This window comes from Ranitomeya variabilis, chromosome 1 (assembly GCF_051348905.1).
Source record: "Ranitomeya variabilis isolate aRanVar5 chromosome 1, aRanVar5.hap1, whole genome shotgun sequence".
Classification (NCBI taxonomy): Eukaryota; Metazoa; Chordata; class Amphibia; order Anura; family Dendrobatidae; genus Ranitomeya; species Ranitomeya variabilis.
The window spans coordinates 642,539,599-642,611,687 of record NC_135232.1 but is presented as its reverse complement, the minus strand read 5'-3'; the positions used below and the strand labels follow the sequence as shown (position 1 = coordinate 642,611,687).

Genomic DNA, 72,089 nt, shown 5'->3' with positions numbered 1-72,089 from the left:
GGCATAACAGGAGCTGGTGCTGGCGGTGGCCGATAATAGGTGCCGTCAGCGTTTAGCAAGGGAAAGGTGGGGGCTACAACTCCGGGTCTTCTTGCTTCACAATTGTAACAGACCTCTCTACACTGAAAATTAGTAACCCCGCATACATCACAAATCCACCCGGCAGGATCATAGGGTGGGGGCGCACTAAGTTTTGGCAACCCAGTATATATTGGTGCTTTGGGGTTAAGGGGCACAGAGCTTACAGTCGGGAGGAGAGGCTTAATTTCCTGGTGAGGGACCATATTATCTAACAGAGAGCCCCCCTCTGTGCCAAATTTTTATTTTTAATTATTTGTCTTTCTAACACATTACCCTCAATCACTTTCTCAATTCCTTCTGGTACCACAAAACATCCAGTTTTTTTTTGTCATAGTAATAGGCAACTTTCCTTTTTCAACGTAGCAAAAACAATCAGAATTCACTTCCTCTGTTGATCCTCAATTTGCTATATATCAACCACTCAACTTGAAGCAGGTACATCTTTTACCAATCTTTCAATTACACTGATAATCAATCACTTACAAATTTCATTCTAAAACTAGACACTAGATTTCAACTATCAACTATTCTGTACTATTGTTTAAACACAAATCTCCCAGCGCGTACTACACCAAGAAAATACAAAGAGAACGCAGCTACATGCAGCCCCCTCCATTTCAGGGACTCAGAGATAAGAAAAATCACAGCATTCCTCAACACAAAGAAAAGAGGAAACAATAGCGCAGCTGTATAACTCCCCCCTCCCTTCGGATATTTTAGAAATAAACACAGAAACGGAATACAGCAGTTCTCAGACTTAATTAATTTCTACAAAATCTTCATCGCACAATTCACATACCAGAACACCTTAGGAAAAAAACAATAATTGAGAATATTTTCCCTGCATTCCTGATAGATTTCTTTCCCCATCTGTGGGCTAACAATATCAAATTCATCACACAATTCAAAATCTTCCACAGAAACTGATCTCCTTTAGAGCTAAATACCCTTATTTAGCCGTGCATAATACCGACGGCCTTACGGTTTTATTCCACTGGGTCTCTCTGTCCCCCGCTGGGACAACCCAAAAACGCGGTACTCAGTGAAAGGAGGGGGGCGTCTTAGACTTCCCTCCGGACACTTCTGGATATATTTAAATCAATATATACCTGAGTTATGTATCCTACCCAATCTTCGATCACCTCACCGCGCCTGATTCTAACAGTGATCAGGAATTCAGGATATTTTGACTGTAAAGAGAATTACATCACTGGTCAATCCGGGGTGTCCGTCCCTTATGAGGTACGGTTCGAGCACTGGGCTCCCAACGGAACTACACCTCTCTATGATTCCACCCAAGAATCACCCCACCATCGGGGACAAACCTCAGATCCTCTTTGCAGCAACAAACACAGGAAAACCACACCAAACGGTCAGTCTGGACAGTATAACTGCCAACTTACCGTGGTTGTTGTGGGGGATGATCAGTCCCAATTTTCCAGTGTCTGTGTCCAGTCCGAGGGTCCTTTGTCTTGTTGTCCTCCGGGGGGCAGAGGCGTTCCTGCTTGGGGCCCCACGTTTTCGGGTGCCAACTGTTGAGGGAGGATCTAAATTGATCCTTCACGGTTAACTCAGTGATTTCCAAATTAATATACAAGGTGTTGCCGGCAACTGAAAAAGACCAGACGGAGACGTGTGCCTCTGTATGGGGGATCGAGCAGATCTCTGGCCCCCGTTTATTGTGTATGAGTTTTCATAGTCATAGAAATTATACTTCAACCAATCAGCATAAGAACACGCTCACAGTTCTTAACCTATAAGAATGCAGGAAAAACTTAACCCATGAGGATACAGGAAAAATGGAAACTACATATATGGTCATATCTTCTTGGCATAGTATGTGTTTTTCTAACAGGTGCCTCAGTCTTGTATAGCGATACACCCCCGAATCTATTATCTGGCTGGAGTCAGAAGACTCAAAGTCTTTATACCAATTATGAACCATAGCCTAGTTGCATACCAGGCTTGTGAACAACAAGATAAAGTTACTTCATGGCAGCTGTAACCTTTTACCTAATTAAATAACAGAATTTATCTTTAACCCCTCTGTGACCTTAGACGTACTATCCCGTCGAGGTGACCTGGGCCTATCTGACCCTCGACGGGATAGTACGTCATAGCCGATCGGCCGCGCTCACGGGGGGAGCGCGGCCGATCGCGGCCGGGTGTCAGCTGCATATCGCAGCTGACATCCGGCACTATGTGCCAGGAGCGGTCACGGACCGCCCCCGGCACATTAACCCCCGGCACACCGCGATCAAACATGATCGCGGTGTACCGGCGGTATAGGGAAGCATCGCGCAGGGAGGGGGCTCCCTGCGGGCTTCCCTGAGACCCCCGGAGCAACGCGATGTGATCGCGTTGCTGCGAGGGTCTCCTACCTTCTTCCTCCCTGCAGGTCCCGGATCCAAGATGGCCGCGGCATCCGGGTCCTGCAGGGAGAAAGGTGGCTTACCGAGTGCCTGCTCAGTGCAGACGCTGGTAAGCCTGCACCGATGTAAGTGAGATCGGTGATCTGATAAAGTGCAGTGCACACTATCAGATCATCGACAAAGTAAAAAAGTAAAAAAAAAAATTTTCCACATGTGTAAAAAAAAAAAAAAAAAAAATCCTAAATAAATAATTTTAAAAAATATATATATTATTCCCATAAATACATTTCTTTATCTAAATAAAAAAAACAAAACAATAAAAGTACACATATTTAGTATCGCCGCGTCCGTAACGACCCAACCTATAAAACTGCCCCACTAGTTAACCCCTTCAGTAAACACCGTAAGAGAAAAAAAAAAAAAACGAGGCAAAAAACAACGCTTTATTACCATACCGCCGAACAAAAAGAGGAATAACACGCGATCAAAAAGACTGATATAAATAATCATGGTACCGCTGAAAACGTAATCTTGTCCCGCAAAAAACGAGCCGCCATATAGCATCATCAGCAAAAAAATAAAAAAGTTATAGTCCTGAGAATAAAGCGATGCCAAAATAATTATTTTTTCTATAAAATAGTTTTTATCGTATAAAAGCGCCAAAACATAAAAAAATGATATAAATGAGATATCGCTGTAATCGTACTGACCCGACGAATAAAACTGCTTTATCCATTTTACCAAACGCGGAACGGTATAAACGCCTCTCCCAAAAGAAATTCATGAATAGCAGGTTTTTGGTCATTCTGCCTCACAAAAATCGGAATAAAAAGTGATCAAAAACGGTCACGTGTCCGAAAATGTTACCAATAAAAACATCAACTCGTCCCGCAAAAAACAAGACCTCACATGACTGTGGAGCAAAATGTGGAAAAATTATAGGTCTCAAAATGTGGAGACGCAAAAACTTTTTTGCTATAAAAAGCGTCGCTGGTTTCACACTTGCGTTTTTGTCTGCAGCGTTTTTTGCACAAAAAAAGCATGCGTTTTTTCCCTATATTTAACATTGAAAACGCATGCGTTTTTTTGTACGCGTTTGGTCGCGTTTTCAAACGCATGCGTTTTTTTTCTGCATGTGTTCATTTTCAGAAATACAGCCTGCAGTATTTTCTTGCGTTTTTAAGCACATGCGTTTGCGTTAAAAACGCATGCGTTTTTATCGAAAAAAAAAAAACAGAAAACACACTGAAAAGCCACCCACCACCATCAAGGTGATAAAGGGATCCAAACCCTAACCCTAACTCTACCCCTAACCTCACCCCTAACCGTTTAATGAACATTTTCTGACAGTCATAGTGCCACGTATTTCAGTGCCACGTATTTCAGTGCCACGTATTTCAGTGCCACGTATTTCAGTGCCACGTATTTCAGTGCCACGTATCACGTATTTCAGTTCCACGTGTTTCAGTGCCACGTATTTAAGTGTCACGTATTTCAGTGCCACGTATCACATATTTCAGTACCACATATTTTAGTGCCACGTATTTAAGTACCACGTATTTCAGTGCCACGTATTTCAGTGCCACTTATTTCAGTGCCACGTATTTCAGTGCCACGTATCACGTATTTCAGTGCCACGTGTTTCAGTGCCACGTATTTCAGTGCCACGTATTTCAGTGCCACGTATCACGTATTTCAGTGCCACGTATTTCAGTGCCACGTATTTCAGTGCCACGTATTTCAGTGCCACGTATTTCAGTGCCACGTATTTCAGTGCCACGTATCACGTATTTCAGTGCCACGTATTTCAGTGCCACGTATTTCAGTGCCACGTATCACGTATTTCGGTGCCACGTATTTCAGTGCCACGTATTTCAGTGCCACGTATTTCAGTGCCTCGTATTTCAGTGCCACGTATTTCAGTGCCACGTATTTCAGTGCCACGTATCACGTATTTCAGTGCCACGTATTTCAGTGCCACGTATTTCAGTGCCACGTATTTCAGTGCCACGTATTTCAGTCACGTTTAGGGTTAGGGGTAGGGTTAGGGTTAGGGCTAGGGTTGGAGGTAAAGTTAGGGTTAGGGTTGGGGCTAAAGTTAGGGTTGGGGCTAAAGTTAGGGTTAGGGTTTGGATTACATTTACGGTTTGGATTAGGGTTGGGATTAGAATTATGGGTGTGTCAGGGTTAGGGGTGTGGTTAGGGTTACCGTTGGGATTAGGGCTAGGGGTCTGTTTGGATTAGGGTTTCAGGTAGAATTGGGAAGTTTCCACTGTCCAGGCACATCAGGGGCTCTCCAAACGGGACATGGCGTCCAATCTCAATTCCAGCCAATTCTGCGTTGAAAAAGTAAAACAGTGCTCCTTCCCTTCCGAGCTCTCCCGTGCGCCCAAAAAGGGGTTTACCCCAACATATGGGTTATCAGCGTACTCGGGACAAATTAAACAACAACTTCTGGGGTCCAAGTTCTCTTGTTATCCTTGGGAAAATAAAAATTTGGGGGGCTAAAAATCATTTTTGTGGGAAAAAAAAGATGTTTTATTTTCACGGCTCTGCGTTATAAACTGTAGTGAAACACTTGGGGGTTCAAAGTTCTCACAACACATCTAGATAAGTTCCTTGGGAGGTCTAGTTTCCAATATGGGGTCACTTGTGGTGGGTTTGTACTGTTTGGGTACATCAGGGGCTCTGCAAATGCAACGTGACGCCTGCAGACCAATCCATTTAAGGCTGCATTCCAAATGGCGCTCCTTCCCTTCCGAGCTCTGTCATGCGCCCAAACAGTGGTTCCCCCCCACATATGGGGTATCAGCGTACTCAGGACAAATTGGACAACAACTTTTGGGGTCTAATTTATCCTGATACCCTTGTGAAAATACAAAACTGGGGGCTAAAAAATCATTTTTGTGAAAAAAAAAAAAGAATTTTTATTTTGACGGCTCTGCGTTGTAAACTGTAGTGAAACACTTGGGGGTTCAAAGTTCTCAAAACACATCTAGATAAGTTCCTTGGGAAGTCTAGTTTCCAATATGGGGTCACTTGTGGGGGGTTTGTACTGTTTGAGTACATCAGGGGCTCTGCAAATGCAACGTGACGGCTGCTGACCAATCCATTTAAGGCTGCATTCCAAATGGCGCTCCTTCCCTTTCGAGCTCTGTCATGCGCCCAAACAGTGGTTCCCCCCACATATGGGGTATCAGCGTACTCAGGACAAATTGGAAAACAAATTTTGGGGTCCAATTTATTCTGTTACCCTTGTAAAAATACAAAGCTGGGGGCTAAAAAATCATTTTTGAGAAAAAAAAAATATATATTTTCACGGCTCTGCGTTATAATCTGTAGTGAAACACTTGGGTGTTCAAAGCTCTCAAAACACATCTAGATAAGTTCCTTATGGGGTCTACTTTCCAAAATGGTGTCACTTGTAGGGAGTTTCAATGTTTAGGCACATCAGGGGCTCTCCAAACGCAACATGGCGTCCCATCTCAATTCCAGTCAATTTTGCATTGAAAAGTCAAATGGCGCTCCTTCCCTTCCAAGCTCTGCCATGCGCCCAAACAATGGTTTACACCCACATATGGGGTATCAGCGTACTCAGGACAAATTGCACAACATTTTTTTGGGTCCAATTTCTTCTCTTACCCTTGGGAAAATAAAAAATTGGGGGCAAAAAGATCATTTTTGTGAAAAAATATGATTTTTTATTTTTACGGCTCTGCATTATAAACTTCTGTGAAGCACTTGGTGGGTCAAAGTGCTCACCACACATCTAGATAAGTTCCTTAGGGGGTCTACTTTCCAAAATGGTGTCACTTGTAGGGAGTTTCAATGTTTAGGCACATCAGGGGCTCTCCAAACGCAACATGGCGTCCCATCTCAATTCCAGTCAATTTTGCATTGAAAAGTCAAATGGTGCTCCTTCCCTTCCGAGCTCTGCCATGCGCCCAAACAATGGTTTACACCCACATATTGGGTATCAGCGTACTCAGGACAAATTGCACAACATTTTTTGTGATCCAATTTCTTCTCTTACCCTTGGGAAAATAAAAAATTGGGGGCGAAAAGATCATTTTTGTGAAAAAATATGATTTTTTATTTTTACGGCTCTGCATTATAAACTTCTGTGAAGCACTTGGTGGGTCAAAGTGCTCACCACACATCTAGATAAGTTCCTTAGGGGGTCTACTTTCCAAAATGGTGTCAATTGTAGGGGATTTCAGTGTTTAGGCACATCAGGGGCTCTCCAAACGCAACATGGCGTCTCATCTCAATTCCAGTCAATTTTGCATTGAAAAGTCAAATGGCGCTCCTTCCCTTCCAAGCTCTGCTATGCGCCCAAACAATGGTTTACACCCACATATGGGGTATCAGCGTACTCAGGACAAATTGCACAACATTTTTTGGGGTCCAATTTCTTCTCTTACCCTTGGGAAAATAAAAAATTGGGGGCGAAAAGATCATTTTTGTGAAAAAATATGATTTTTTTATTTTTACGGCTCTGCATTATAAACTTCTGTGAAGCACTTGGTGGGTCAAAGTGCTCACCACACATCTAGATAAGTTCCTTAGGGGGTCTACTTTCCAAAATGGTGTCACTTGTAGGGGGTTTCAATGTTTAGGCACATCAGGGGCTCTCCAAACGCAACATGGCGTCCCATCTCAATTCCAGTCAATTTTGCATTGAAAAGTAAAATGGCGCTCCTTTCCTTCCGAGCTCTGCCATGCGCCCAAACAGTGGTTTACTCCCACATATGGGGTATCAGCGTACTCAGGACAAATTGTACAACAACTTTGGGGGTCCATTTTCTCCTGTTACCCTTGGTAAAATAAAACAAATTGGAGCTGAAATAAATTTTGTGTGAAAAAAAGTGAAATGTTCATTTTTATTTAAACATTCCAAAAATTCCTGTGAAACACCTGAAGGGTTAATAAACTTCTTGAATGTGGTTTTGAGCACCTTGAGGGGTGCAGTTTTTAGAATGGTGTCACACTTGGGTATTTTCTATCATATAGACCCCTCAAAATGACTTCAAATGAGATGTGGTCCCTAAAAAAAAATGGTGTTGTAAAAATGAGAAATTGCTGGTCAACTTTTAACCCTTATAACTCCGTCACAAAAAAAAATTTTGGTTCCAAAATTGTACTGATGTAAAGTAGACATGTGGGAAATGTTACTTATTAAGTATTTTGTGTGACATATGTCTGTGATTTAAGGGCATAAAAATTCAAAGTTGGAAAATTGCGAAATTTTCAAAATTTTCGCCAAATTTCCATTTTTTTCACAAATAAACGCAAGTTATATCGAATAAATTTTACCACTAACATGAAGTACAATATGTCACGAGAAAACAGTGTCAGAATCGCCAAGATCCGTCAAAGCGTTCCAGAGTTATAGCCTCATAAAGGGACAGTGGTCAGAATTGTAAAAATTGGCCCGGTCATTAACGTGCAAACCACCCTTGGGGGTGAAGGGGTTAAGCAACAAGAAAATGGAGTCAAAAACACAAAATGGAGAACCTTTCATAATTTGTTCCTTCACACCATGTCGCGTTTGGAGAGCCCCTGTGTGCCTAAACATTGGAGCTCCCCATTTTGGAAACTAGACCTCCAAAGGAACTTATCTAGATGCATAGTGAGCACTTTGAACCCCCAGGTGCTTCACAAATTGATCTGTAAAAATGAAAAACTACTTTTTTTTTCACAAAAAATTTCTTTTAGCCTCAATTTTTTCATTCTCTCATGGGCAACAGGACAAAATGGATCCTAAAATTTGTTGGGCAATTTCTCCTCAGTACGCCGATACCCCATATGTGGAGGTAAACCACTGTTTGGTCGCACGGCAGGGCTTGGAAGAGAAGGAGTGCCGTTTGACATTTTCAATGCAGAATTGGCTGGAATTGAGACCGAACGCCATGTCGAATTTGGAGAGCCCCTGATGTGCCTAAACAGCAGAAACCCCCACAAGTGACACCATTTTGGAAACTAGACCCTTTAAGGAACCTTTCTAGTATGTGAAGAGCACTTTAAACCCCCATGTGCTTCACACAAGTTTATAACGTAGAGCCGTGAAAATAAAAAATCAAATTTTTTCTGCAAAAATGATTTTTTCACCCCCAAATTTTTATTTTCACAAGGGTAACAGGAGAAATTAGACCACAAAAGTTGTTGTCCAATTTGTCCTGAGTACGCCGATACCCCATATGTGAGGGTAAACCACAGTTTGGGCGCATGGCAGAGCTTGGAAGAGATGGCGTGCCGTTTGACTTTTTCAATGCAGAATTGGCTGGAATTGAGATCGAACGCCATGTCGTGTTTGGAGAGCCCCTGATGTGCCTAAACAGTGGAAACCCCCCACAAGTGACCCCATTTTGGAAACTAGACCTATGAAGGAACTTATCTAAATGTGTGGTGAGCACTTTGAACCCCCTTGTGCTTCACAGAAATTTATAAAGTAGAGCCGTGAAAATAAAATATCTTTTTTTTCCTCAAAAATGATTTTTTAGTTCGCAATTTTTTATTTTCTCAAGGGTAACATGAGAAATTGGACCCCAAAATTTGTTGTCCAGTTTTTTCTGAGTGCGCTGATACCCGATATGTGGGGGGGGACCACTGTTTGGGCACACATTGGGGCTCGGAAGGGAAGTAGTGACGTTTTAAAATGCAGACTTTGATGGAATCGTCTGCAGGCATCATGTTGCATTTGCAGAGCTCCTGCTGTACCTAAACAGTAGAAACCCCCCAAAAGTAACCCCATTTTGGAAACTAGACCCCCCCAAAAGAGCTTATCTAGATGTGTGGTGAGCGCTATGAACCCCCAACTGCTTCACAGAAGTTGATAATGTAGAGCCATTAAAATAAAAAATAATATTTTTTCTACAAAAATTATCTTTTCACCCCCAAATTTTTACTTTCACAAGGGTAACAGGAGAAATTGGACCCCAAAATTTATTGGGCAATTTATCTTGAGTACGTTGATATCCCATATGTGGGGGGGACCACAGTTTGGCAGCATCGCAGAGCTCGGAAGGGAAGGAGCGTCGTTTTGGAATGCAGACTTTCATAGAATGGTCTGCGGGCGTTATGTTGAATTTGCAGAGCCCCTGAGGTACCTAAACAGTAGAAACCCCCCACAAGTGACCCCATTTTGGAAACTAGACTCCTCAAGGAACTTATCTAGATGTGTGGTGAGCACGTTGAACGCCCAAGTGCTGCACAGAAGTTTATAATGCAGAGTTAATGCTTGCGTTGAGAAACACGTGATGGTGTCTCCGCAGCTATCCTACATATAATGCAGAGTCGTGAAAATAAAAAATATTTTTGTTCCACAAAAATGATTTTTTTAGCCCCCAATTTTTTATTTTCACAATGGTAACAGGAGAAATTGGACACCAAAAGTTGTTCAATTTGTTCTGAGTACGCTGATACCCCATGTGTGGGGGGACCACTGTTTGGGCACACATCGGGGCTCGGAAGGAAGTAGTGACGTTTTAAACTGCAGACTTTGATGGAATTGTCTGCGGGCGTCATGTTGCATTTGCAGAGCTCCTGATGTACCTAAACAGTAGAAACCCCCCACAAGTGACCCATTTTGGAAACTAGACCCCCCAAGGAACTTATCTAGATATGTGGTGAGCATTTTGAATGCCCAAGTGCTTCACAGATGTTTGAAGCAGAGCTGTGAAAATGAAAAATCATTTTTTTCCACAAAAATGATTTTTTAGCCCCCATTTTTTTTATTGTTGCAAGGGTAACAGGAGAAACTGTACCCCAAAATTTGTTGTCCAACTAGTACTTAGTATGCTGATGCCCCATATGTGGGGGTAAACCACTGTTTGGGTGCATGGCAGAGCTCAGAAGGGAGGGAGCACCATTTGACTTTTTGAGCGCAAAATTGGCTGTCTCATTTGGAGACCCCCTGATGTACCTAAACAGTTCAAACCCCCTAATTCTAACTCCAACCCTAACCCCAACACACCCCTAACTCTAATCCCAATCCGATCCATAATCCTAAGCAAAACCCTAAGCCCAACACATCCCTAATCCTAATCTCAACCCTAATCTCAAACCTAACCCTAATCCCAATACACCCCTAATCCCAAACCAAACCAAACCCTAGTCCCAAATGTAACCCTAATGCCAACCCTAACCCTAATTCAAACCCTAATCCCAACCCTAATCCTAATCCCAACTTTAACCCTAGCTTTAGCCCCAACCCTAACCCTAACTTTAGCCCCAACCCTAACCCTAACTTTAGCCCCAACTCTAACCCTAGCCCTAACCCTAATTGAAAAATTGAAATACATACATTTTTTTTCTCTTATTATTTTTTCTTAACTAAGAGGGTGATAAAGGGGGGAGTTATTTACAATTGTTTTTATTTTGCTCACTGTGATAGGATCTCACAGTGATCAAAATAAAACAAGAGGAAGAATCTTCCTCTGCCAGCCAGCAGATCACGGTGGGTGCACTGCGCATGCGCCCGCCATTGTAATAATTTTAGGGGAAAACTCAGGAGACTCTTTGCGTGGAACAAGACAACTACAGGACACAGTTTTATAAGTGGTAAAGTCTATATTATCACACGGTGATTCAAACAGGTGCAGAGAGAAACTCAAGTCCACAACGCTTGGAGTAAATATTAAATGCAGCTTAGCAGTCTATAGGAAACTTCAGAGGAAAATGCAATCACGCAGAAAGTCTATGAAGCACAATTATTCTTGAGGCTACTTGACACGAATAAGTCCTTGCTTAGTCCAAAACACAGATAGATATGCTTATAAGGCAGTTCAAATAATATCTTAGCTCAACCAGGGAGGCCTGGGTAATAGTCTCAGGTTCTTGCAGAGCAGAAACAGCTTACATGTCCAGCAAATGCAGATGGAAGTAAACACGAGTAGCAGATGAAGGAGGATTACTGGAACTGGTGTATGCAGCAGGAACTCAGAGCAGAGTAGCAGGATAACCCCACAGGTTCACAGGAGCAGGTATATAGCCAGGGAGTCACCAGAGGTCAGGAGCAGGATGCAAGGCAGAATACTCTAGCACAGACTGAAGGCTGGGGTGGAGTTTTATAGCAGGAAGACAGTGCACATGAGACCAAAGACGCCATCTTGGAAAAGGGCAGTAATGCACAAAAGGTAATAAAAAATGTTCAGAGTCCTGACATTACTTCCTCCTTAGAAGCGGCCTCAGGACGATCCTGGACCTGGTTTCTCAGGGAATTTCTGATGAAAACGAGAAATCTTCTGTTGGGCATTGATGTTTTCCACAGGTTCCCAAGAGTCTTCCTCAGGGGGATATCCCTGCCATCTTATCAGATATTGGAGCCGATTCCTGCGAATCCTGGAACCAACAATTTCCTCAACCACAAATTGTTCTTGCCCATCAATCACCACAGGCTGCGGAGGTGGCACAACACATCCCTGGAAGGTATTAGGAGATACAAGCTTTAGTAAAGATACATGAAAAACTGGGTGTATTTTCATAGTCCTAGGCAGCTTCAGCCGGCAGGCCACAGAGCTCACAATACCATTGATCTTGAAAGGGCCAATGAATTTCTGTCCAAGTTTTTGTGAAGGAACATTTACCTTCAGATTCTTAGTTGCTAACCACATGGAATCTCCTACCTTGAACATGGGTGCAGGTTTACGGAATCTATCAGGCAATCTCTTATAACGTTCTTGAGCTGTGGTCAGGAATTCCTTCAGAACCTCCAGATTTTGCCCCATCGCAGTCAGCCTTTCCTCCACTGCCGGAACCGGAGAATTAATTGGAGACCTAGGTAAGATACATGGATGATAACCCAGATTGGCAAAGAAAGGTGTAAATTTAGTGGAGGCGCTCTGAGAATTGTTATATGAAAATTCGGCTAACGGCAGCAACTCCAACCAATCATTCTGGAGATGGCTGACATAGCATCTTAGATATTGTTCCAGTGTCTGGTTGGTACGCTCAGTCTTACCATTTGTCTGGGGATGGTAAGCAAAAGAGAGACAGACATTAATATTGAGTGCAGAGAAAAATCCCTTCCAGAATCTTGAAGTGAACTGCACTCCACGGTCAGAGATGATCTCATCCGGAACCCCATGCAACCGAAAGACATTCTGTATAACCAAGTTCACTGTATCTTTAGCTGAGGGGAGGCCGGTGCACGGAACAAAATGAGCAGCTTTAGTCAGGCGATCAACTACCACCATGATTGTATTCATGCCCCACGAGGTAGGTAGCTCCACAATAAAGTCCATTGATATAGACCCCCAAGGGCGGGACGGAACATGTAATGGTTGTAGAAGACCCGTAGGTACCACATGAGGAGTCTTGTAACGAGCACATACCTCGCAAGAGAGAACATAGTCCTTGGTATCCTTCAGGCAAGTTGGCCACCAGAAGAATCGGCTCAGGAACTCTTGTGTCTTCTGTACCCCCCGTGACCAGCCAACTTGGAGTCATGTACCATCTTGACGATCTGCAGACGGATGACCTCAGGGACGTAGATACATCGATCTCTGAACCACATGCCACCCTTAAAGACAAGATTAATATCCACAGGTGGGTTGGCCAGAAATACATCACCATCATAGGCCTCCCTGCACTCCTTCCACAAGTCCTGATCGTAGATAACTCCGATTAAATTGGCATCAGATAGAATGGTCTTGGACGGGGCTCCAGGTACGGAATCCGCAGCATGGATTCGGGATAAAGCATCAGCCTTCCCATTACGAGAACCTGGACGGTACAAGATAACAAAGTTGAATTGATTTAAAAATAAGTTCCAACGAGCCAGATGAGGAGAAAGACATCTAGCGGATCTAAGGAACTCTAAATTGCAATGGTCAGTTAGCACTATGATTTGCTGTGCAGCTCCTTGCAGATGATGCCTCCATTCTTTGAAAGCCGCAATAATAGCCAGCAATTCCTTGTCTCCCATGTCGTAATTCTTCTCTGCTGAGGTTAGTCTACGGGAAAAGAAAGCACAAGGATGTAGCAGACCCTTCTCTCCAGTTCTTTGGGAGAGAATAGCCCCCAAAGCATTATCAGAAGCGTCCACCTCCACAATGAAAGAAAGTGTTGGATCTGGGTGTATCAACAGCGGTGCTGATGTGAAACAGATCTTAAGCCGATCAAAAGCTTCTTGAGCCTGTGATGACCACTTAAAGGGCTTTTCCTTCTTTGTCAAGGAAGTAATGGGACGGACAATATCAGAAAAATTTCGAATGATGCATCTGTAGAAATTTGCAAAATCAATAAAACGTTGGACCTCCTTAACATTTTTGGGTACTGGCCAGTCAAGGATAGCCTGAATCTTACCAGATTCCATGTTCAGCCCCTGGGGAGAGATGGTATAACCTAAGAACTGTATCTCAGAACGATGGAACTCGCATTTCTCCGGCTTAATATACAGATGGTTCTCTTTCAGATGTCTTAAAACAGTTTTGACATGTTCTTCATGTTCCTGTAGAGAGTCAGAAAAGATTAGTATATCGTCCAAATAGATCACCACAAACTGGTCCAACAAATCTCTGAAAATTTCATTAGCAAGGTGTTGAAATGTTGCAGGGGTGTTACAAAGCCCGAAGGGCATCACAAGATATTCAAAGTGTCCATACCGGCATCTGAATGCTGTCTTCCACTCATCCCCTGGATGAATACGCACCAAATTATAAGCCCCACGAAGATCCAGTTTAGAGAACACCTTAGCATGGCGGACACTTTCCAGTAATTCGGGAATCAGAGACAAAGGGTAACGGTTTCGTACGGTTACCTTATTGCGTTCCCGATAGCCAACACAGGGTCTCAGGGTCCCATCCTTCTTTTTTACAAAAAATATAGGTCCCCCTGCTGATGAGGAAGAAGCACGTATGAAGCCTTTGGCCAGATTTTCATCAATATACTCCTTTAAGGCTTGAAGCTCAGGTGCCGCCAAAGGGTATACGTTACCAAAAGCAATAGCTGCAACAGGAAGCAGCTCAATGGGACAGTCATAATGCCTGTGTGGAGGAAGCTGATCTGCATTCTTCTTGTCACAGATGTCAGAGAACTTTTTATATGCTGGAGGTGAAGAAAATACCTGTACATGTGGTTCCGTAGCCGTGGACTCAGGGACAGCTTCTGTTAATGCTGAGTTGCTCCTTGTTGGAAAGATAATCTCCTTGGTCTCCCAGTTGATAATTGGGTTCTGAGAACGCAACAAAGGAATGCCTAAAATCACAGGAAAATGTGGAGAAGAAATTAGCAAGAAAGAAAGTTGCTCCTGATGATTAGGCTGCAACAACATTTCAAGGGGTACGGTCTCCTGATCCACAGGATCAGAGATTAAAGGTGACCCATCCACTGTTTCCATGGTAATTGGAGAGGCTCTTTGCTGAATTTCAATACCATGTTCCTTGGCAAATGCGATATCCATGAAATTGCCACCTGCACCAGAGTCAATCATAGCTGCACTGGAAATCCACTGTCCTGAACACAGGATCTTAATAGGGAGAGAACAGTGAGAGTTCTTTTTCTTAAGCTCCTTGGGGGGTGAAGTCATAGAAAGTGAATGGAATACAGCATTTAAAGGCAGGCTACATTCAGAGATGTCAGATTCATCATCACAGTTGTCATACACCCCTACTGCTGCTAGCACCTTGTTAGGCCATCTAGGACACTTAGGACAATTGATCAAGAAGTGGTCAGACTGGCCGCAGTAGAAACATAGACTTTCACGAAGGCGATGCTCCCGGCGCTCATTGATCTCGCGCCTCTGAACGGAATCAATTTGCATGGGCATCGCCGCCTCCCGAGATGATTTACCTGCAGGCTCTTTGGAAGGAAGGCAAAAGTTAGAAATACTGTTATATGCAGTAAACTTCTCCTGCCTACGCTCATTAAGGCGAATGTCTATGCGCACACAATCTTGTATAAATGTCTCTAGCTCTTGTGGTGACTCAGAGCGAGCTAGTTCATCTTTTACAATACTAGACAGACCCCTTTTAAAAATAGGCAATTGTGCATAACTGTCCCAATTGGTATCTACCACTAATTTCCTGAATTCAGTAGCATACTCATTAACAGAACGTTTAGCCTGGCGTAAAGACAATAAAGCAGATTCAGCGGTTGCACGGCGATTAGGGTCATCAAACATTAATGCCATAGCGGCCAAGAAATCATCCAAGTTATTTAACCGTGGGTCACGAGACTCAATCGTCGGATTCGCCCAGGCGAGCGCTCGTGCGGTCAGCAGAATTATTACACACAATACTTTGGATCTATCATTAGGAAAACAGTCAGCATGCACATCAAAATATAGCATACATTGATTCACAAAGCCACGAAATTTGTCGCGATCACCATTAAATCTGAATGGGGGCAACTTAGGTGGGCTAGCTGGTGGCGGTTGCCCAGAGGGTAAAGTCGCTTGTGCAGCTATTTGCGTGCTTATGTCCTGAAAAGCCCGTCCATCCTGGGACTATGCCAGCACGTTTGTTTTCCTGGGCTGCAATGCGGGTGCTTAAGTCCTGCAAAGTCTGTCCAAACACTTGTTGATTGTGTTCAAAGCTTCCAAACTTCTTTTGCAGACCTTCCTCATCTTTCTGCAGTGATCTAATTATGGAAAACACCTGCTCTAATCTGCTCTCTGCAGTCATTGTTCCAGCAGTCTCCTATTTTGGGGCTACAGTATCCTGTAATAATTATAAGGGATAACTCAAGAGACTCTTTGCGTGCAACAAGACAACTACAGGACACAGTTTTATAAGTGGTAAAGTCTATATTATCACACGGAGATTCAAACAGGTGCAGAGAGAAACTCAAGTTTACACTTAACACTTGGTGTAAATATTAAACGCAGCTTAGCAGTCTATAGGGAACTTCAGAGGAAAATGCAAACACACAGAAAGTCTATGAAGCACAGTTATTCTTGTGGATACTTGACACGAATAAGTCCTTGTCTTAGTCCAAACACAGATAGATATGCTTATAAGGCAGTTCAAATAATATCTTAGCACAACCAGGGAGGCTTGGGTAATAGTCTCAGGTTTTTGCAGAGCAACAAAAGCTTACATGTCCAGCAAATGCAGATGGAAGTAAACACGAGCAGCAGATGAAGGAGGATTACTGGAAACTGGTGTATGCAGCAGGAACTCAGAGCATAGTAGCAGGATCACCACACAGGTTCACAGGAGCAGGTATATAGCCAGGGAGTCACCAGAGGTCAGGAGCTGGATGCAAGGCAGAATACTCTAGCACAGACTGAAGGCTGGGGTGGAGTTTTGTAGCAGGAAGACACTGCACATGAGACCAAAGACGCCATCTTGGAAAAGGGCAGTAATGCACAAAAGGTAATAAAAAATGTTCAGAGTCCTGACAAGATGAGATGTTACAGCTAGGGGTGATTCAATGGTCCAAAAGCGCGTGGGCCTCACCTGTAGTCCTTGTGCCAAAGAAGGATCGGACCACCCGGTTCTGCGTGAACTACAGGGGCCTCAACGCCATCACAGCTTCAGACGCACATCCAATGCCGCGCATCAAGGAGCTGCTTGAGCGGTTAGCTGGCGCAGAATATTTGTCCATAATGGATTTGAGTCAGGGATATTGGTAGATTCCCCTGAGCCCCGAGGTGCAGGAGAAGTCCGCCTTTATCACACACTTCGGACTGTACAAGTCCACAGTCATGCCATTCGGCATAAAGAAAGCCCCTGCTACATTCCAGTGGATGGTCAACCACCTGCTTCAGTGACTGGAGAAGTACACAGTGGCGTACCTGGATGACATTGCCATCTTCAGTTTCTCCTGGGAGGAACACCTGCAGCATCTCCAGGAGGTGCTCAGCCGAATTTACTAAGCAGGCCTGACCATGAAGCCGGGAAAGTGCCACACGGGCATGAGTGAGGTCCACTACCTGGGGCACCAGGTAGGCAGGGGCTCCATGAGGCCAGAGCCTGGGAAAGTGGAAGCAATCGGGTCCTGGCCCATCCCCTGGACCAAGAAGCAGGTGATGTCCTTCCTGGGTACTGCAGGGTACTATAGGTGTTTCATACAGAACTATAGTAGCCTTACAAAACCCTTGACGGACCTCACCAGGAAGAAGCTACCCCAAATAGTCGACTGGACAGATGGTTGTGAGGTGGCTTACCGGGCTTTGAAAACAGCCCGAAACAGTTCTCCAGTGTTACAAGCTGTCAACAGCAGTCAGCCATTCTCAGTACAGACCAACGCCAGTGAGTTTGACCTCTGCTGTGCTCAGCCAGGTGGACTCAGGGAAAAAAAAGCACCCCGTGTTGTACCTGAGCTGGAAGCTTCTGTTGAGGGAAGTGGCCTATTCCACCATCGAGAAGGAGTGCATGGCCATGGTCTGGGTACTGCAAAGTTTGCAGCTTTACCTTCACTGTGGTGACTGACCACAACCCCCTGAGCTGGCTGCAATCCGTGTCTGGTACCAATGGAAGGTTACTATGCTGGAGCCTTTCCCTCCAACAGTATGACTTTACCGTGAAACACAAAAAGGCAGTGAGCATGGCAACGCAGATGGGTTGTCCCGCCGGGACGAGCCTGCCGAGGTGCGCATGGAGGAGTACCGAGAGGTCCTGCCTTCGCAGCGCAGTCCGAAAGTGGGAGGTGTCATGAAATATGACGTAAGCCTCATTGTGCCATGATTCATACAGAGCTCTGCTACATCTTTTAGGTTTGCTGGTCCAAACGCACAGATGCATAGCCCCCTCAATCTGCCTCTGTAATTCTAAACCACTCATTTCCCCTCCCTCCTGTGCAGCTGTGAAACTGACTGAAAGCAGTTCAACTAGCCATGTGCTTTCTTTGTTGTAGGATATAGTTATTCAAGATGAAATAATTCGACCCCAAGTAGTGACATAGGTGAGAAAGTTACATATTTGGATTGTGCATTAATAGTGCCATCACACAGTGGCTTTTCTAAGCTTAATACATGGCAGGATCTGAGAAATGCATTACTGCCTACCCGAGTCACATAGTCAAGCCATGTTTAGACTTATAAGTAAGCTAATTTTGTGAGAAGTCATATAATACATTTGTCATCCTTCTATGAGGTTCATACCCCGATTTATGTTTAATAGATGATTTTCCATACTTTTAAAAAGGGGATGTATCCAGCCCCTCAGTGTTGTTACTAGCAGAGGGTATAAGAGGCTCAACCTCATTTTAGGAATTGTCTCTTGCCAGGAGATTCAACTACGACAAGCTGTGCAATCTGACCGGATAATTTGGAAAGGTCCCCTCCCCCACACAACCACATAGCGTACCACTATCTGAAATGACTGTAAGTTTTTTCCCACTTTTAATCCCTTTTATTTTGTAATTGTCTGTACATACTATAATTGTCTCATCTTGTAATATCATTTGTATACCTTTTGTAAACACTGCCTAATGTTTTTTGAGTAAAAGCTATAATATTTACTAGTCTCGTCCTCCTTGCTCAAAACATACCTCCAACGTCCGCTGAAGTAAATTACGCTACTCATTGGGTTGGCCTGACCCGCTATTAGTCATAGGAATAGGAGCTGGTGGCAGCAGATCGTACTGAGCTTGTTGGGTAATGCTGGCAGTGACTGAACGGGGTTTATAAGTGTATTGCTCGGCTGCAGCTGGGAATAATTATATTGCCCTCTCTGTAGTGTGTGCCCAATAGCCAGTACATAGCTGGTAGCCTTTCTGACGACTGATTATCCGAGGTGCAGTTCCCTGACTGACCTGACGGTAAGGAGGGCACCAGAGAGTTGCAAGTTCCAAACTGGAACTGGGAAGTGGGATATAAATAAATCCCTGAACAAAGACCTGAGGCAACCAAACACCCCGCGGTTCGTGACACATTGATGGCAGTGGTGGGACGATAAAAATATCCCCCTGTGATTCATGACAATTTCATTCATCGAGATCGCATGTGTCCCAGCCTGGAACACAATGCCGGCCCCATGACATCAAGGGTCAGAGATGCTGCGCATGTCCGGATGGTGCCTTCTGATTTACGGCGCTCACCCAGCATGTATGGGTGTTGAGCGCAGGAAGTGCATCATCAGCTGCATCCCATGCGTTTCAGTGTTGCTGACGATCTGGACGGTGGGCAGCACTAGTGCGGGCGGCAATAGATAGTATGGTATCATACTAATAAGAAGATTTCAATATCGCTGAATGTGACCCATACAAACATCAAGAAGTAGCTCCAACTTCACAGTTTTATTGAATTCATCATTAAGGTCACCACCTTGGAACCTTTTATTCTTAAGTGATGGAAGAGTTTGAGGATATAAATAAAAATTGTGGTAGTATTAGTAATTTGACGACAAAGGAAAGAGAGGCACTCAAACGGTTACAAACTAATAACAAAATTGTTATAAGACAAGTGGATAAAGGAGGGGGAGTAGTACTGCAAAATGTGGATTATTATATTTAAGAGGCAAAAAATATCCTCTTGATACAAAGGGATCTCCAATGATCCCTCTAAAGAATTTGAAAAAGATTTCTCTCTGCTCTTCAATGAGGCATATAGTGCCAAAATAATAAATGAAAAAAGAGAAGCGTTTTCTCACCAATACTTGCCCTAATCAAGCCATATTCTATCATCTGCCTAAAATCCACAAAAACAGAAAAAATCCTCCAGGATGTCCTATCATCTCAGAGATAGGGTCACTTACGAATACATTGTCTCACTTTATAGATCTGTACTTACAATGCCATGTCATCGCATTACCTTTGTATTTGAGAGATTCAACATAATTGATCCTGGAAATCAGAGATCTTATCTGGGATAATGACTATCTCTTTTTAACCCTTGATGTATCAGCCCTGTTCCCTAATATTGAGCACAAGCTGGGTCTGGATGCAGTCAATTTTTATCTTTCCAGGGACGTACTGTACGTCCAATACAGACTACTGTAGACTGTATGTATTCTTATATAATAATAATAATATACACATTCTAACTGCTAAACAAATTGATAGACAGATTGGTTTGTTAGTTAGGCCTCTTTCACACTTCCGTTTTTTACAATCAGTCACAATCCGTCAAAATGTTGAAAAGACGGATCCTGTGCAGATTGTAAAAAACGGATGCATTGGGTCCTTTTTTTGATGGATTCGCCGAGGCTATGTGCACACGTTGTGTATGCGTCTTCGCCGCATTTTTCCGCTGCAAAAACGCATACACAACCCAGGTTAAAAATTAAAAAAAAAAAATAAAAAATCGTGATATTCTTACCTTCCGGCGTCCCCCGCAGCCTTCCCTCGGCCTTCCTGATGCTCGCAATGCTGCCGGCAGCTCCTGTTCCCAGTAATGCCTTGCGAGACAATGACCTGTGATGACGTAACGGTCTCGCGAGACCGCTACGTCATCGGGTCATTTCGCAAGGCATCACTGGGAACGGGAGCTGCTGGCAGCATTGCGAGCATCGGGAAGGCCGCGGGAAGGCTGCATGGGCCACCGGAAGGTGAGAATATGACGATTTTTATTTTTTAAAATTATTATTAACATTATATCTTTTTACTATTGATGCTGCATGGGCAGCATCAATAGCAAAAAGAGATAGAGCGAGAGACAATTTCCCTGACGGGAAATTCTTCTGCGCATGCTCGGTTTCACAAGACGGCATCTGTCACTGGATTCCTGCTTTTAACAGTCGCTGACCGATTTTCCGAGGTACAGAAAAAACGTTCATCTGTGCGTTGTCTCCGCCCGACCGACATCAATTTCACGACGGATCCAGCGCACGATGGATAAAACGTCACAATCCGTCGCTATTAGAAGTCTATGAGAAAAAAAAAAACGATCCAGCAGAAACATTTGCTGGATCCATTTTTTTTTTCACAAAACGACGCATTGTGACGGAAAAAGAAAGACGGAAGTGTGAAAGAGGCCTTAGTACAACCACACCCATTAGTAATGAAAATTGTCATGAATCCCAATGGCTAGGGATAGCACAGGACAAGCAAAGTACAAATATATTACGGACGAGCTCTAGGGTGATGGAACCTGGGCTGACCGCTGCCCTACGCCTGACAAACGCAACTAGAGATATCCAGGGAGCGTGCCTACGTTGGTTCTAGACGCCACGCACCAGCCTAAGAGCTAACTAGCACTGCAGAGAAAATAAAGACCTCACTTGCCTCCAGCGGAATGAACCCCAAAAGATATAGTTGCCCCCCACATGTATTGACGGTGAAATGAGAGGAAGGCACACACATAGAGATGATATATATAGTTTTAGCAAATTGAGGCCCGCTGTAAACTAGAAAGCAGAACGATACAAAAGGGGACTGAGCGGTCAGCAAAAAACCCTAATCAAAAAAACCATCCTGAGATTACAAGAACCCATGTGCCAACTCATGGCACATGGGGAGAACCTCAGTCCACTAGAGCTACCAGCTAGCATAGAGACATAATAAGCAAGCTGGACAAAAAACCAAACAACTGAAAATCAGCACTTAGCTTATCCTGAAAGATCTGGGAGCAGGTAGGCAGGAACCAAACAGAGCACATCTGAATACATTGATAGCCGGCAAGGGAAATGACAGAAAGGCCAGGAAAAATAGGAAACACCCAGCCACTGATGGACAGGTGGAAACCAAAGGCCGCAACCCACCAAAGTCACCCAGTACCAGCAGTAACCACCAGAGGGAGCCCACAAACAGAATCCACAACAGTACCCCCCCTTGAGGAGGGGTCACCGAACCCTCACGAGAACCCCCAGGGCGATCAGGGTGAGCTCTATGGAAGGCGCGGACCAAATCAGTCGCATGAACATCGCAGGCGACCACCCAGGAATTATCCTCCTGACCATAACCCTTCCACTTAACCAAATACTGGAGTTTGCGTCTGGAAACACGAGAATCCAAGATCTTCTCAACAACATACTCCAATTCTCCCTCCACCAGCACCGGAGCAGGAGGCTCAACCGAAGGAACAACGGGCACCTCATACCTCCGCAACAACGACCGATGGAACACATTATGAATAGCAAACGATGCTGGGAGATCCAAACGAAAAGATACAGGGTTAAGAATCTCCGAGATCCTATAAGGACCGATGAACCGAGGCTTGAACTTAGGAGAAGAGACCTTCATAGGGACAAAACGAGAAGACAACCACACCAAATCCCCAACAAGAAGTCGGGGACCCACGCGGCGACGGCGATTAGCAAACTGCTGAGTCTTCTCCTGAGATAACTTCAAATTGTCCACCACCTGATTCCAAATCTGATGTAGCCTGTCCACCACCACGTCCACTCCAGGACAATCCGAAGGCTCCACCTGACCAGAGGAAAAACGAGGATGAAACCCCGAATTACAAAAAAAAGGAGAGACCAACGTGGCCGAACTAGCCCGATTATTAAGAGCAAATTCGGCCAGTGGCAAAAAAGCAACCCAGTCATCTTGATCAGCAGAAACAAAACACCTCAAATAAGTTTCCAAGGTCTGATTAGTTCGCTCCGTCTGGCCATTCGTCTGAGGATGGAATGCAGACGAGAAAGACAAATCAATGCCCATCTTGGCACAAAACGTCCGCCAAAATCTAGACACAAACTGGGATCCCCTGTCAGAAACGATATTCTCCGGAATCCCATGCAAACGAACCACGTTCTGAAAAAATAAAGGGACCAACTCAGAGGAGGAAGGCAACTTAGGCAAGGGCACCAAATGAACCATCTTAGAAAAGCGGTCACACACAACCCAGATAACGGACATTTTCTGTGAAACCGGGAGATCAGAAATAAAATCCATGGAAATGTGCGTCCAAGGCCTCTTCGGGATGGGCAAGGATAACAACAACCCACTGGCCCGAGAACAGCAAGGCTTAGCTCGAGCACACACTTCACAAGACTGCACAAAGGTACGCACATCCCTAGACAAGGAAGGCCACCAAAAAGACCTGGCCACCAAGTCTCTAGTACCAAATATTCCAGGATGACCAGCCAACACAGAAGAATGGACCTCGGAGATGACTCTACTGGTCCAATCATCCGGAACAAACAGTCTTTCTGGTGGACAACGATCCGGTTTATCCACCTGAAACTCCTGCAATGCACGTCGCAAGTCTGGGGATACAGCGGACAATATTACCCCATCCCTAAGGATACCAGTAGGCCCAGAGTCTCCAGGAGAGTCAGGCACAAAACTCCTGGAAAGAGCATCTGCCTTCACATTCTTTGAACCTGGCAGGTATGAAACCACGAAATTGAAACGAGAAAAACACAACGACCAACGAGCCTGTCTAGGATTCAAACGCCTGGCAGACTCAAGGTAAATGAGATTCTTGTGATCAGTCAAGACCACCACACGATGTTTAGCACCCTCAAGCCAATGACGCCACTCCTCAAATGCCCACTTCATGGCCAAAAGCTCCCGATTACCCACATCATAATTGCGCTCGGCGGGCGAGAATTTTCTAGAGAAGAATGCACATGGCTTCATCACCGAGCCATTAGAACTTCTCTGTGACAAAACCGCCCCCGCTCCAATCTCGGAAGCATCAACCTCAACCTGAAAAGGAAGTGAAACATCTGGTTGACACAACACAGGAGCAGAAGAAAACCGGCGCTTAAGTTCCTGAAAGGCCTCCACGGCCGCAGGAGACCAATCAGCAACATCAGCACCCTTTTTAGTCAAATCAGTCAAAGGTTTAACAATACTGGAAAAATTAGCAATGAACCGACGATAAAAATTAGCAAACCCCAAGAACTTCTGAAGGCTCTTAACAGATGTAGGTTGTGTCCAGTCACAAATCGCCTGAACCTTGACGGGATCCATCTCAATAGTAGAAGGAGAAAAAATGTACCCCAAAAAAGAAATCTTCTGGACTCCGAAGAGACACTTTGAGCCCTTCACAAACAGAGAATTGGCCCGCAGAACCTGAAACACCTTCCTGACCTGTAGAACATGAGACTCCCAGTCATCAGAAAACACCAAAATATCATCCAAATACACAATCATAAACTTATCCAGATATTCACGGAAAATATTGTGCATAAAGGACTGAAAGACTGACGGAGCATTGGAGAGTCCAAAAGGCATTACCAAATACTCAAAATGGCCCTCAGGCGTATTAAATGCGGTTTTCCACTCATCACCCTGTTTTATCCGCACCAGATTATACGCACCGCGAAGATCTATCTTAGTGAACCACCTAGCCCCCTTAATGCGAGCAAACAAATCAGTCAATAATGGCAATGGATACTGATACTTGACTGTAATCTTATTCAGAAAGCGATAATCTATACAAGGCCTCAGGGAACCATCTTTTTTTGCCACAAAAAAAAACCTGCTCCCAGAGGGGACGAAGATGGACGAATATGTCCCTTTTCCAAGGACTCCTTAATATAATTCCGCATAGCAGTATGCTCTGGCAGTGACAGATTAAATAAACGACCCATAGGGAACTTACTGCCAGGAATCAATTCTATAGCACAGTCACAATCTCTATGCGGAGGGAGCGAATTGAGCTTAGGCTCCTCAAAAACATCCCTATAGTCAGACAAAAACGCAGGGATCTCAGAAGGAGTAGATGAAGCGATTGAAATCGGAGGTGCATCATCATGAACCCCCTGACATCCCCAGCTTAACACAGACATTGTTTTCCAGTCCAGGACAGGATTATGAGTTTGTAACCATGGCAGACCAAGCACTAGTACATCATGTAAATTATAAAGTACAAGGAAGCGAATCACCTCCTGATGAACGGGAGTCATGTGCATGGTCACTTGTGTCCAATACTGCGGTTTATTCATAGCCAATGGTGTAGAGTCAATTCCCTTCAGAGGAATAGGAACTTCCAGAGGTTCCAGACTAAAACCGCAGCGTTTAGCAAATGACCAATCCATAAGACTCAGGGCAGCGCCCGAATCCACATAGGCATCGACGGAAATGGAAGACAGTGAAAAAATCAGAGTCACAGACAAAATGAACTTAGGCTGCAGAGTACCAATGGCAAAAGATTTATCAACCCTTTTTGTGCGTTTAAAGCATGCTGATATAACATGAGCTGAATCACCACAATAGAAACACAATCCATTTTTCCGCCTATAATTTTGCCGTTCACTTCTGGACTGAATTCTATCACATTGCATAGTCTCAGGTGCCTGTTCAGAAGACACCGCCAACTGGTGCACGGGTTTGCGCTCCCGTAAACGCCGATCAATCTGAATGGCCATAGCCATAGACTCATTCAGACCTGTAGGCGTAGGGAACCCCACCATAATATCCTTAATGGCCTCAGAAAGACCATTTCTGAAGTTTGCAGCCAGGGCGCACTCATTCCACTGAGTAAGCACCGACCATTTCCGAAACTTCTGACAATATATCTCCGCTTCATCATGCCCCTGAGAGAGGGCTAATAAAGCCTTTTCAGCCTGAATCTCCAGGTTAGGTTCCTCATAGAGCAATCCCAATGCCAGAAAAAACGCATCCACACTGAGCAATGCAGGATCCCCTGGTGCCAATGCAAATGCCCAATTCTGAGGGTCGCCCCGCAGGAAAGATATTACAATCTTGACCTGTTGAGCAGGGTCTCCAGAGGAACGAGATTTTAAAGAAAGAAACAATTTACAATTGTTCCTGAAATTCAGGAAGGTAGATCTATCTCCAGAAAAGAACTCTGGAATAGGAATTCTAGGTTCAGACATGGGAGTGTGAACAACAAAATCCTGTATGTTTTGAACTTTTGCCGCGAGATTACTCAGGCTGGAAGCCAAACTCTGGACATCCATGTTAAACAGCTAAGATCAGAGCCATTCAAGGGTTAAGAGGAGGTAAGAAGCAGCTAGACAGCAATTAAGGGCTAGGCAGCAAAACTCTGAAGGGAAAAAAAAAAAAAAAAACATTCCCTTAAACACTTCTCTTTCTCCTGCTTCAGCCCAAACAATTAACACTTTGTGGGCCGGCTATACTGTCATGAATCCCAATGGCTAGGGATAGCACAGGACAAGCAAAGTACAAATATATTACGGACGAGCTCTAGGGTGATGGAACCTGGGCTGACCGCTGCCCTACGCCTGACAAACGCAACTAGAGATAGCCAGGGAGCGTGCCTACGTTGGTTCTAGATGCCACGCACCAGCCTAAGAGCTAACTAGCACTGCAGAGAAAATAAAGACCTCACTTGCCTCCAGCGGAATGAACCCCAAAAGATATAGTTGCCCCCCACATGTATTGACGGTGAAATGAGAGGAAGGCACACACATAGAGATGATATATATAGTTTTAGCAAATTGAGGCCCGCTGTAAACTAGAAAGCAGAACGATACAAAAGGGGACTGAGCGGTCAGCAAAAAACCCTAATCAAAAAAACCATCCTGAGATTACAAGAACCCATGTGCCAACTCATGGCACATGGGGAGAACCTCAGTCCACTAGAGCTACCAGCTAGCATAGAGACATAATAAGCAAGCTGGACAAAAAAACAAACAACTGAAAATCAGCACTTAGCTTATCCTGAAAGATCTGGGAGCAGGTAGGCAGGAACCAAACAGAGCACATCTGAATACATTGATAGCCGGCAAGGGAAATGACAGAAAGGCCAGGTAAAATAGGAAACACCCAGCCACTGATGGACAGGTGGAAACCAAAGGCCGCAACCCACCAAAGTCACCCAGTACCAGCAGTAACCACCAGAGGGAGCCCACAAACAGAACCCACAACAGAAAATGGGGTATAAATAGCCTCTAAGAAAATAATTTTATTATACACCTGATGAAGGCCTACATGGCCGAAACGTGTTGTGTTTTTTTAATAAGTTTTTTTTAATAAGTACTGTACTTACTGTCTTTTATAAAGTTTTGTACTTGCTGTACATTGCCAATAAAATATAATCTAATTCAACATCAGAGATACTTGGCCCTTTGGCTATATATCTCTCTTATTCTAAATTGGGTTCAGGATCCCCTGAAGGAAGTACCCTGAAACATTCTTATTCACATAATCCACATGGAGGAATTTGTTTCCGGGAGAGGAAAATCACCTCCATGTTATTACAGAAGCACACCAGTGATTTCGTCCTTGTTTGCAAACTTTTCCCAGTGTTGTGCCTCCTTTCACAACCATACCTGGTGAGCAAGATTCAAGTTGAACTTTTCTCAACAAGTAAGATTCACTCATTTACTATGCTTAGATAGTGCTCTCTTTCTCTTTCTCCTCATCCTCTCGTTCCCAGGACCTCATTCATGTAAATCGATCCATATAAGTGGTACCTTTAATGCATAATGTAAGGTGTGCAAAATATACAATTAGATACGATCAGCTGCTGAGAATATGTACCTATCATGAGTCACACACAGTGATGGTTCACTGGTCTAGGTCTAGTAAGCAGTATTCACACTGGTAGTGTAAAAGTAACCAAATATAAAATATATTATGACCATATGGAAGATTGCTTATGTGGCACCCCAGGAGTTCGGGTACCACAGTGGTATTGCCTTCCTCTCAGGGAGGGTGATGCCATGCCTGGAAACGAGGAGAATCCCTTTGGCAGGTAGGCTGTACATTCAACACATTCTGACTCCAGGCCAGAAGGGGGAGATCTGAACTCGGTTTTCAGGGGAGCTTCCCTAGATAATATACATTCTGTTCTGGAGTAGGAGTTATTTAGTCTGGTGCAGACAAGGAACAGATAAGGAGCAGAGGAGAAGTCAGGAGCTAGAGGAGAGCTGCGAATGGGCTCCCTCTAAGCTAGAGCACACAAACCGGGCATCGGGAGCCCGAGGCTGTGTGGAACTATAAGTCCCACGGTAGAACCGGAGGGCAAGGAACGGAAAGGGACTTGCCAACATTACACCTGAGGTACCACCAGAGCCCAGAGTCACTGTGAATAGATACCCCAAGGAAAGGGTTTGAGTTGCTTACAGTGCAGGTACTGTCCCAGGACAGGAGAGAAAGAGTAGCTTGCCAGAAAGCCGCAGGCAGCACGGGACTAATATTCAGTGCATAGTGGAAGGCTCCCAATCTGACCTGACCAAGGGTGTTCAACCCGTTTCCAGGCTGCCTGGACTCCACCGTCACCTGTTGCCAGTACCCCGGACTGAAACTGACTGCCAACGGTAAACCAGGTAAAGACATTGCAACCCCATGTCCTTCGTTTATTCTGGCATAACACCACTCTGCCCAAACACACCGGGAGCCCTGGGGACCCCACTTCACCTGTGGGAAGCGACACCATCTTTGCTGCAGCACCATCGCCCTCAGAAGACCCCTTTAAGGAGCGTAGGTCACCTCTGACCGAGATCCACAGGTGGCGTCACAAATTTTATTATTTTCACATCCCCTTTAAAGACTGTTCCCCTTTTACTAGGGTACCCAGGGCCACGGACCGGGTCACCGACGCCGTGACTCATCCTCTTTAAATACCAGACCCGGTACCGAGTACCCCTAGGCCCTGGTGGGCGACTCACTTACATGGGTGCAAGAAGCCTGCACCTGCTCGACGCTCGTTTCGCCTAATCTTTGAAGAGGGGATGTATTCCAAGAGATATAGATGCGGCATGTTTGGTCCATCCCTATGTAAATTGAGTCAAACCTTTATAATCTGATTCTTCACTTAACATATTTATCACAGTATATACAGCTCTGGCAAAAATTAACCCCTTCCCGACCCATGACGCCACGTAGGCGTCATGAAAACCCGTGCCAATCCGACCCATGACGCCTATGTGGCGTCATGGAATGATCGCGTCCCTGCAGATCGGGTGAAGGGGTTAACTCCTATTTTACCCGATCTGCAGGGAGAGGGGGAGTGGTACTTCAGCCCAGGGGGGGGTGGCTTCACCCCCCCCCCCCCCCGTGGCTACGATCGCTCTGATTGGCTGTTAAAAGTGAAACTGTCAATCAGAGCGATTTGTAATATTTCACCTAAAAAACTGGTGAAATATTACAATCCAGCCATGGCCGATGCTGCAATACCATCGGCCATGGCTGGAAAACCTGAAGTGACCCCCTCCCACCCCACCGATCGCCCCCCCAGTGCTTCGTTATGGGGTCCGGTCCCCTCCGTCCTGTGCTCTGCTCCCCCGTCCTCCTGCCCGCTCCCCCCCTGCTCCTATGTCACCCCCAGGTGCTCCGACGCCCCCCCCCGTGCCCCGATCTCCCCCCCCCTTATACTTACCGAGGCTCCCGGTGTCGGTCCGTCTCCTCGCTGGGCGCCGCCATCTTCCAAAATGGCGGGCGCATGCTCAGTGCGCCCGCCGAATCTGCCGGCCGGCAGATTCATTACAAGTACATTTTGATCGCTGTGGTAGGTTCTATCACAGCGATCAAAATAAAAAAATAATAAATAACCCCCCCCCCTTTATCACCCCCATAGGTAGGGGCAATAATAAAATAAAGACAATATTTTTTTTTCTTTTTCCACTAGGGTTAGGGTTAGAACTAGGCTTAGAACTAGGGGTAGGGTTAGGGGTAGGGTTAGGGTTACGGGTAGGGTTAGGGGTAGGGTTATGGCATGTGCACACAGAGCAGATCGGCCGCGGATCCGCAGCGGATCGGCCGCGGATCCGCAGCGGATCGGCAGCGGATCGGCAGCGGATCGGCCGCGGATCCGCAGCGGATCGGCAGCGGATCGGCAGCGGATCCGCAGCGGATCGGCCGCGGATCCGCAGCGGATCGGCAGCGGATCGGCCGCGGATCCGCAGCGGATTGGCCGCGGATTGGCCGCGGATCCGCAGCGGATCCGCAGCGGATTGGCCGCTGCAAATTCGAAGCAGTTTTCCATCAGGTTTACAGTACCATGTACACCTAAGAAAAACCAAATCCGCTGTGCCCATGGTGCGGAAAATTCCGTGCAGAAACGCTGCGTTGTATTTTCCGCAGCATGTCAATTTTTTGTGCGGATTCCGCAGCGTTTTACACCTGTTCCTCAATAGGAATCCGCAGGTGAAATCCGCACAAAAAAACACTGGAAATCTGCTGTAAATCCGCAGGTAAAACGCAGTGCCTTTTACCTGCAGATTTTTCAAAAATCGTGCGGAAAAATCTCACACTAATCCGCAACGTGGGCACATAGCCTTAGGGTTAGGGTTGGAATTAGAGTTAGGGTTGGAATTAGGGCTAGGGTTTGAAATAGGGTTAAGATTAGGCTTGTGGTTAGGGTTACGGATAGGGTTAGGGGTGTGTTGGGGTTACAGTTGTGGTTGGGGTTGGGATTAGGGTTACGGTTGGGATTAGGGTTAGGATTAGGGTTGGAATTAGGGTTACGGGTGTGTTGCGGTTAGGGTTGTGGTTAGGGGTGTGTTGGGGTTAGGGTCGTGATTAGGGTTATGGCTACAGTTGGGATTAGGATTAGGGGTGTGTTGGGGTTAGTGTTGAAGTTAGAATTGAGGGGTTTCCACTGTTTAGGCACATCAGGGGTCTCCAAACGCAACATGGCGCCACCATTGATTCCAGCCAATCTTGCGTTCAAAAAGTCAAATGGTGCTCCCGCCCTTCCAAGCCCCGACGTGCGCCCAAACAGTGGTTTACCCCCACATTTGGGGTACCAGCGTACTCAGGACAAACTGGGCAACAAATATTGGGGTCCAAATTCTCCTGTTACCCTTGTGAAAATAAAAAATTGCTTGCTAAAACATCTTTTTTGAGGAAAGAAAAATGATTTTTTATTTTCACGGCTCTGCGTTGTAAACTTCTGTGAAGCACTTGGGGGTTGAAAGTGCTCACCACACATCTAGATAAGTTCCTTCGGGGGTCTAGTTTCCAAAATGGGGTCACTTGTGGGGTGTTTCTACTGTTTAGGCACATCAGGGGCTCTGCAAATGCAATGTGACGCCCGCAGACCATTCCATCAAAGTCTGCATTTCAAATGTCACTACTTCCCTTCCGAGCCCCGACGTGTGCCCAAACAGTGGTTTACCCCCACATATGGGGTATCAGCGTACTCACAACAAACTGGGCAACAAATATTGGGGTCCAAATTCTCCTGTTACCCTTGTGAAAATAAAAAATTGCTTGCTAAAACATCTTTTTTGAGGAAAGAAAAATGATTTTTTATTTTCACGGCTCTGCGTTGTAAACTTCTGTGAAGCACTTGGGGGTTGAACGTGCTCACCACACATCTAGATAAGTTCCTTGGGGGGTCTAGTTTCCAAAATGGGGTCACTTGTGGGGGGTTTCTACTGTTTAGGCATATCAGGGGCTCTGCAAACGTAACATGATGCCCGCAGACCATTCCATCAAAGTCTGCATTCCAAAACGTCACTACTTCCCTTCCGAGCCCCGGCATGTGCCCAAACAGTGGTTTACCCCCACATAAGGGGTATCAGCGTACTCAGGAGAAACTGGACAACAACTTTTGGGGTCCAATTTCTCCTGTTACTCTTGCAAAAATAAAAAATTCTGGGCTAAAAAAATATTTTTGAGGAAAGGAAACACATTTATTATTTTCACGGCTCTGCGTTATAAACTTCTGTGAAGCACTTGGGGGTTCAAAGTGCTCACCACACATCTAGATAAGTTCCCTTGGGGGTCTAGTTTCCAAAATGGAGTCACTTGTGGGGAGTTCCTACTGTTTAGGCACATCAGGGGCTCTGCAAACGCAACCTGATGCCCGCAGAGCATTCCATCAAAGTCTGCATTTCAAAACGTCACTACTTCCCTTCCGAACCCCGACGTGTGCCAAAACAGTGGTTTACCCCCACATATGGGGTATCAGCGTACTCAGGAGAAACTGGACAACAACTTTTGGGGTCCAATTTCTCCTGTTACCCTTGGGAAAATAAAAAATTGTGGGCTAAAAAATCATTTTTGAGAAAAGAAAAATTATTTTTTATTTTCATGGCTCTGCGTTATAAACTTCTGTGAAGCACTTGGGGGTTCAAAGTGCTCACCACACATCTAGATTAGTTCCTTGGGAGGTCTAGTTTCCAAAATGGGGTCACTTGTGCGGGAGCTCCAATGTTTAGGCACACAGGGGCTCTCCAAACGCGACATGGTGTCCGCTAATGATTGGAGCTAATTTTCCATTCAAAAAGCCAAATGGCGTGCCTTCCCTTCCGAGCCCTGCCGTGCGCCCAAACAGTGGTTTACCCCCACATATGGGGTATCATCGTACTCAGGATAAACTGGACAACAACATTTGGGGTCCAATTTCTCCTATTACCCTTGGGAAAATAAAAAATTCTGGGCTAAAAATCATTTTTGAGGAAAGAAAAATTATTTTTTTATTTTCACGGCTCTGCGTTATAAACTTCTGTGAAGCACCTGGGGGTTATAAGTGCTCACTATGCATCTAGATAAGTTCCTTGGGGGGTCTAGTTTCCAAAATGGGGTCACTTGTAGGGGAGCTCCAATGTTTAGGCACACAGGGGCTCTCCAAATGCGACATGGTGTCCGCTAACGACTGGAGCTAATTTTCCATTCAAAAAGTCAAATGGCACGCCTCCCCTTCCGAGCCTTGCCGTGCACCCAAACAGTGGTTTACCCCCACATATGAGGTATCGGCATACTCAGGAGAAATTGCCCAACAAATTTTAGGATCCATTTTATCCTGTTGCCCATGTGAAAATGAAAGAATTGAGGCTAAAAGAAATTTTGTGTGAAAAAAAAGTGCTTTTTAATTTTTGCGGATCAATTTGTGAAGCACCTGGGGGTTTAAAGTGCTCACTATGCCTCTAGATGAGTTCCTTGGGGGGTCTAGTTTCCAAAATGGGGTCACTTGTGGAGGAGCTCCAATGTTTAGGCACACAGGGGCTTTCCAAACGCGACATGGTGTCCGCTAACGATGGAGATAATTTTTCATTCAAAAAGTCAAATGGCGCTCCTTCCCTTCCGAGCCTTACCATGTGCCCAAACAGTGCTTTACCCCCACATGTGAGGTATCGGTGTACTCAGGAGAAATTGCCCAACAAATTTTAGGATCCATTTTATCCTGTTGCCCATGTGAAAATGAAAAAATTGAGGCTAAAATAATTTTTTTGTGAAAAAAAAGTACTTTTTCATTTTTACGGATCAATTTGTGAAGCACCTGGGGGTTTAAAGTGCTCACTATGCTTCTAGATAAGTTCCTTGGGGGGTCTAGTTTCCAAAATGGGGTCACTTGTGGGGGAGCTCCAATGTTTAGGCACACGGGGGCTCTCCAAACGCGACATGGTGTCCGCTAAAGATTGGAGCCAATTGTTCATTGAAAAAGTCAAATGGCGCTCCTTCCCTTCCGAGCCCTGCCGTGCGCCCAAACAGTGGTTTACCCCCACATATGAGGTATCAGTGTACTCAGGACAAATTGGACAACAACGTCCGTGGTCCAGTTTCTCCTTTTACCCTTGGGAAAATAAAAAAATTGTTGCTAAAAGATCATTATTGTGACTAAAAAGTTAAATGTTCATTTTTTACTTCCATGTTGCTTCTGCTGCTGTGAAACACCTGAAGGGTTAATAAACTTCTTGAATGTGGTTTTGAGCACCTTGAGGGGTGCAGTTTTTAGAATGGTGTCACTTTTGGGTATTTTCAGCCATATAGAACCCTCAAAATGACTTCAAATGTGAGGTGGTCCCTAAAAAAAATGGTTTTGTAAATTTTGTTGTAAAAATGAGAAATCACTTGTCAAATTTTAACCCTTATAACTTCCTAGCAAAAAAAAAATTTGTTTCCAAAATTGTGCTGATGTAAAGTAGACATGTGGGAAACGTTATTTATTAACTATCTTGTGTCACATAACTCTCTGGTTTAACAGAATAAAAATTAAAAATGTGAAAATTGCGAAATTTTCAAAATTTTCGCCAAATTTCCGTTTTTTTCACAAATAAACTCAGAAATTATCGACCTAAATTTACCACTAACATGAAGCCCAATATGTCACGAAAAAACAATGGGTGTGTATATATACACTCACCGGCCACTTTATTAGGTACACCTGTCCAACTTCTTGTTAACACTTAATTTCTAATCAGCCAATCACATGGCGGCAACTCAGTGCATTTAGGCATGTAGACATGGTCAAGACAATCTCCTGCAGTTCAAACCGAGCATCAGTATGGGGAAGAAAGGTGATTTGAGTGCCTTTGAACGTGGCATGGTTGTTGGTGCCAGAAGGGCTGGTCTGAGTATTTCAGAAACTGCTGATCTACTGGGATTTTCACGCACAACCATCTCTAGGGTTTACAGAGAATGGTCCGAAAAAGACAAAAAATCCAGTGAGCGGCAGTTCTGTGGGCGGAAATGCCTTGTTGATGCCAGAGGTCAGAGGAGAATGGGCAGACTGGTTCGAGCTGATAGAAAGGCAACAGTGACTCAAATCGCCACCCGTTACAACCAAGGTAGGCCTAAGAGCATCTCTGAACGCACAGTGCGTTGAACTTTGAGGCAGATGGGCTACAGCAGCAGAAGACCACACCGGGTACCACTCCTTTCAGCTAAGAACAGGAAACTGAGGCTACAATTTGTACAAGCTCATCGAAATTGGACAGTAGAAGATTGGAAAAACGTTGCTTGGTCTGATGAGTCTCGATTTCTGCTGCGACATTCGGATGGTAGGGTCAGAATTTGGCGTAAACAACATGAAAGCATGGATCCATCCTGCCTTGTATGGAGCATCTTTGGGATGTGCAGTCGACAAATCTGCGGCAACTGTGTGATGCCATCATGTCAATATGGACCAAAATCTCTGAGGAATGCTTCCAGCACCTTGTTGAATCTATGCCACGAAGAATTGAGGCAGTTCTGAAGGCAAAAGGGGGTCCAACCCGTTACTAGCATGGTGTACCTAATAAAGTGGCCGGTGAGTGTATATATATATATATATATATATATATATATATATATATACATACATACAGGGTGGTCCAGAAGTAGGTGGACAGTATGTGCAATAGGGTTATGAAGGGGGAGATTTATCAAACATGGTGTAAAGTGAAACTGACTCACTGGCCCTTAGCAACCAATCAGATTCCACCTTTCATTTTCCAAAGAGCCTGTGAAGGATGAAAAGTGGAATCTGATTGGTTGATAAGGGCAACTGAGTTTCACTTTATACCATGTTTGATAAATCTTCCCCTTCATAACCCTATTACACATACTGTCCACCTACTTTTGGACCACCCTGTGTGTATATATATATATGTATTTAAAAGGAATTCCAAATGAATTCATTATGAGGAGTTATAACCTGTGCAGCCTGCCTTTGCACTCGGGCATTGGTAACATAAGCCACATTTGCAGCCATATAGATGACTTAGCACCATCTGTAGAGCATGTGGATGTTTCTCTGTGCAGGAGTATTATGTTATGGCATCAAGGCCATGTTTATTCTCCCTGTAGGACGGCTCCAGATACTTGAATTGTTCTTCAGTACAACAGCAATCACAATGACTGATGCATTCTGCTGTTTTGTGTCCAGGAACATTGTTGTTATGATGTCCATCTCTTCCATGATGGAGCATTCATTTCATTACTGTTTGGTACCTGCTGTGCTCCTAACTTCTCATTGGAAGTCATTTCTGGTTCTGTCCATTTTCCAGAAGAAGTGCATCTGCAGGGCCATTCTGGTACCATGAGTGGTGTTCAACAATTGTATTGACTTTGTTACTGTCCATCACATTACAGCCAAATTGATGGTACTTTTGATCCCTGTAGATAAACAAAGTGATCTACATGGAAATGTCTTCTGTGGGATCACAGAGAGCTGCAAGTTCCAAACCGGAACTGGAAAATGGGATATAAATAAATCCCTGAAGAAAGACCTGCGGAAACCAAACACCCCCCGGTTCATGACATATTGGTGGCAGCGGTGGGATGATAAAATATCCCCCGTGATCTATGACAATGTCATTCATTGAGATCGCATGCGTCCCAGCCTGGAACGCACTACCAGCCCCATGATGCCAAGGGTCAGAGATGCTGCACATGTCCGGATGGCGCCATCTGATTTACTGCGCTTGCCCAGCATGTATTGGTGGTGAGCGCCGGAAGTGCATCATCAGCTGCAGCTAGTTTTTGCCAGGGGTTGTAAATAAAAATTGTGGTAGTATTAGTAATTTGACGACAAAGGAAAGAGAGGCACTCAAACAGTTACAAACTACTAACAAAATTGTTATAAGACAAGTGGATAAAGGAGGGGGCTAGTACTGCAAAATGTGGATTATCATGTTCAAGAGACAAAAAATATCCTCTTGATACAAAGTGATCTCCAATGATCCCTCTAAAGAATTTGAAAAAGAGTACTCTCTGCTCTTCAATGAGGCATATAGAGCCAAAATAATAAATAAAAAAGAGATGCGTTTTCTCACCAATACTTGCCCTAATCAAGCCATATTCTATTATCTGCCCAAAATCCACAAAAACAGAAAAAATCCTCCAGGATGTCATATCATCTCAGGGACAGAGTCGCTTACGAGTACATCGTCTCACTTTATAGATCTGTGCTTACAATGCCATGTTATTGCATTACTATCCTATTTGAGAGATTCAACATAATTGATCCTAGAAGTCAGAGATCTTATCTGGGATAATGACTATCTCTTTTTAACCCTTGATGTATCAGCCCTACTCTCTAATATTGAGCACAAGCTGGGTCTGGATGCAGTAAATTTTTATCTTTCCAGGGACGTACTGTACGTCCAATACAGACTACTGTATGTACAACAAACTTAGGTTTTACTTTTCCAGGTTTAAAGAAAAAAGGAATCCAAAGTCATTAGTACAGGCAGCATATCAACACAATCTCATTCTCACACTGGATGATTGCCTGAAAAAGCAATATTCAAAACATGGTGTTATTGAGAGCACAGCAAAGTGGAAATATAGCTTCATTACCACCTACAATAGAGGCCACCAATACATCCACTGTATTCTCTAAAATATTGGTACTTAGTGAGGAAAGAACCAATACTAAAAGATCAAATCCCAAAAAGACCTAATATTGTATTCAGAAGAGATAGAACAATTAAAAATTATATAGCACCTAGTTAATTACACCCCCCTCAAAAAGAAACAAAAACCCAACACCAATAAATGTGCCATCTGTCCAAAAAAAAAAAGAATGTATAAGTGTGGAAAAAAATGTTGTGTTTTAAAATTATAGATCATGGTAAGAAAAATTTAAATATAAAAAACAGAAATACCACATACAATTTTACCCAAGAATTAACCTGTGGTTTTGATTTTGTTGTGTATGTGGTGACCTGTGTGTGTGGACTTTTATATGTCGGCTGCACCACACATAACGGGAAAATAGGGTTTCTGAAACAAAGTTCATCTAAGCACATCACTCTTGCACATAACAAAAACTTTGAATGTATAAAAGTCACGCCAATAGAATAAATTCATGTATACACTAGAAACAGAAAAACAGTTCATAATGCCAAAGAGTCCTACAGACTTTGCAGTACCCTGATGGACTGAATGGGATCTCTGATCTCATATAGATCAATCAATAGAGTCCCTGTTTGTTTGTTTATTTGTTTTGGGGTTTTTTTTTGGGGGGGGGGTTGGAAGGGTTTTATTTATTGCCTTTTAATATCATTAATGTCTGCAGTTCTTCTAGTTTACCTCTTACAACAAGAGGAAAGAGGAGCTAAATCAGACATGTACTGGTGCAGGGCTTTTTTTGTGTAGAGATATATATATATTTACATGTGTGATTGCCTAGATTTTACAGACATATTGTTTTAACCCTGGGATAGGTGAAGGAACAGTGATGTTATGTAATATGTGTGGTCAAGATGAACCAGCCGCACTCAGTCATATGCAAGGTGAATAATTTAATTCATGTGAAAATTACACCACAATAAAAAAAAAGCCACTGGCGGAAGGCTTGGATATAGATTCTGGTGGCCAGGAGAAGACGCGTTGATGTCCAAGCCTTCCTCCCCCGGCCCACCTTGGGAGCAGAACAACATTATTCAAGCCACCAGTTAGGTATAGCGATGTTTGAAAAAGACCCGGATGTGGTCGAAACGTCACTAATCGCTACTTGACTTTTTTGTTGTTCGCAAAACAATCAGAATTTTTATTGTGGTGTAATTTTCACGTGAATTTTCACCTTGCATATGACTGAGTGCCGCTGATTTATCTTGACTTTTCTTTTTTGGATAATTCCAGTTCAGCCAGCACCTCCTATCCTCTACAAGCTGTATGCACCACCTTATATTCTTATATAATAATAATAATAACAATAATATACCCATTCTAACTGCTAAACAGTTTGATAGACAGAGAACGGGTCGTTAGTTAGTACAACTGTGACACCCCAGGGTCATGGTTGTCACAGTGGCATTGCTTTCCTCATGGGGAAAGTGATGTCACGCTTAGAAGCAAAGGAAGATCTCTTTTATCAGGTAATCACAAAGCACACAACATGTTCACACTCTAGGCCAGAAAGGGGATCTCTAAACCTGGTTTAGGGGGAACTTCCCGAGATATAGATTCTGGCTTGGAGGGAAAGGAGTTAGTTAGTGCCTGACAGCAAACTGGTGCAGTCTGAGGCAGAGAGGAGTGTGAGGGGCCGTGCAGCCAGAGGTGCTGCAACTCCTGGATAGTGATGTGCCGAAGGAAGAACAGTGTTTAGTGAGCATGCAGGAGAGTGAAGCGCAGGAGAGAGACACCAGGGGAGCACAGCAGCATTTGGGCTACCTCCCTGGCGTAGCACAGATGCCGGTAGCTGGAAGACCGAGGTTGTGTCGGACTCTAGGAAGCACAGCAGAAACCGGCAGGTCAGCTGGACTAAATGTTACCTCTCTGCCCTAATACCCAGGAGACACAGCGGCACATAAAGCCTGGGTCTTGATAGAGACCGTATAAAAAGGCTTGAGCCACCTGTCCTACGGGTTTGTGTCTTAACCTCCATGGAGGACAAGAGAACTGTGAGGACCTTGCCAGAAGCCATAGACAGTAAGGGACTACAACACCACCGCACTAATAGGAAGGCTTCTAACTCCACCTCGTAAAGGGGACTCTGAAATCGCTTCCAAGCCTGCCGAACACTGCCTTTATATGTGATCTGGTGCCCTGGACTGCGGTTGCCTGAAGTCTTCAGTAAGCCAGGTAAAGAGACTGCAAACCTGTGTCCTCTGTTCTGCACCTTTCACCATCCTCATCTACACACCAGGAGCCCTGGGGACCTACTTCGCTACTTTATTACAAACCCCTTTAAGGACATTCCCTTTTACATGGGGGCCCAGGGCCATGGACCGGGTCGCCGCCACCATGACATCCCCTTTATGTACCGGACCCGGTACCGAGTACCCCACAGCCCTGGTGAGCGACTCACAACCACACCAATTAGTAATAAAAATGGGGTATAAATAGCCTCTAAGAAAATCATTTTATTATACACGTGATGAAGGCCTACATGGCCGAAACGTGATGTGTTTTTTTAATAAGTTTTTTAATAAGTATTTACTGTCTTTTATAAAATTTTGTATTTGATGTACATAACCAATAAAATATCATCTAATTCAGCATCAGAGATACTTGGCCACTTGGCTATATTATCCTCTTATTCTAAATTGGGTTCAGGATCCTCTGAAGGAAGTACCCTGAAACATTCTTATTCACATTATCCACATGGAGGAATTTGTTTCTGGGAGAGGAAAATCACCTCCATGTTTTTACAGAAGGCAGCACACCAGTGAAAGGTTTGTTTGCAAACTTTTCCCAGTGTTGTGCCTCCTTTCACAACCATGCCTGGTGAGCAAGACTGAAGTTGAACTTTTCTCACCAAGTTAGATTCACTCATTTACTATGCTTAGATAGCGCTCTTCTTCTCTTTCTCCTCATCCTCTCGTTCCCAGGACCTCATTCACGTAAATGGATCGGTATAAGTTGTACTTTAAATGCATAATGTAAGATGTGCAAAATATACAATTAGATATGATCAACTGTTGAAAATATGTACCTATCATGAGTCACACACAGCGATGGTTCACCGGTCTAGGTCTAGTAAGCAGTATTCACATTAGTAGTGTAAAAGTAACAAAATCTAAAATATATTATGACCATACGGAAGACTGCTTACATGGGTGAATATGTATTTGTATGATAACCAAAATATCCAACATATTAAAGTGTTAATTCATAAAGAAGGGCCCATGCATGGAATAGCAGCAATATACTGACCAGTAAGTATGGACTCCGCAAGAAGCCTGCACCTGCCTGATGCGCGTTTTGCCTAATCTTTGACGAGGGGATGTATTCTAAGTGATATAGATGTGGCATGTTGGGTCCATCCCTATGTAAATTGAGTCCAACCTTTATAATCTGATTCTTGCCTTAACATATTTATCACACTATATATAGCTCTGGCAAAAATTAAAGGGAATCTGTCACCTCAATTTTGCCCTATAAACTGAGGCCCCCGCCATCAGGGGCTTATCTACAGCATTCTTTAAAGCTGTAGATAAGCCCCCGATGTATCCTGAAAGATAAGAAAAACAAGTTAGATTATACTCACCCAGGGGCGGTCCCGGTTCTGTTCTGGTCTGATGGGCATCGCAGTCCGGTTCCGGCGCCTTCCATCTTCATAGGATGACGTCCTCTTCTTTGCTTCCTGCCGCGGCTCCTGGGCAGGTGTACTTTATCTGCTCTGTTGAGGGCAGCGTAAAGTACTTCAGTGCGCAGGCATCGGGCCTCTCTGACTTTTCCTGGCACCTTCGCACTGCAGTACTTTGCTCTGCCCTCAACAGAGCAGAGAATTGTGCCTGCGCAGGAGCCGTGACAGGAAACAAAGAAGAGGACGTCATCGTATGAAGATGGGAGGCGCCGGACCCGGACCACGACGCTCATCGGACTCGAACCGAACCGGGACGGCCCCTGGGTGAGTGTCATCTAACTTGCTTTTCTTATATTCCAGGTTATATCGGAGGCTTATCTCCAGCATTACAAAATGCTGTGCAGCGCCCCAGGGCCCTTGTCATTGTAGTAATGTCATTCTCCTCTAGGGGGGAGTGATGTTACGTTTGGAGACAATAAAGGAGATCTCACTACCAGGTAACACCAACAAACACTGCATTTCATACTCCAGGCCACCAGGGGGAGCTATGCTCCTATTTATTAGGGCACCCTTCACAAGCAGGTAAAACTGGTTGCCTGGATAGGAAGTTAGGCCGTTGCTGGCTGAGCTTCGGCTCAGGTAGTTGGTCCCTGACAGGGGTGGGATCCTGTCAGAGGCCTACACAGAAGGCTACGGAGCTGTGCCTGCCCCACGTGCGGCAGCTTCCAGAAAGAGACACGATCAGAGAACTGTGTTGTAAAGCGTGAGGAGAAGTCATAGCAAAAAAAGGAGAGGAAACCAGAAGGAGTTCTGCCCTGCACAGGCTGCCTCCTTCTGAGGCGCACGATCCCGGTAGCCGGAACACCGAGGGAGCAACAGTCCTTTATGCCTTGCTCCAGAGACCGGCAGGACAGCTAATTTCACGTTACCTGCCTGCCCTATACCCAGGAAGCAAGGTGGCACCCACAAGAGGCTGGGGTGTGATAGAGTCCCTGTAAAAAAGCCTCACGCCACCGGTCATACGGGTTTGTCCTATCCATCCAGGGGACAGAGAGAGACACAACATCTAGAACATCCACCACAGTTGTGAGGACCTTATGAGAAGCTTAGCAGTAAGGTACTACAACATCAAGGCGCTAGAGGTAGGCTACTGATTTCCATCTGGATAGGGGGACTCTGCATTTGCCTCCAAACCGGCCGGACTCTGCCTGCCCTGTGATCTGGTGCTCTGGACTGTGGACGCCGAAGGCTTCAGTAAAAAGGTAAAGACACTGCAACCTTGTGTCCTCGTTCTTAACTGCGCCTCTCACCATCTACACACTGGGAAGCCCTGGGGATACACTTCACCTGTGGGAAGGTATACCATCTAGCTGCAATAACATCACCCCAGCGGACCCCTTAAAGCAGCGTCGGTCACCCTGACCGAATACCACAGGTGGCGTCACGAACACTTTCCCTTTAAAGACCTTTCCCCCCTTCTATTGCGGCCGTCCCTAGGACCACGGGCCGGGTCAGCCACCGTGACATCTCCCTTGAGAACCGAAGGACCCGTACCGAGTACCCCTAGCCCTTGGGGGCGCTCCAGCTGTAGATAAGCCCCTAGTGACAGTGGCCTCAGTTTATAGGGCAAAATTGAGGTGACAGATTCCTTTTAAGAGACCACCACATCAAAACCCTGTCATGAGCAGCCCATTCTCCAGACCTGAACCCCATTGAAAACCTCTGCAATGTAATCAAGAGGATGATGGATAGTCACAAGCCATCAAACAAAGAAGTGCTTATATTTTTGTACCAGGAGTGGCATAAAGTCACCCAAAAGCAGTGTGAAAGACTGGTGGGAAGCATGCCAAGACGCATAAAAGCTGTGATTAAAAATCATGGTTATTCCACAAAATATTGATTTCTGAACTCTTCCTGAGTTAAAACATTAGTATTATTGTTTCTAAATGATTATGAACTTGTTTTCTTTGCATTAGTTGAGGTCTGAAAGCACTGGGTTTTTTAATTTTGACCACTTCTCCTTTTCAGAAAAAAAACTTAATTTATTGCTTGGAAATTCGGAGACATGTTGTCAGAAGTTTGTAGACTAAAAGAATAATTTAGATTTTACTAAAAAATATACCTATAAAGAGAAAAATCAGACAAACTGAACATTGTGCAGTGGTCTCTTAATTTTTGCCAAAGCTGTATTAGGTTACCCTTATATATTGTAAATGCTTTCTGTTATCAGCCTAGATGGTTCATTGTTCTATTGAATTGATATTCTATTTGTTTGATATGAATGATGTTTTGTTGTACTTTTCTGCTTCAATAAATCAAGTTTAATATATACAATATATGTGTATTTATTTAAAAGGAATTCCAAATGAATTCATTATGAAGAGTTATAACCTGTGCAGCCTGCCTTTGCATTCGGGCTTTGGTAACATAAGAAACATTCGCAGCCATATAGCACCATCACCAGCAGCATATACCACTTAGCACCATCTATTGAGCATGTTGATGTTGTTCTGTGCAGGGGTATTATGGCATCAAGGCCATTTTTATTCTCCCTGTAGGACGGCTCCAGATATTCTAAATGTTCTTCAGTACAACAGTAATTACAATGACTGATGCATTGAACTGCTTTGTGTCCAGGAACATTGTTGTTATGATGTCCATCTCTTCCACGATGGATCATTCATTTCATTACTGTTCGGTACCGGCTGTGCTCCTAACGTCTTCTCATTGGAAGTCATTTCTGGTTCTGTCCATTTTCCAGAATAAGTGCATCTGCAGGGCCATTCTGGTACCATGAGTGGTGTTCAACAATTGTATTGACTTTGTTATTGCCCATCACATTAAAGCAAAATTGAAGGTACTTTTGATCCCTGTAGATAACCACAGTGATCTACATGAAAATAGCTTCTGTGGGATCACCAGCTTCTTGTCCTGCTGTAGGTTTAGGGGTCAGGTCTTCATTTCCATTTATCCGGCTGGCAAGAAGATGATGTGATGCAGCACAGATGGTTTTAGTTGTCTTTGTGTCACTCTATTCCTAGTTCTTACCCTCTGGATTTTATACGGGCATTTTGAAGGCCTGGATCTTTTCCCTTAGACAGATTGTGACACCTTGTCAGGAGATCTTTCAAGACAAACTCTGAGGAAACAAGGAAAAGACATTTATCATCAGACATCATTAACACGTGGCATCTCTGTCATCATCTATCATATACAAAAATTGGGTTTTTTCTATGTAACAAATCTTTAACTGAAACTTTTTTGGCGTTTATAAGACCTTCACATCATTTACTCACCTGGAAATCAGTATACTTAGTTAGTTGGTGCATTATGAGGCCTACGAATCCTATCCACTCGGCTATCATGCCATTCCTAATGAAAATCTGCAGAAGATAGAGGATAGAGGCAGTTATTTTCTGGCTGTACTCACCAATGCATCTGACATGGAATGAGGTGGTAGGATGACTTATAAACCGAGAGTTTATGGTTTACCTATACACCGGACACTAGTGAATTGTGCAAGATGGTGAAACGTGAAATAAACTTACCGTCACACAGAGGCCAATACAAAATTTGTAGAAGTAGGTGAACATACTTGCAGCAGCTGGAAGGACAAGAAAAGTACCAGAATGCTATTATTATAGTGTTTCCTATCATCATGACTGGCCTATGAAATAATGAACACAATGGAGCCCACCTTACACACCTAAACACACTGACTTATCTACAAAATGATACCTACTTAATAGCAGACAAACAGTCGTCAGCAAAGTTGCTGCCAGTCTAAAGTGGCACATGCACCGACGACTGAAGGATCTCTTGTACAGGAACACAAATTGAGATATGTTGTAAATGGCAAGAAGAAAAAAAGCCATTCCTGCGCCGATCCTGTGCGCTGTAGGATTGATTTTCACCTACGTGAAGAAATATATGACTTTCATCAATAAGGTCATCATGGAGACCTGAGAACCCATAAGAGCAGGATTCACCCCACTGTAATATACTGGACTCCAGGTAGTCACCACAGTACATATTATACTGAACCTGAGGTCCTGAGTATTACTGGAGACTTTGTATAAAACCTAGTAACTTACTGAAAATACAGCATTAACTGTGTTCGAAATGCACACAATCCATCTAACGATGAGGAGGATTTTCTGGCAGATGATATACCTCTTCTCCGATGCCTTAGACTGAATGATCATGAACCTATACTTGATGTAAGCGATGCCAGCTCCTGAAGTAGACAAAGCAAGTTTTCAGATATTTCCATGCCACTATGATAGAAAACCTAATCTTAAGAATGCCCCAATGAGCTGAAGAGGTTTAATGTTCGGTACCTGCTGTGCTCCTAACTTCTTCTCATTGGAAGTCATTTCTGGTTCTGTCCATTTTCCAGAAGAAGTGCATCTGCAGGGCCATTCTGGTACCATGAGTGGTGTTCAACAATTGTATTGACTTTGTTATTGCCCATCACATTACAGCAAAATTGATGGTACTTTTGATCCCTGTAGATAACCACAGTGATCTACATGAAAATGGCTTCTGTGGGATCACCAGCTTCTTGTCCTGCTGTAGGTTTAGGGGTCAGGTCATCATTTCCATTTATCTGGCTTGCAAGAAGATGATTTGATGCAGCACAGATGGTTTTAGTTGTCTTTGTGTCACTCTATTCCTAGTTCTTACCCTCTGGATTTTATACGGGCATTTTGAAGGCCTCGATCTTTTCCCTTAGGCAGATGGTGACACCTTCTCGGGAGATTTTTAAAGAAAAACTCTGAGGAAAAAAGGAAAAGACATTTATCATCAGACATCATTAACACGTGGCATCTCTGTCATCATCTATCTTATACAAAAATTGGGATTTTTCCATGTAACAAATCTTTAACTGAAACTTTTTTGGCGCTTATAAGACCCTCACATCATTTACTCACCTGGAAATCAGTATAGTTAGTTAGTTGGTGCATTATGAGGCTGACGAATCCAATCCACTAGGCTATCATGCCAGTCCTAATGAAAATCTGCAGAAGATAGAGGATAGAGGCAGTTATTTTCTGGCTGTACTCACCAATGCATCTGACACGGAATGAGATGGTAGGATGACTTGTACACCGAGAGTTTATGGTTTACCTTTACACCGGACACTAGTGAATTGTGCAAGATGGTGAAACGTGAAATAAACTTACCGTCACACAGAGGCCAATACATAATTTGTAGAAGTAGGTGCACATACTTGCAGCAGCTGGAAGGACAAGAAAAGAACACATCAGACTATATGAAGGAAGCAAACAGACAACTTTTGGACACACGCTACTACAAAAAATTGGAGTCGGATCCTACACAGGAGTACTACAAGGAACTAAACAAGTTGGTATCTTGTCTGCCCAACGAATCCATAAGAGCCAATGACCTGATACCAGAAAGTCCAAGAACAGGGACATTCTACATGCTTCCCAAAATCCACAAATCTGGAAATCCAGGAAGACCAATTATTTAATGTGTGGGCACCCTTACTGAGCAGGTATCTGGATGGGTAGAGGGTGTTCTTAAACCCCTGGTAAAGGACACACCCAGCTTCATTCAGGACACAACTGACCTATTGAATAAATTATCAGCAATATGTCCTCTACCAGAAGGAACCATCCTGGCCACCATGGATGTGGAATCTTTGTACTCCAATATCCCACACCAGGATGGATTAAATGCCTGCAAATTCTTCCTGGAAAACACAGGGACTGATGCAAATTCTGTGGTGAAACTTATAAAATTCATCCTCACCCACAATTACTTTGAATTTGACAAGAAGATCTATCTATAGGAGACTGGCACAGCAATGGGAAGTAAAATGGCCCCACAGTATGCAAATCTTTTCATGGCCAAGCTTGAAAGCGACTTTTTGTCCTCATGTCCCATCAGGCCTCTGGCGTACTACCGCTACATTGATGACATTTTAATCATCTGGACAGAGTCTGAACCACAGCTAAAGATGTTCCATGAACAGTTTAATCAATTTCACCCTACCATCAACTTGACACTCAACTACTCCTGTACTGAAATTAACTTTTTGGACACCATCATTAAGCTGCAGAACAATAAAATAGAGACATCCCTGTATCAGAAGCCAATCGACCGTCCAACATACCTTAAATGGGACAGTTTCCATCCAAAACACATAAAAAACTCCAATGTCTACAGCCAAGCCATCAGATACAATCGTATATGTTCCAACCAAATGGACAGGGATGAACACCTTGGTCGCCTCAGAAAGACCTTTTTGAATCAGGGCTACCATCCAAGAACAATTGACAACCAGATTACAAGAGCCACCAGAATATCAAGGAATCACCTGCTATATTACAAAGCTAAAGAAGAAAATAACCGGGTGCCTCTAGTAGTTACCTACAATCCAAATCTGGAGGTGCTAAGGGGAGCTGCACGGAAATTACAACCTTTGCTACAAAAAGATGCCCGCTTACGATCCATTTTTCCAGACACCCAACTACTGTGTTTTAGACAGCCCCCAAATCTAAGAAGCATCATTGTCAAGAGCTCCCTGTCCTCTCCAACAGCTGCAGAACCTCCCACTCCCATCTCCAAGACTTTACACGTGCTGCGCCGATTCTTTGGAATGCATTACCTAGGTTAATACGACTAATCCCCAATCCCCCCAGTTTTAAGCGTGCCCTAAAAACTCATTTGTTCAGACTGGCCTACCGCCTCAATGCATTAACCTAACCATCCCTGTGTGGCCCATTAAAAAAAACAAAAACATAATCAGGTTCCTCGCATCATGTTCTCATACACTTTATGCAGTTAATAGCACTCTGTGTCTCTACTGCTACATACTTAGGCAGTTAACTGGTTCATGCAGCTTTACATGAACACCTGAGCCTTACACTATGGCTGGTCCAAATAACTAAAGCAATTGTTACTATCCACCTCTCGTGTCTCCCCTTTTCCTCATAGTTTGTAAGCTTGCGAGCAGGGCCCTCATTCCTACTGGTATCTGTTTTGAACTGTGATTTCTGTTATGCTGTAATGTCTATTGTCTGTACAAGTCCCCTCTATAATTTGTAAAGCGCTGCGGAATATGTTGGCGCTATATAAATAAAAATTATTATTATTATTATTATTCCCTGCAATCAGAAAAAATGTAAAACCTGTCCATTTATAATGACCACGGACAAGATAAAGATCCCCAACTCACATCAGGACTACAAGATCCCAGGTACTTTCAGCTGCATCACATCTAATGTGGTGTACCTAATTATTTGTACTAAATGTCCAAGTGGGGGTCTGCATGTGGGGGAGACAGGGCAAAAACTGAGAACAAGAATGAATTTTCACCGCCATACAATAAGAGAAAAAAGAATGGATCTACCTGTGGCAATACATTTTTGTCTCCCAAATCATAGCATTATGGACATGAAATTACTTGTATTGAAAGGTAACTTCAAAACACAGAGAGACAGAAGAGTCTGGGAATATAAACTGATGACGACCTTTGACTGTCTTAGTGGTGGAATGAATGTGTCGCATGGATTTATGTCTTTTTACATCAACTAAGGAACTTGCCCCTCAGACTATAAGGGGTCATCCCAACAGAGACCCCAATCAGGACAATAAAACATTCCTTATCTAAGAACTGGCCCAACATTTATGTACATAACTGTTTATCACTCATGGTAATTCTGCTTCATGCCACCTGTCTTATCCATGATTTTTTTTTTTTTTGTTCTGTGCTATGTTGTGCATAAATATGTGATTCTTCAGAATTTGTATTAGTCTATGCCTGATGAAGAGACCTGAGTAGTCTCGAAAGCTTGCAATTTGTTACCATCTTTTCAGTTAGCCATTAAAAGGTATCAACCACTGAGGACTCTCAATTCTAAACATTTTTGTAAGAAAAGTACCAGAATGCTATTATTACAGTGTTTCCTATAATCATGACTGACCTATGAAATAATGGACACAATGGAGCCCACCTTACACACCTAAGCATACTGACTTATCTATAAAATGATACCTACTTAATAGCATACAAACAGTCGTCAGCAAAGTTGCTGCCAGTCTAAAGTGGCACATGCACCGACTACTGAAGGATCTCTTGTACAGGAACACAGATTGAGATATGGTGTAAATGGCAAGAAGAAAAAAAGCCATTCCTGCGCCGATCCTGTGCGCTGTAGGATTGATTTTCACCTACGAGAAGAAATATATGACTTTCATCAATAAGGTCATCATGCAGACCTGAGAACCCATAAGAGCAGGATTCGCCCCACTGTAATTTACTGGACTCCAGGTAGTCACCACAGTACATATTATACTGAACCTGAGGTCCTGAGTATTACTGGAGACTTTGTATAAAACCTAGTAACTTACCGAAAATACTGCATTAACTGTGTTCGAAATGCACACAATCCATCCAACAATGAGGAGGATTTTCTGGCAGATGATATACCTCTTCTCCGATGCCTTAGACTGAACGATCATGAACCTATACTGGATGTAAGCGATGCCAGCTCCTGAAGTAGACAAAGCAAGTTTTCAGATATTTCCATGCCACTATGATAGAAAACCTAATCTTAAGAATGCCCCAATGAGCTGAAGAGGTTTAATGTTCGGTACCTGCTGTGCTCCTAACTTCTCATTGGAAGTCATTTCTGGTTCTGTCCATTTTCCAGAAGAAGTGCATCTGCAGGGCCATTCTGGTACCATGAGCGGTGTTCAACAATTGTATTGACTTTGTTATTGCCCATCACATTACAGCAAAATTGATGGTACTTTTGATCCCTGTAGATAACCACAGTGATCTACATGAAAATAGCTTCTGTGGGATCACCAGCTTCTTGTCCTGTTGTTGGTTTAGGGGTCAGGTCTTCATTTCCATTTATCCGGCTTGCAAGAAGATGATATGATGCAGCACAGATGGTTTTAGTTGTCTTTGTGTCACTCTATTCCTAGTTCTTACCCTCTGGATTTTATACGGGCATTTTGAAGGCCTGGATCTTTTCCCTTAGACAGATGGTGACACCTTCTCGGGAGATTTTTAAAGAAAAACTCTGAGGAAAAAAGGAAAAGACATTTATCATCAGACATCATTAACACGTGGCATCTCTGTCATCATCTATCGTATACAAAAATTTGGATTTTTCCATGTATCAAATCTTTAACTGAAACTTTTTTGGTGTTTATAAAGCCCCCGTCTCACATAGCGAGATCGCTAGCGAGATCGCTGCTGAGTCACAAGTTTTGTGACGCAACAGCGACCTCAGTAGCGATCTCGCTATGTGTGACACGTACCAGCGATCAGGCCCCTGCTGCGAGATCACTGATCGTGTCGGAATGGCCTGGACCTTTTTTTGATCATTGAGGTCCCGCTGGGTAACACACATCGCTGTGTTTGACACCTTACCAACGACCTCGTTGACGACTCAGACACCGACACATAGGCGTGCATTTGCGTTGCCTTTTCCGCGCCCATTCAGTTCCGATTGGTGGTCGCTACTGCGTTCTGATTGGTTTGCGGCCATGCCTATGAGGCGACACATTAGCCCCTCCGTCCTTTGTTCCTGACCGCATGGTGGTTTGCAGATCGTTGTAGAGTTCTCCGGCCTGCTACTCCTCTCTTCAACGGTTCTTCTGACAACTATACTTTGTGCACGGTAGGTATCGTTTGGGGTCTCAAATGCGTTTTCATTTTCCCCTAAATTTTTATAGGGCACCTACTAATTACCTGCTATCATTGCTCTGGAGGGAGGGAGTGAGGGCTTGGCTGCTATCTGTGTACATATACTTTTACACGGGCTGCTATTTTAGGGGGTCTTGTGCGTGCACACCCATACAGCATGTTTTCTGTCATGCATGGTAACGGAATGGAGTGCATTTACTTTTTTATTTATTTATTTATTTATTTATTTTTTAATAACTTTCTCATCTTTTTATTTTATGTGTTTCAGTTTGCAGCATCATGAACAATGCGCAGTGTGCTGTTGTGTTTGCTGCATTGCTGGTTGAGGAAGCTCGGCGTCAAGATAAGGCATGGATGCTAGAGAGGCGTTCCAAATGAAAGCGTCGCATGTGGACCAGAGAGTGGCTGCAGAAGAGGTCTGATTTGTCCCACATGCAACTTGTAAGAGAGCTTCAGGATAAGAATCCTCATGATTTCCGCAACTATCTGCGGATGTCTGAGGAATCCTTCAAACATTTACTGGAAAGAATTACTCCACTGATTCAACGGAAGGATACAGCGATGCGTGCTGCCATCCCGGCAGATGAAAGATTGGCAGTCACGCTGCGATTCCTGGCCACCGGGCGCTCGCTACAAGACTTGCATTTTTCTTCAGCCATTTCAAGGACCCTGCTCAGCGTTCTAATTCCAGAGACATGTAATGCGATTCTCCACAGTCTACGTAGCTACATGCAGTTTCCCAACACAGAGGAGGAATGGAAAAACATTGCCTCCGATTTTGAGCAGCTTTGGCAGTTCCCTAACTGTGGTGGGGCTTTGGACGGGAAACATGTCCGGATCACTCAACCACCGAACAGCGGATCCTATTTTTATAATTATAAGGGCTATTTCAGCATCATCCTGATGGCCCTTGTAAACGCGAATTACGAATTTATAAATGTAGATGTTGGCATGAACGGAAGGGTTTCCGATGGTGGTGTTTTAGAGCACACACTCTTTGGAGAGCGTTTGAACAACTGTGACCTTCACTTGCCTCCCAACTCTGAGACTAGAGGCAACCTTAATTTTGTTTTTGTCGGTGATGAGGCCTTCCCGCTTCATCCCAATCTTATCAAACCGTTCCCCCAAAAAAGTCTAACAGAGGAACGAAGAATTTTCAATTACCGCTTGTCAAGGGCACGTCGGGTTGTAGAAAATGCATTCGGTATCATGGCTAATCGCTTCAGAGTTTTCCACACGCCTATTAACATGAAGCTTGAATCGATAGACTCCGTTGTTTTGGCTTGTTGTGTGCTTCACAACTTCCTTCGCCGTCGCGATGCTTTGGCGTACAGTCCACCTGGCTTCATGGACTATGTGGGCCTAGTAAATGGGGAAGTGCAGCTCGGTGAATGGCGCGCAAACGATCCCGCAATTGCAGGCCTTCAACCATTGGGACCTGGCAGAAACACCCACGATGCGAAGACCTGCCGAGACAACTACTGCCAATATTTTAACGGTCCTGGTGCTGTTACTTGGCAGTATCAGAACTTATAGTGGGCTACTACTGACATTTATACACTGTTTTAATTATTGTACTGATTTGTCTAATAAACTGTGTGTTTTACTTTGCAAAAGCTTTGTTTCTCATTCTTTCAGTAGTAAGGGCCCGTATATACATACGTGTACTCATATGTATACAGATACATCCATATACACTTACATCGAAATCTACACAGGAGGACCGCAGACAGACTTCCTAGGCCTAAAATAATAAAATAGGCTCTAATCCACCATTAGGTGGCAGGGGTACTCAGGCAGCATTGGTGTGGTGAGCGGAGGACTTCCTCTGGCCTAAAATAATAACATAGGCTATATGCAGCTTCCATTAGGTGGCATGGGTACATGCAATGCATATTCGGCCAATTAAGGGCAGGTGTCTATTTTGGATGCCCAGGAATCAAAGGGGAATGACGCTTGTGGGAGAACATCGGTAATGGAGGAAAAATAGTTAGTAACCATACTGGACAAATGCTGTCTCCTGTGACTTTGAATTGATGCAGCAGTACTTGTCATGTCTGCGGTCATTGCGAAATCACTCCACAACCTGGTCAGAAAACCCCTCTGTCCTACGCCACTTCAGATTTGTGCACAAACACCTCTGCCCTGTTGCCCCCTGCAGCTCGTGTGAGAACCATCACCGGCCCCTTTTGAGGATACACAAGGCATAATCCGGCATGTGGGCCAATTTTTCCAGTTGTCAACTCAGTGCATATGCTGGGTTGAGGAGCACTTGCTGGCAAATCAACGTCACTTGTCTCCCTCTAAAACCCTGAACCCGGCCGTCCTCCTCCTCTTCGTCCGCCACCTCGTCCTGTAGACTTCCCTGAGCAGACAATGGCAGACTGACATAAAGGCTTCCCTCGTCCTCGGCTGCAGACGCCTGTTCCTTTATGTGCGTCAAACTTTGCATCAGCAGACGCATTAGGGGGATGCTCATGCTTATTACGGCGTTGTCTGCACCAACCAGCCGTGTGCATTCCTCAAAACAGTAGTAAGGGCCCGTATATACATACGTGTATTCCTATGTATACAGATACATCCATATACACCAACATAGAAATCTACACAGATACCTACATATACACATACATACTCACAGACATACGAATATAAATACCTATCTAAACATAAATACATATCCATACATTAAACCACCAACACTCCAGTCTTTCTGTGCAACCGGAGACGCTGTATTGATAATGCGTCACTTTTAGAACGCAGTAGCGTCTTCGGTCTGACCTGGAGATTATAATTCAGGCCGCTTCCTTCGCGCACGCAGTAGCGTCCTATAATAACCCGCCGGTGACATTGATGCGTCGTAGGCGTGGTTTACGGCGTTGATGCGTTGTGGGCGGGTTAAAGGACATTGCTGCGGCCTAGCTTGTAACTAGAGGCGGCAAAATGGCGGCCAGGAGACGAGCAACACCATGGGGCGACGCAGAAGTGCGCTACTTAGTTACAGAGGTAGATGCCAGGGATTATGGGTGTCATGAGCACCCGGAACATCCAGTCCTCCACAAGCAGGCTGTGCTGCGGAGGATCAGTCGGGGCCTAGCCCAGAGATTTGGGGTGCAGCGCTCCAGTACCCAGATCCGGAAGAAGCTGGCGGATCTGCAGTACAGATCCAGTGAGCGCATCGCCAGCATCCGGTCACAGAGCCTGCCCCATCGTGGTGAGTGGTGTTAAGATAGGTTAGCATAAGATATGGCCAGAGCCGTATTTGGAGTTTCTGCTGCCCTCGGCACTTTTCGTGCTGCCTCCCCCATTGATGAGTATGCAGAGACTGTCAGCAGTGACTTGGGCTACTTTCACACCACTGTTTTTTGACATTCATGGCAGATCCAACAGTTTTTCCTCATCTGTCGTGTAACAGATCAGTTACGACAACACTGCATTTGGCCTCATTCATTCCCTATGGGACTTGTGGACATGTGCAGCACTTGCGGTTCTTGCAACAGCAGAAAAAAAAAACGCTGCTAGCAGTGTTTTTTTGTCTCAACGCAAGTGCAAAACTGCAAGTGCCGCACATGTCCACAAGTAGCCATCACTACCTTTCCCTGCACCTTCCTTGCTCATCACCATCCCTCCCTGACCATAAACTAAACTATAAAGCTTTCTATACTGTTTTCTATACACAAAAAAAAACATTTGTCCCACTTCTGCCACTGCAGACTTCCAGAGGAAGGGACTCGGCCTCATGTACTTACAAGACAGACCATTACTACAGGCAAGATATGTCATTACAGGACGGGGGATGCGATTACTGGACTGGAAACGTTAATACAGGACAGGGGACGTTATTACAAAGGCGGGGACATGTATATGTATCACAGATACACTGCTCAGGGGGGACAGTATACACACATATACGTATACACCACACAGTGCTCCATCTTGTATAATGGCAGCACATAAGCTCTGCTCCGTACACACACACGCATGTGGCTCTGCACACATGCCGGTCCGCTCCGCACACACCCGGCTCGGCTCCGCACGCCTCGTACACACCCGGCTCCGCTCAGTGCTCCTCGTACACACCCGGCTCCGCTACGTACACCGTACACACACACACGACTACGCTTCGCACCCACGCGGCTCCACTCCTTACACCTCGCACACATGGCAGTCATCTCCGCACGCCTCGTACACACCCGGCTACGCTCTCAGTGCTCCTCGTACACACCCGGCTCCGCTCTGTGCTCCTCGTACACACCCGGCTACGCTGTCAGTGCACCTCGTACACACCCGGCTCCGCTACGTACACCCGTGTGTGTACATACACACACACACACACACACACACACACACACACACACACACACACACACACAACTCCGCTTCGCACCCACGCGGCTCCACTCCTTACACCTCGCACACATGCCAGTCATCTCCGTACAGCTCGTACACATCCGGCTCCGCTCCGCACACCTCGTACACATGCGGCTCTGCTCCATCCACACTGTAAACCCCTCCTTACCCCACACATAAACGAACCCTCATCCATCACCATGACAACCAGCACTGCACAGTCCTGCATACAATGAGGCCCCTGATCATATGACCCAAAATACGGCCCTGTATATGGCGGCACATTAGTTACAACAGTAATTACAGTGCAGCACCTCAGGTATGTAATAATGTAATAATTTATTTTTTCTCCAGCACCTGCAGACCCGGAGCCCCAGCCGGAGTCACCTACAGGCTCGTCACCAACAGACTCGCCAGCATCACTCCGTGATATGGGTGAAGCCTTGTCTCCCGGTAATTCTTGCACTTAAAAAAAGGCCCATACAACTTGTAAAGGATAGGACTGTCGTGTACTATGAAGTGTTGTATCTTTCCCTAGCCGGTGATGCCAGAGGATCCGGGTGGTCCCTTAGCTCGTCATCACCCGATTTACCTGGAAACCGTAAGTGTTAAATAACAAACACGTACCTGATAGTTAGATGCATGTACAAAATAAGTTTTACCATTCCCTCCATAGAAATCCCTACATTAGAGGACCTCCTGGCTTCACACAGGAGGATGATGGCGGCACAGCGGACACTGACTGAGCAAGTCAAACAGCACGGAGTGATGCTGGCAAGTTTTGTGGCTGCACAACAGCAGAGCGGCAGCCATTAATTTTTTTTTGGTGTTGTTGTTTTTGTTATATTTAAGTTTTTTGTTGTTGTTATCTTTATTTTTGTTATAAAACAAAATTACAGTTTATATCCACTGATGTGTACGCTTTGTTAAAAACAACTAACATGTTTCATCACTCACACTCATTATATGTATGCATCTGTATACATGCACCCAGCCCATTACCCCGCCTACTAGACCTGCAAATAACTATATGCTGAATTCAGTAAAGCAGGCTGCAAGTTTAAATCAACAAAAGATTTTTATTTATAACAAATATTAACATAAATAAACATTTTAAATTAACTCTTTCATTAACAATAACTTAACTATTTAACAATTATACTTAAACCCTAAATGTTAAATGGCACTAAAGTTCTTCATACTGGTTTTCAGCATTCAAAAATCCTTGGCTGGGCGGAGAAGATAATTGTCCAAGGAAAGAATGGGAAAACCTGGGATATTGTGGTGGAGGGGCAAGCGGCAGGTTTGGATGAGATATAATTCGACGGTGTGCTGGTGTGCCACGCATTGCCTCAGGCGTTTGTGTCATTGGCTGCCGTGAACAAGGATCACGTTCCATCCAACTGTGCACACTTGACGTTTCATCCAGTTGACCACCTGCCGCTTTGCTTAAAGTTTCAAAAATGACCCTTTCGGCGTGGATCCTTTGTGTGTCTTCCAGCTTCCCTAGCCGATCAGTGGCAAAGTTGGCAAAGCTGTCCACGGTAGTGTTGCTCTGCTGGCTTAACATCTGCTTTGCCAAACTGACTAGCTCTGTTGATGGCGACAAGGTGTCCTTTCTTCTACGACAATTGTTTATCCGCCGTGGTACAGAAGCTGAGTTGGGGGTTGAGGGTGCAGGGTCTTCACTCGACCCCTCAGTAGCCTCCGCCAGGCTCGGTTCATCACCCAGCATGTCATCACTTGTTGGGGTGGACAGATCATCATGCCGATCTTGCTGCAGGAACAGAAAATTAGAAAATTAAGAATTAAGGGGAGGAACTAGTAGTACAGGATAGGATTTGTCATTCAACGGTATGAGCACTGAGTGGGGCAAAAAAGTAAAGGATTGTACTTATCTGAAGTGGAAGGGATAACTTTTAGAAAATGCAGCATAATAAAAGAGGGAAAAACTTAAGTTACTATTTTCTATTCTACTATGGCATGAGAGACCAAGTTTTAATGCCTTTTACAGGGAAGCAAGCAAAGAAGGTACTTACATCTCCAACAGGGGTGTCAGTCGGGATCACAGGGTCTTGATCCAGGGTCTGCCGCATTGAAGATGCCATTGTGCGTGGCAGCTCCTGGTCACGGGTGAAGCCAAGCAAGTCATAGTACCATAACGAGGGCACATAAACCTCATCTGTGGCAGCACCAGACTTCATTGACTTCACCACCTTGTTCAGCTCCTTTTTATAAACTGTGCGTAGACCCTGGATCTTTTTCCGGACAACGCTCTCATCCACCTTCTCGCAGGGGTTATGCTGCTTAAAAAAGTAACAAGTTAGCCATATGCCTCCCTTTTTTTATTTCTGTTACTGTAGTCAGCAGATTTAATCTGCCAAAGGCAGGGCAAGGACCGATACATCTCAATTAATTCCCATACAAATTCCTCGGTATTGTAAGACATCTGAAAGAAAGAAAGAATAGCATACAGTGAGCATATATGGAACATTTTAAACAACATTTTAAAAAGAGTTAAGTTTGAGCCACACTACTGTGTGCCCACGAGACTACCTAAAATGGCTCCATGTGCAAAAGTATATGTACACAGATAGCAGCCAAGCCCTCCCTCCTTCCAGAGCAAAGATAGCAGATAATTAGTAGGTGCCCTATAATAAATTAAGGAAAATGGAAATGCATTTGAGACCCCAAACGATACCTACCGTGCACAAAGTATAGATCTCAGAAGAACCGTTGAAGAATAGAATCGAAGAGGAGTCGCAGGCCGGAGAACTCTACAACGATCTGCAAACCACCACGCGCTCAGGAACAAAGGACGGAAAGGCTATCGTGTCGCCTCATGGCAAGGCCGCCAACCAATCAGAACGCAGTAGCGACCACCAATCGGAACTGAATGGGCGCGGAAAAGGCAACGCAAATGCACGCCTGTGTGACTACAACGTCACACAGGACGTCCCTCATCGAGGTCTGTATCGTCATAATAGCAGCCATGTGACAGGGTCACAACGACCAACGACATCGTTGTACAGGTCGCTACAGATCGCCGCATCGCTGCTGCGTCGTTGGGAAGATCTCACTGTTTGACATCTCACCAGCGACCTCATAGCGACGCAGCAACGATCCCGGACAGGTCGTATCGTTGTCGGGATCGCTTTAGTGTCGCTAAGTGTGACGGGGCCTTTACTACTACAAAGATATGCGAGCAGAACCGAGCTTACTACAGAGACATGGGAGCAGAACTGAGCTTACTACAGAGACATGGGAGCAGAACCGAGCTTACTACAGAGACATGGGAGCAGAACCGAGCTTACTACAGAGATATGGCAGCAAAACCGAGCTTACTACAGTGATAAGGGAGCAGAACCAAAGCTTACTGCTTAGATACGGCACCATAACTGAGCTTACTTACAAACAAATATATCTCTATAATCACTGACAAGTAAACACACAGTACGGTAGGGACATTGCTAGGGTTCTAAAAAATCAGGGGTCCAAGCCCCAAAGTGCATGTCTCCCCATCTAACCCCCCTATAGCCATTTAAAAGAGCATCTATACATATATAATTACAGTGTACCACTGTTGCTAACCAAAAACACACAATGCAAATAACAATATTATCAAAATTACTACTATAAAAGACCAAAACAATAAAACTACTCAATGTCCTCCACCATCACCACTACACAGCGAATACATAATATAACATAATATGACCAGACACCAATGACACCACCATACGCCTTCTACTACATAATGACTGAAACAAATTTAGCTGTTACTAAAGGAAAAAAAAGAAAGACTACTAAAAAGAGCAATATTCCCACCTTACTGTAACCGTATATTGGTAGATACCACTCCCCCAGAACATACCCGTGAGTACAGTACAGTTATATATAGTAACTTACAGCTGATGATCTTTCTGATTTGGGTCGCTCACTTTTCCCATCTTTTCCATCTCGCCCAGACCTCCATTACCACTTCTCCAGCCACAACTTGTCTGCGCAGATTACAACAAAAACATATTTGACTTCTCACATTTCTAGTGATGTCTCCATCTATTCCCAACCTACAAAAACTCCCCACTCTGCATGCACCTGAGGCATAGAATACTGACCCCAATATTTAAAAAAACTGTCATTGCTAAGATTACTTCCCCCAAAAATTAAAGTATCCCATAGAGAGTATTAATACCCCCAATATGCAAAGGCCTGCATGCTCCTTTGAAGGATATATCCCATATGCCCCCTTCCAGCAACAAATACCCTTGAGAGTCCATTTAAAGTTAACAATGTCCCCACCCCGAAAAAATAAATACTGGAACCTTAGTGCCCCTATCAAAACTATTAATGTCCCCATTTATAACAATTGCAAAACAATGGGGAGACAAAAAGCGCAATAGGGTCTTATCCACGTTACATAGAGGAGAATATGCACCAAATTTGCTCACCTGGTTAGGATGAGATTAGAGCATATAGATAGCGGCTGCTGCAGATCCACAGGTCTTCACCGACCAGAGAAATTAATGTCTTCAAAAGGAGATTTGTAGTTAAATTTCCGCGCTGCCGCTAAGATGAATTTCAGGAGAGTATAGTTGATTCACAGTGGTTTTATTCAACGCGTTTCAGGGGTCTCATGCCCCCTTCATCAGGAAATACCACCTGGTATTTCCTGATGAAGGGGGGCATGAGACCCCTGAAACGCGTTGAATAAAACCACTGTGAATCAACTATACTCTCCTGAAATTCATCTTAGCGGCAGCGCGGAAATTTAACTACAAATCTCCTTTTGAAGACACCCATTTATAACAAATAATGTCCTGAATGTCCACACAGCTCTGCATATATAGAATGATGGTCTTACAGCCCCCAATACACAATATGGTGGTCCCCAAAGCCCTTTATTATATATTGAGGACCTCATTGCTTCCCATATAGTAAAATGGCTACATAGCCCCTATATACAATGTGATGTCCCCACTGCCCCGTAAATATAGTATAGCCATAGGTAAGTGTTCACACTGGGCAGTTAGGTCAGGGACCCATCCGATGCATGAGATTACCTTGACGATGGTGGATGGGCTCACATTATTTGGCCAAATTTTGTGCTAAGCATCTCATGTGTATTTCTCCCCATATATACATATAGCATGATGGCCCCAGTTCTCTCTCTCTATATAGTATAATAGTCTCAGTTCCCTCATATATAGTATGATGGCCCTAGTTCTCCCAATATACATAGAATGATGGCCCCAGTTCCTCCATATACATAGAATGATGGCTCCAGTTCCTCCATATCTAAAGTATGATGGCCCCGGCCCCCATATACACAGTATTACAGTATGATGGCCCCAGTTCCCCCCCCTATACAAAGTACGATGGCTCCAGACCTCATTTATATAGTATGATGGCCCAGTCCCGCCATATATAAAGTATGATGGCCCCAGCCCCCATATATAAAGTAGGATGACCCCACAGCCTGTTCATATAACAAATAATGAAGTTTATACTCACCTCATCGAGATTCCTGGCACCGTAGCCTCCGTCTTCTCTTCTAGCCTGTAGAGCGGCGCGAGACAATGCCGTAATCGCGCCCCCTGCATGAGCACGCTGAGGTCTCACAAGCCGCGGTCTGCAGCTTATGAGACAGAATGATGCGCGTGGATGTGTCTACTGCCGACCGCATCACAGCACAGCAGACAAGGCCACGCGCAGTTTGCTGTGCGCAGCCATCAGACGGCCGGCCCTGCACAGCTGATGGGGTAGCGGCCCGGGGGGGGGGGGGGGGGGGCATTTGCCTCTCTTTCCTGAACACCAAAGTGTGCTCGGATAACATGTTATCTGAGCACGTTTGCTCATCACTATTGGTCAAATGAATGGGTCTCTGTAATAATGTCCTTCAGTCTGGCCCCTATCTTGTAATAATATCCCCCATACTAGCCTCTGTCCGTGTAATACTGTCCCCCGTCCTGGCCCCGATCCTGTATTAATGTCCCCTGTCCTGGCCCTCTTCCTGTAACAATGTTCAGTCCTAGCCTCTTTTTGAAATAATGTCCTTCATCCTGCCCCCATCCTCTAATAATTCCTGTTCCCGAAGTAATGTACCCTGTCCTTGCCCCCATCCTGTAATAATGTCTGCCGCACTGGAGCTCCATTTTCAAACTGATTTTTTTTTTTAAAGAATTTAAAGCCAATAGCAAAGAAATGAATTACATATGCGATTATGCTGTATTGCAGGTGCTGGTGCCTGCCTGCAGAAAGGGTTTTTTTTCTTCAAAATATATATATATATATATATATATATATATATATATATATATACATACACTCACTGGCCACTTTATTAGGTACACCTGTCCAACTTCTTGTTAACACTTAATTTCTAATCAGCCAATCACATGGCGGCAACTCAGTGCATTTAGGCATGTAGACATGGTCAAGACAATCTCCTGCAGTTCAAACCGAGCATCAGTATGGGGAAGAAAGGTGATTTGAGTGCCTTTGAACGTGGCATGGTTGTTGGTGCCAGAAGGGCTGGTCTGAGTATTTCAGAAACTGCTGATCTACTGGGATTTTCACGCACAACCATCTCTAGGGTTTACAGAGAATGGCCCGAAAAAGAAAAAAAATCCAGTGAGCGGCAGTTCTGTGGGCGGAAATGCCTTGTTGATGCCAGAGGTCAGAGGAGAATGGGCAGACTGGTTCGAGCTGATAGAAAGGCAACAGTGACTCAAATCGCCACCCGTTACAACCAAGGTAGGCCTAAGAGCATCTCTGAACGCACAGTGCGTCGAACTTTGAGGCAGATGGGCTACAGCAGCAGAAGACCACACCGGGTACCACTCCTTTCAGCTAAGAACAGGAAACTGAGGCTACAATTTGCACAAGCTCATCGAAATTGGACAGTAGAAGATTGGAAAAACGTTGCTTGGTCTGATGAGTCTCGATTTCTGCTGCGACATTCGGATGGTAGGGTCAGAATTTGGCGTAAACAACATGAAAGCATGGATCCATCCTGCCTTGTATGGAGCATCTTTGGGATGTGCAGCCGACAAATCTGCGGCAACTGTGTGATGCCATCATGTCAATATGGACCAAAATCTCTGAGGAATGCTTCCAGCACCTTGTTGAATCTATGCCACGAAGAATTGAGGCAGTTCTGAAGGCAAAAGGGGTCCAACCCGTTACTAGCATGGTGTACCTAATAAAGTGGCCGGTGAGTGTATATATATATATATATATATATATATATATATATATATATATATATATATATATATATATATATTTTATTTATTTTTTTTTTTTGTCTGAGGGGTACTTCCGTCTTTCTGTCTGTCCTTCTGTCGGCAACTTCCGTCATGGTTATTCATTCGCTGATTGGTCTCGCCAGCTGCCTGTCATGGCTGCCGCGACCAATCAGTGACGGGCACGGTCCAATTAGTCCCTCCCTACTCCCCTGCAGTCAGTGCCGGTCGCTCCATACTCCCCGCAGTCACGGCTCACACAGGGTTAATGCCAGCGGTAACAGACCACATAATGCCGCGGGTAATTCACTCTGTTACCGCCGATATTATCCCTGTGTGACCAAGTTTTTACTATTGACGCTGCCTATGCAGCGTCAATAGTAAAAGGATCTAATGTTAAAAATAATTTAAAAAACCCCCAAAACATTATATACTCACCTTCCGCTGCCTTTCCCGCTCCTCGCCACCCTCCGGTAACCGCTCTGTGCAAGCGGCAGGTTCCGGTACCAGTTATCGTATGGCAGAAGGACCTGCCATGATGTCACTGTCATGTGACCGCGACGTCATCACACCCTGGGACCGGAAGCTGCCGTCTGTACCGCGCACAGGCGACAGAACTACAAGTATGATGAGTATGTTAGAACTACAAGGGGCCCTCGGATCGGAAGGGGAGTATGTTTATTTTTTATCTGGAACATACGTGGCTGGGCAATATACTACGTGGCTCTGTGCTGTATACTACGTCACTGGGCAATATACTACGTGGCTCTGTGCTGTATACTACGTCACTGGGCAAGATACTACATGGCTGGGCTATATACTACGTGGCTGGGCTATATACTACGTGTCTGACCAATATGCTACGTGGGCTGGGCAATATACTATGTGGACATGAATATTCTAGAATACCCGATGCGTTAGAATCGGGTATATTGGCGCGCAGGGCCTGTGATGGCAGGTCCTTCAGCCATACGATAATTGGTACCGGAACCTGCCGCTTGCACAGGGTGGCGAGGAGCGGGAAAGGCAGCGGAAGGTGAGTATATAAAGAATTTATTTTTTTTAAATTATTTTTAACATTAGATCCTTTTACTATTGACGCTGCATAGGCAGCGTCAATAGTAAAAACTTGGTCACACAGGGTTAATAGCGGCGGTAACGGAGTGAATTACCCGCGGCATTACACGGTCCGTTACCGCTGGCATTAACCCTGTGTGAGCTGTGACTGCGGGGAGTATGGAGCGGCCGGCCGGCACTGACTGCAGGAAATTAGGGAGGGACCAATTGGACTGTGCCCATCGCTGATTGGTCGCGGCAGCCATGACAGGCAGCTGGCGAGACCAATCAGCGAATGAATAACCTTGACGGAAGAAACCGGACAGACCTTTGCACTCGGAAACAGGGGGCGTGGCTAAGTGGCAAAAGCCACAGTGCGAGCGGAAGTGGGCAGTCTTGCTGTGAACAGGCAGCGCACAGCCCAGGGAGAGAAGTGCTCCATCCCTCGAGCACCAGGACTGCGCCGGCCTGCGTCTGTGTACCCCCGCCATGACTAGCGGGGATTGCAGAGAGAAGCGCAGTGCGCCCGGTAATTGCCAACGAGCAAGGTGCTGTGCGCATTGTGACCGAGTACAGCGCACATGCCGCAAAGAGAGAATCGGGTACAGGATAGAAGTTTGCAGCCCCCTTACCAGGATATATCTTCCCGCCCACGGGGGACCCCGATTGTGCTGCGGTCTTGATTGCTCTGCCCGCATATGTTCATGGACTAGGGGCTCAGCGGAAGGTGCCGGAGACTGACCACTGCCACCAGAAGACGGACCGCCGTTACCCACTGAATTTCCTGGGACAAACACAGCGGCCAGCCATTGTGGCGCTACCAACCCCGAAGTGGTACCTGCACTCTGAACAACTCCCGACACCATAAGTGCACAACAGAACTACCGTTACTTTGTTTATTAACCTTTCATATGCTTCCCAATTGGACTGCCATTCTCCTGTTTAACCCTTCATCTCCCTGCGAGGATTTAACCCCGTTAAATTAAAACTCTTAAACTTGTTAACCCTTGCTCTGCCTTCTGTCTGTCACTGCATCCCGCAACCTGCTTTCATATATATATAAAATTCATTATGTAAACTAGGGGGCAGATCAGAGGGATCACAGACATGTCAGAAGCCATACACATGAATATCTAATCCGAGCACCACATGAAGACCACCCCCACAGGCCACCCCAGAGCATGAGAATATTATATCATTATCCGAAAACTGAAAATAAAGATTAAATAACCACAAGATGGATTTCATCAACCAAGGTATCATTTTAATCAGTGTAACGGCGCTGACCTGACATTGTCCGTAGGTTACTGTGCACAATCCTACTGACAGGTTCCCTTTAAGTCAGGCTCGGCGGCCCGCGTCAGCTGGTGAGCGTGGCCCTCATCAGTGCAGACAAGCAAAAGAGCGCACACTGGGGCATGTGCAGAAGTTTGAAAAGCCCAACCGCGGCGTGCACAGGACACTTGACATTTACCGGACCGGACGCTGGAAGAAGAGCCGCGCTGCTGGGGAGCGACTGTGGTAAGTATACAAAGCTTTTTTTTTTTCCTGTACAAAATGAATTAAATGAATGAGGGGGAAGGAGGAATTGCACATGATGACGGGGGAAGGAGTAAGGGGGACTGCACATGATGTGGGGAGAGGGGGGTTAAAGGGGGACTGCACATGATGCGGGGGGATAAAGGGGGACTGCACATGATGATGTGGGAAGGGGGGTTAAAGGGACACGGCGTATGATGAGGGGGTTAAAAGGAACTGCAAAGGATGACATGGGGTAAAGGGGACTGCACATGATGCGGGGGGATAAAGGGTGACTGCACATGATGATGTGGGGAGGGGGGACTGCACATGATGCGGGGGGTTAAAGGAGGACGGCACATGATGATGTGGAGAGGGGGGTTAAAGGTGGACTGCACATGATGATGTAGGGGGGGTTAAAGGGGGACTGCACATGATGTGGTGGTTAAAAGGAACTGCAAAGGATGACACGGGGGGTTAAAGGGGACTGCACATGATGATGTGTGGGGGTTAAAGGGGGACTGCACATGATGTGGGGGTTAAAAGGAACCGCAAAGGATGGCAGGGGGTAAAGGGGACTGCACGATGTGGGGGATTAAAAGTGTCGGGGTCATAACGACAATATACCCTCATTCACCAGTCATTCCAAATTAAACTATAAGCATGTGGTACCGGGTAAGAATGAGTCAGACAGGTAGCTGGTTCAATCTCAGTGCATGCTCATGTGACTATATGTGTCAGCCACGGTCATAGCAACTCAACTTTATTTTCCAATACACAGTACTAAAAAGGAATGCAATAGGCGGGGTTTATGCAGTATACATCTAGTGTCCAGTCTCTCTCCGATTCGTCAGAACGTCTCCCGGTGGTTACTTCTTTCTTCACATTCCTGAGTTATCTTTTCAGGAGAAATGAAACTTAACCCTTCAGATTCTAAACTGAAGTGAAGAATGAACACTGGCAGCCATCTTTAATACAGTTACATTTGCATTAGCAAGGGAAAACTTATTGTTTCACAGTATAAGAGTATAAAAGTACAAAAGTATATAAGAAAATATATTTTCACCTGAACAATCCCCCCTAAACACTAAGTTTTTCCCTTAAAGAAAGATCCTTTGAGACTGTCCATGTGATGGGAAAGGGGAGGTGGATTTCTTCATCCAGACACCTCAGAAACTCTCCCCTAGCGAGAGGCCTCCAGGCAGCTGAACCCTTCACTAACCTCACATGGAGTTCTCCCACTGTCCCTAAACTAAATCTCTTATCATCTGAGAATGGGGGGTTCTGTCTACTCTCTTGAGAGGAATGTACTTAGGGATCTCCCCTGGATCAGTACCATCGTACTCTGGTAAATCTACTTCTTGATTGAGGAAGGTGCCAGTCGGAGTTGCTTTGGCAATAACCTTTTTATACAAGGGAATAACACAACAGAGAATTATCGATCCAACTATAAGGAGGGCAATCAGTACCAAACAAACTTATTGAAGGAATCCCTCGATCCCACCTAACCAACTGGAGAAGAAAGATGTGTCCACTCCAGCATACATGACACGTCGTCTTATTGTCCTAATTTGTTCAACTTCTTTAGAAACCTTCAGGTCTTTCGGATCTACATTTCGCCATTCAGGTCTGGCTGTCTATATTTCATCTCGTAAGTCTTTGGTCATACCGTCAATGAATGTATTTACCAATATTCTAACATCAAGTGGGTTTATGGGACTGTACTCCATGTCTTCCCATTTCAGCTGTAACCGTCCAAAGTATAGCTCTACACTCTCTCCTTTGTCACATCTGTAGAAAATCTTAATTTGCGTCCTAGCACATCACCTGTTTTTGTGCTCACTAACTACCTAGGCCTGCCTAGGTGCACTTATACGTCCATCATATGATCATTATTTGTCTGTAGAATGAGAAAGGTTGGTTCTCAGGGTCAGCCAAATATTTTGCGTAGCTAGCTAGTCAGAGGGCCTCCAGGGATAATACTCCTGTATCTGTCTTACCCTACCTGATGTGGTTGGTTCTCTGGTGGTGGGAGTGACATGACATGCTGGTCTACAGCTCCTTCCCAAAAGGATTACTGTCAGCCTACTCCTAAAAGTTAATGTCCCCACTATCCACCAACCACAATCCTGTGTCAGCTTCTTATATCACTACATGTGATCTTGTCTGGACAGGATTCAGTGTAATTCTCTTAGGTCGGGTTGCAGCACGGGTCATACAAGTGTTAGGGCCCAAGTCCTCAACTATATCCTGAAAGGCATCACAGCTATAATTGACAAATCTTTGTTCTCTGTAATATATATAATTGATCCATTCAACATTTTTATTAATCTGCATCTGTGGTACTATAGAAGCAAAGCCGGCATAAATCTAGTTCTGGGCTTTAAACTGGTCAGGCACCCCCCTTGGCACTCCAATGGCATCAATATATATACTAGTGGATCTTCTTCATAACTCATGTGGAGCTGATTGAGACTTCTCCTCTTTCTGGTAGGTTCATCAGGTACCTCTGGATTCCAAGGTAAAATCTTGAACTGCATGGCTAGTTTAACAAGGGTGCATTGACCTGTCCAGGCATTAGGCAACCTAGGACGGAGCTTACCATCTCCACATAACCAATAAATATCATACATATAATGTGTATGTTTGATTAGCAAGTCAGTATCTAGAGAACTGTTCTCCTTGCAGAAACCGGTCTCGAAGATCCCTACTGGTGTACCTGTGGTGTCGTGGGAATTATAGCAGGTGTAATTGTCAGCTAATACGGTTACTTCTCCTGGGACCTTTAGTTTGGGTTTCTCATGAATTAGTGGGACGTAGCCTGGGCAATCAGTGGGCTTCAAACCTTTCAACAGATTCATGACACAGGCAGTGGTGTGGTCATCAGGGAAAAGCAATGCATGTGTGTAGAGATGTGTATTCGCAGCAGCACAAGCAATACATCCTACAGAGATATTCTGGACTCTTACATTGTATCTCACCCATTCTAACCATAGGTTTTTTCCTTGGGGCTGTTTGTGTTTCTATGTAGAAAACTTCTCGCCAACTGAGACCTGGAATGGGTATCACTTCATTAACTACATTTTGCAAAAGCTCACTTGGGCCTACTTTAGCTGTACTGGTAACAGGGGTCATGGTTGGTCTGAAGCTAATATCCTGGAGCTGTATATGGCCTAAATTCCCATGGTATCCACTACTAAATACATAATTAAAATGCCTTCCTAGTACAAACGTCTGCAGATCAGCAGATTGGGGGTTTTCAAGATTCAGGAGGAGGCGGTGACAGCTTCTACCCCATTTACAGCCTCTAGGTGGTTGCAGAAAAGCTGTTAGATGCATTCTCCCACGGGGACTCCTACCCGTCCCATCCTTAGGGAACGTGGCTTCGCTAGGTTTATATCCCCAATCATCTCCCGTATTCCAGGCAGCATCTGACCAATAATAACGGTTATTGTTGTCATTTCTGGTAACACACATATAAAACTGGATGATTCCCTCTACCACCCATTCAGTCTCAAGGCACTTGACTACATCACAGAAATCAAATCGCAAGATATTCACCAGGGCTTTCAGGTTTACCCAGAGAATAGTGGGACCAGGATTCTTATTTACAATAGGGGCCGAAGAGGTAGGGGCGAGGATGGCCCCCATTTCCAGGATCAAAAACAACAGCAACATTTCCCTTCAGTCACTACTGTGACTAAACACTGGTTCGGTCTCTTTTACAGTGTGAGGCGTGGATCCAGGTGCTCTTTCCTTCAAGTTTTACTGCAGTGGGGGTGACCAGGATCACCGTGTGGGGTCCTTCAAATCTTGTCTGGAGACAATCTCTGCGCACAAACTTTTTCACATACACCAGGTCTCCTGGCACAAAGGGATGGTGTCCAAGAACCTTGTCTGAGTCTGGAAGAGAACTGAAGACAGTTAAATGCACTTTGGCAAGGTGTCCATGTAAGGCCTGCACATAGCTAGTCAAGTCCTGGTACTTGATTTGCAACTGTTGTGGAAAGAAACATTCAAAATTGGGGCTCCTGCCAAACAGACTCATACGGTGACAGTCCTGTCTTCCTATTTGGGGTATATCTTACTGAAAACAAAGCTAGAGGAAGGCATTCTGTCCATGGTTTACCAGTCTCTGTCATTGCCTTCTGAATTTTTAAGCTAAGAGTTCCATTTAGTCTCTCCACTTTTCCACCGCTCTGTGGATGAAGTATGCAATGCTTAACTTACCCCCAGTGCTGCCATTACCTCTGACATGATCTCTCCAGTAAAATGGGAACCCTGATCGCTTTCAATGACTTCAGGAACTCCATACCTGCATATGATCTCAGCCATCACTTTCTTCGCCGTTGTCTTAGCCGTAGCTTTGGCAACTGGGTAGGCTTCTGGCCAACCTGAAAATAAATCAATGCAGACCAACACATACTCATACGTCCCTACCCTGGGTAACTGAATATAATCATTCTGCAGTCTCTGGAATTGGTTAAAGGGCCGGGGAGTGTGCTTGGATGAGGTTTTCACTGTCCTACTCTGATTATGTGTGGCACATATCATGCAGCTCTGTACCTGCCTTTCTGCGCAGGTGGAAAACCCCGGGGGCAATCCATTGTTTCTGTAGGGTGTCACACATGGCCGTCTTCGAGTGGTGCACATTCCCGTGCAGAACCTGTGCCATCATTGGGTACAGTACCTGTGGTAGGCAGACCTTTTCACCCCTCCCCCATAGTCCAGTGACGGTATCAGAGCAAGCCCCTATCTTTTGCCACCTATTTGTCTCCTCCTTACTTGCCTGTTCTTGTAACCGGGCTAAGATGTCTTTCAACACAAGTGGAGATGGTGGGGTGTCTAGGTGATGTACTTGAGAGGCTACAGGAGTGCTTGCTGCTTTCTTGGCAGCCTGGTCTGCCAGTGCGTTACCCTTTGTCCGTCCATCAGTGCCTTTGGTATGTGCCTTTACCTTTATGATGCCTGCTTGGGTGGGAAACTGTAGTGCATTCATAAGTTGCTGGACTGCCTCAGCATGTTTAAAGGGGTGGCCATTTGCTGTCAGGAAAGCCCTGGCTCTCCAGATAGGCCCATAATCGTGTGCAATGCCAAAAGCATACCTGGAATCAGTGTAGATATTTACAGTCTTACCTTCTGCTAGTTTGCACGCTTCTGTGAGCGCCTTGAGCTCTGCTTCTTGTGCACACATATGAGCTGGCATTGACTCTGCCTTGATTACCTCATGTTCTGAGACCACAGCATATCTGGTACAGAAGCATCCTCGGTCATCTTGGTGACGGGATCCATCTACAAAAAGCTCAAAATCAGCATTAGAATAGGCACACTAGAGACCAGCCGTTTCCTGAGACATCAATTCTAGACAATCATGTGGTTTGGAAACCTAATCTTGTTCCTCTGGATCCATTCTAGAAAGAAAAAGAGTGTCCTTTTCCATGTCACCTACTCCTCCCCCCTTTGGATCCATAGGAACTAGGAGAAGAGTAGCGGGGTTCAGGACAGGGCACCTTTTCAAAGTCACATTAGTAGGCATGAGAATAGCACACCAAAGTCGCAGCTGTCTGGCCATAGACATGTGGCCAGGTTGTACTTGGTCAGGGATACTATATACATCGTGTGGGGTGTGGACCATCAGTGGATAATCCAAAACAATCTCTGAAGATTTGTGTAGCAACAGCTGGACAGACAACACAGTCCAAACACATAAGGGATTTCCTCTTGCCACCGTATCCAGGCGGCCGCTGTAATAAGCAACAGGTCTCTGTCTCCATGAAGCTGAGTCAGCCCACCTATAGCATGTCCTGCATAGGTGAGCTCTGTCTGCAAGGCAGTCTGCAATACTGTACGGCAGTGCTCGGGTGTCTTGTAATCATATATAGGGCCTGCGGTGTGTAACACTATATCACAGGGCAAATTCCCTCTTTGGGTGGACATAGCGTCTCCTGGATGCAAGGGGCCATAAGTGGCAAGGTAGGCCTGACACTCTTGGGCTATGGCTGGCTCCCCTTTTTTTTGCTATTTGTTGGGCCAAACCACCTCTATGTGACAGGGTAGAGTTAGCTGGGTTCACTATAGCTCCTATCTGGTGGGTAATTATGTCCCCATACCCTACTGAGAAAAGAACCTAGGATTCCTGAGGTGTGATGTAGTAGCGTGAATGACAGGGAAACCAAACTTCAGATTCCTGGAAAGTCTGGCCTTGTAAGTGTGAAGGTTTCACGGGAAGGGGAGATGTAGGGGCCTTTCCGGGCTGGGGGGGTCTGCCATTTACACCGATTAAAGCAAGCTCTTGGTCTGAAAATTGACATGACGAAGCTGGGGAGGGAGTGAGATTCCCATACAGGGTTAAAAGCGTATTGGAATGTGAGGCTGGACTTGCGTGTACGATAGGAGGGGGCAGAAACTGGAGTCTGTTACGTAGACAGTAAGAAGCGCTGCTGACTTAACCCCTTTCCTTTCCTGCTGGACTAAATTCTTTTGAAAACTCTTTACTATTTTCAATGCATCATCCGGACCAGCGCGTGAACTACACCAAGTAAACACAGAGACTCAAAAGCGCAGCTACGCGTGTGCCCCCTCCCTTTTAGAAACACGTAGATAAGAAAAATCACTGCATTCCTCAGCGCAGGAGGGAGAATACAAAAGCCCAGCTCTTTGCCCCCCTTTCTCTAGCCCACAGCACCGAAGGGAGAAATTTCAAGCAGGTCGCGCAGGGGCTCACACGCCCCTCCCCTCTCCTACACAGCACTGATAAAAAGCTCCGTATCTTCTACAAAGTAACAAATTGCAGCAGTTTTCAGACTTAATTTCTACAAAACTTTCCTATGATCCTCCGTGGTCTGGGCGGAGCCCCAAGGACGGTCCGTACGCACACACACACGGCAGGTTTCCACCCAGGTTGGATTCTGCACAACACAAACAGGACACACCCATGCTTCTGGAGAGCTCGTCCCGCCATTACAGGGCGGTGGCTGGGACTGCATTTTCATCATCAGTGGCACGGCGGCCATTTTACAATCTGTAAGATCACAGTTCAAAGGCATTTTATAACCAAACACGGGTTCTACATTGTCTGATCCTTCCTCTCCATCAACCTATTTTCATCCTTCAAGCCTCGCGCAACTCGCAGATGAGCTTGCGCTTGTTCTAACAATCCTTTATCTTTCAACATGCCTCGTTTGTTCTCTATGAGGTTATGCCACATAGCCCGCTGCAATCTCCCTGACGAGGGCAATCCTACATGCTTATACAATCTCTCAACATTCCTGACTGCCTTCTTTCCCTCCCGTGACTCTACTATTGCCTTGACTTCCACAGCATCCTCATCTAACTTGTGGGCACAGACTTCTTCTGCTTTAAGAGACGTAGCATGA

General features: G+C 44.8%; 2 long non-coding RNA genes across 2 annotated transcripts; one reads left to right on the top strand and one right to left on the bottom strand.

Annotated features, from left to right (window-relative positions):
* Window positions 1-44,663: 44,663 nt before the first annotated feature.
* LOC143814983 (uncharacterized) lies at window positions 44,664-46,087 on the bottom strand. Its single transcript, XR_013223662.1, has 3 exons — window positions 45,786-46,087; window positions 44,946-45,628; window positions 44,664-44,765 (listed from the first exon to the last, which is right to left on the bottom strand). It is a non-coding gene; the product is annotated as an uncharacterized LOC143814983 (long non-coding RNA).
* Window positions 46,088-55,256: 9,169 nt separating this feature from the next.
* On the top strand, window positions 55,257-55,893 carry LOC143814873 (uncharacterized). Its single transcript, XR_013223643.1, has 3 exons — window positions 55,257-55,345; window positions 55,431-55,493; window positions 55,569-55,893. It is a non-coding gene; the product is annotated as an uncharacterized LOC143814873 (long non-coding RNA).
* The last annotated feature ends 16,196 nt before the right edge of the window (window positions 55,894-72,089 follow it).